The sequence below is a fragment of the Phacochoerus africanus genome, chromosome 8 (genome assembly GCF_016906955.1).
Source record: "Phacochoerus africanus isolate WHEZ1 chromosome 8, ROS_Pafr_v1, whole genome shotgun sequence".
In the NCBI taxonomy this organism is placed as follows: Eukaryota; Metazoa; Chordata; class Mammalia; order Artiodactyla; family Suidae; genus Phacochoerus; species Phacochoerus africanus.
Genome location: NC_062551.1, coordinates 83,455,654 through 83,526,119, shown reverse-complemented (window position 1 = coordinate 83,526,119; position 70,466 = coordinate 83,455,654). Strand labels below are relative to the sequence as shown.

At 51.7% G+C, this 70,466-nt stretch overlaps 1 protein-coding gene across 4 annotated transcripts; it reads right to left on the bottom strand.

The window, feature by feature from the left end:
• Positions 1-14,793: 14,793 nt before the first annotated feature.
• On the bottom strand, positions 14,794-56,998 carry RPS6KA1 (ribosomal protein S6 kinase A1). 4 transcript variants are annotated; one of them, XM_047792760.1, is made up of 22 exons: positions 56,770-56,998; positions 49,668-49,712; positions 40,945-41,061; positions 40,593-40,674; positions 37,601-37,681; positions 37,351-37,430; positions 35,823-35,929; positions 34,535-34,572; positions 34,049-34,191; positions 33,356-33,426; positions 32,974-33,062; positions 31,938-32,002; positions 31,568-31,670; positions 29,256-29,386; positions 27,978-28,103; positions 27,668-27,757; positions 26,960-27,118; positions 17,725-17,886; positions 17,412-17,488; positions 17,112-17,229; positions 16,100-16,237; positions 14,794-15,749 (listed from the first exon to the last, which is right to left on the bottom strand). In XM_047792760.1, the coding sequence occupies exons 1-22, from the start codon at positions 56,830-56,832 to the stop codon at positions 15,627-15,629; spliced, it is 2,208 nt and encodes a 735-aa protein (XP_047648716.1). In that variant the 5' UTR covers positions 56,833-56,998; the 3' UTR covers positions 14,794-15,626. The 4 variants fall into 4 exon arrangements, with proteins under 4 accessions (XP_047648716.1, XP_047648717.1, XP_047648715.1 ...); XM_047792761.1 differs by lacking the exons at positions 49,668-49,712; positions 56,770-56,998 and adding an exon at positions 43,785-43,928; XM_047792759.1 differs by lacking the exons at positions 49,668-49,712; positions 56,770-56,998 and adding an exon at positions 41,911-42,129.
• Positions 56,999-70,466: the final 13,468 nt, after the last annotated feature.

Below are 70,466 nucleotides of genomic sequence, written 5' to 3'. Positions count from 1 at the left end.
AACTATAAATCATTCTAATGACTTGTGATCTTTGGCAAATTTCCTAACCTCTCAACTTTATCATCTTTAAAGTGGGGCAAATAAGAGAATAAAAATACTCACAGGATAGGTTAGTGAAAAATACTTAGAATGGTGCCTAACACAAAGTGCGTATTCAATAAATGCCACTATTACTATTGTTATTAAAATCGCTGCTTATTAAGCAGATGGTTTCCAAAAGGCTATTTGTAAATCCTTTTCATTACATGTACATTACAGGCCAGAGACTCAGGCTGGACAACACATTAACAATGAATTATTCACATAAGCCCTGGATGTGACATATTAAGAAGGAGCTGATTGCTCAGATATCAATATGGTTATTTCCAAGTGGGTAGATAAAAATTATTTTGTACTTACTGTTCATGAGAGTAAATTCCTAGTCCCTCTTGTAGTGACTCCTAGAATTACCATTACCACTTAAATCATAGACTTTTTTTTTTTTTCCCCCACTGTACAGCAAGGGGGTCAGGTTATCCTTACATGTATACATTACAATTCCTTTTTCCCCCAAAAGCATAGTTTTTTTTGTTTTTTGTTTTTGTCTTTTTGTCTTTTTGCTATTTCCTTGGGCCGCTCCCTCGGCATATGGAGGTTCCCAGGCTAGGGGTTGAATCAGAGCTGTAGCCACCGGCCTACGCCAGAGCCACAGCAACGCAGGATCCGAGCCATGTCTGCAACCTACACCACAGCTCACGGCAACGCTGGATCCTTAACCCACTGAGCAAGGGCAGGGACCGAACCCGCAACCTCATGGTTCCTAGTCGGATTCGTTAACCACTGCGCCACGACGGGAACTCCAAATCATAGACTTTATAGAATCAAATATGCAGGAGTTATTGGAGACCACTGAGAGATCACTTTAGTTCAGAGTTTACAAAGCTAGAATCCAAAATCCCTACATATCAGAACAACCAATAAACACATGAAGAGATGTTCAACATCATTAGGCATCAGGGAAATGAAAATTAAAACCATGATGAGATATCTGTTCGCATCCACCAGTAGAGCTATAATTATTTTTCTTTTTCTTTTTTCTTTCTTTTCTTTTTTTTTTTAGGGCCACACCTGTGGCATATGGAAGTTCCCAGGCTAGGGGTCGAATAGGAGCTGCAGCTGCTGGCCTAAACCACAGCCACAACCACGCAGGATCTGAGTCTGCAAACTACACCACAGCTCACAGCAATGCTGGATCCTTAGCCCACCGAGCCAGGCCAGGGATCGAACCCGAGTCTCCATAAATACTCTTCAGGTTCGTTACCCCTGAGCCACAAAGGGAACCCTCCAGAATAGCTATAATTTAAACAGACATAACGCCAAGTATTGGTGATGTTGCTGAGCAACTAGAACCCTCAGATTCTTCCGGTGGTTTTGTAAAATGGTACATACAAACATTTTGGAAAATAGTTTAATAGTTTCTGATAAAATTAAACATATACTTGACTTATTACCCAGCATTTCTACTCCTAGATATTCACTCAAGAGAAATAAAAACATGTCTTAAAAGTCTTGTATATGAATGTTATAGCAGCTCTACTTAGCCTGAAATTGCAAAAAACCCAAATGTCTATCAATAAGTAAATGAATAAATGAATTGTGGTACAGTAATATAGTGGAATACTACTTGGTAATAAAAAGAAACAAATAGGAATTCCCCTTATGGCTCAGCAGAAACAAATCCATCTAAGAACCATGAGGTTTGGGGTTCAATCCCTGGCCTCAATCAGTGGGTTAATGATCTGGCGTTGCCGTTATCTGTGGTGTAGGTTGCAGACACGGCTCAGATCTGGCGTTGCTGTGGCTATGGTGTAGGCCAGCAGCTACAGCTCTGATTCGACCGCTAGCCTGGGAACCTCCATGTGCTGAGGGTGTGGCCCTAAGGAAAGCAAAAAAAGAGCAAAAAAACCCAAAAAAGTTCAAATATGCAGTAGTACCAATGAATCTCAGAAATATTTTGCTGATGAAGGGAGCTAGACAAAAAACAGTACATACTATATTATTGTCTTTACATGAATTTTAGGACAGGCTAAACCACAGCAATAGAAGCATATCAGTGATTTTATGGGGTTGGAGAGATTGACAGCAAAGGAGCATGAGAAAATTTGGGGGGCTAATGTAAATGTTCTGTATCTTGATGGGGGAATTTTTGCTTGGGCGTATATATTTATCAAAACTCATCCAACTGTATACTTTTTTTTTTGTCTTTTCTAGGGCCACACCTGCGGCATACGGAGGTTCCCAGGCTAGGGATCTAATCGGAGCTGTAGCCGCTGGCCTACGCCAGAGCCACAGCAACTCGGGATCTGAGACACATCTGCAACCTACACCACAGCTTATGGCCACGCTGGATCCTTAACCCACTGAGCAAGGCCAGGGATCGAACCCCCAACCTCATGGTTCCTAGTCAGATTCATTAACCACTGAGCCACAACAGGAACGCCTCCAACTGTATACTTTAAGTGGGTGTATTTTATTGTATGAAAATTATAACAGCACATTTGATTTAAAAAATAAAAAGGATGGAGTTCTCATTGTGGCACATTTCCCATTTCCCATTGTGGAAATGAATCTGACTAGTATCCATGAAGATACAGGTTCAATTCCTGACCTCACTCAGTGGGTAAGGGATCCAGATTGCTGTGAGCTGTGGTGTAGGTTGCAGACGCAGCTTGGGTCCTGCAATGCTATGGCTCTGGCATAGGCTGGCAGCTGTAGCTCCCCAAGCCTGGAAGTTTTTTAAAAGCAAAAATTTTCTTTAATTAATTAATTAATTAAAAAATAAAAAAGATAAGAAAGAGGCAAAAAGAGTAGGAGGAGGTAGGGAAAGAGGAAAGGGAAGATGAGGGGAAAGCAGTATCATTCAGGCTCAGAAAGGGAAAGTGATTTACCTAAGGTCACACAGCTGATGAACTGTGGAGTTGAGATTCCAATCTAGATCTAACTGACTTCTAATCTTGATTTATTCCCACTGCTCCCATCAGCAAATGTGATTTGATTATAGACACAGGCTTGATAAAGGGAAAAATAACACAATGGGGGCTTTAGTGGTTTTCAAACAAAAAGTTAGAACCATTGGCTGGGTCTTAATCCCTCATATTTGTGTGTGTGTGTGTGTGTGTGTGTGTGTGTGTGTGTTTCTTTTTTGCCACACAGGCAGTATGTGGAAGTTCCTGGGCCAGGGATCGAGAACCTGCACCACACAGCAGTGACCAAAGCCTTAGCAGTGAGAAATCAGGAGCTTTAACCCACTAGGCCATCAGAGAACTCCCCTCACAGTATAGATCCGATACCTGAGGTCCAGAGAGGGATGTGACTTGCCCAAGGTCACATAGCTGGTAAATAACAGAACTGGGACAATAACTCTGCCTCAATGACGCTAAGATTTCTCTATGAGACAGCTTTTCTCCCACCTCCTCCTATCATTCTTCTCTGGCTCAAAGAGTTAAGAAAAGTAGCTCATATCACTTTGTTGTACGGCAGAAATTATAACTACATTGTAAATCAAGTACACCTCAATGTAACTTTTTTTTAAGTAGCTCATAGAGTTCAGAAAAGAATGAACAAAGTAAGAAAAAAGATGGAAAAGCAATAGTCAAATGAGAGTTGTAAGCAACAAAAATACAAGGAGATAAGAACAAGCAATTGGGCGCAATGACTAAGTCTCTTTGCAGGAGGTGGGATTTGATGGAAACTTGGAAAGGCAGCCACAGTGAGGTTTGTGAGCAAGAACGTTTAGTTACAGGGGAGTAGGTAGTCTTCATGGGAATATGGTTTGGGAGGGACCTCACCACCCCCCATTCAGAGTATTTTCCTCTGGAAGCCTGCCAACCTCAAAATGCCATCAATGAGCCTAACTTTTTTAGGTTGAGATCGTATGTCTCCAGGAGTCCTAGGTCAGGGAAACTCTCCGACACACTGAAGGCAGAGTTCAGTCATCAGCTCTCCCATCATTTGATAACTACTTAGTGGCGGTACAGCGTATGAAGAGGTCCAGGGTGAAGGGTACTACCTGGCTGGGCTCTCTGTGTGGGCCTCTGAGGTCCACACAGACAGATCCTGGGAGGCTTGAAGGCCGTGGATCGCCAAAGATGAGAATGGACCCTTTGTTGATCTCTTAGGGGAGTGCTTGCTGCTGTAAGAAACAAACCCACGAAACGAGTTTATCTCTGGCTAAAGTTAAAACAGTTGTCCCTGGCTGACAGGCAATGAGTTTTTTGATAATTAAATGAACTAAAGCATTTAAAGCCCCTGGTTAAGTGCAGAGCAGGGGGTAAATAAATGGGAGAAAGGAACAGTGATAGCCTTTTGACAAACACCAAACTAAAGTCATTTTTTTCCTGCAAAAAATTGGATGCTGGGTAGGTGCCCAGGAAATGTTTGTTGACTGACAAATGAGCAGATGCTAACATCATTGCAATGAATAGTGTAATAAATAAATTTCATCTTTCTAAAACATGTTGCTTTTCAGGCTATCAAAACACTTACCCATCCCTACTTAAGCTTTCTAGCTTTCTGGTCTAGGGATCGGTAAATCATTTTCTTTTTGTCATAGTGTCCCTGCGAGGCCCTGGGGATATCTGGAAGGCAGAAAGGTAGCTCTATAGGACTATGGTCAGGGTACAGCCAACTACTTCCCAATCTCCCCACTGCTTTGATTCTTAGGCCACGTGCTTGGGAGAAAGAACTGGGCTCTGAAAACACACATGCATGCACATATTTTTTATGTATGAGTTTGTGACCTTTTTTTTTTTCTGAATACATAGCTTCATCTTAGAAAGCTTGTCAAGTATTTTAAAAGCACAAAGAAGAATCACTGTTAATATTTTATTGTCTGGCGTTCCCGTCGTGGTGCAGTGGTTAACGAGTCTGACTAGGAACCATGAGGTTGCGGGTTCAATCCCTGCCCTTGCTCAGTGGGTTAACGATCCAGCATTGCCATGAGCTGTGGTGTAGGTCGCAGACGTGGCTCGGATCCCGCGTTGCTGTGGCTCTGGTGTAGGCTGGCAGCTACAGCTCTGATTAGACTCCTAGCCTGGGAACCTCCATATGCCATGGGAGCAGCCCAAGAAATGGCAAAAAGACAAAAAAAAAAAAAAATATATATATATATATATATATATATATATATATATATATATATATATATTTTTATGGTCTGTCATTTTTTTCCCTATGCATATAACATTAAGAAAATAAGTTGAGGGAGTTCCCATTATGACTCAGCAGAAACGAATCCAACTAGGAACCATAATGTTGCAGGTTCAATCCCTGGCCTCGCTCAGTGGGTTAAGGGTCCAGCATTGCTGTGAGCTGTGGTGTAGGTCAAAGTCAAGGCTCGAATCTGGTGCTGTGGCTGTGGCATAGGTCGGAGGCTACAGCTCTGATTTGACCCCTAGCCTGGGAACTTCCATATGCCGCAGGTGTGGCCCTAAAAAAAGAAAAGAAAAAAGAAAAAAAATTGATCTCATACTGTACTTGCACTTGTTTTGTTTGTTTGTTTGGGTGTTTTTTTTTTGGCTGTGCCTGTAGCATGCAGAGGTTCCTAGGCCAGGGATCAAACCCGAACCACAGCAGCGACCTGAGCCACCACAGTGACAATGCCAGATCCTTAACCAGCTGCCAGGGGACTTCCAATTTTCTCATCTTTGTAGTAGAGATAATTTACCTCATGGAGATAATTCTGATGACTTATTGCATGGTGGCAAAGGCTCGGTGGTTGTTAAGGATAACTATAAATTAAAATTATAGATTTCGTTTAAAGAATATCTTTGTTAACTATTAGGTTTAAAAAAGTAAGAAAAGGAGTTCCCATCATGGCGCAGTGGTTAACGAATCCGACTAGGAACCATGAGGTTGCGGGTTCGATCCCTGCCCTTGCTCAGTGGGTTAAAGATCTGGCATTGCCATGAGCTGTGGTGTGGGTGACAGACACGGCTCGGATCCCGAGTTGCTGTGGCTCTGGCGTAGGCTGGTGGCTACAGCTCCGATTTGACCCCTAGCCTGGGAACCTCCATATGCCGCAAGATCGGCTTAAGAAAAGGCAAAAAAGACAAAAAAAAAGGAAAAAGAAAAAGAAAAAAGAAAAAAGTAGGAAAAAATGGAACAGTTATAATTTGAGAAATAAATTGTATTTCATCAAAAGGAAAAACTGTTCTTCAAAGGAAATGGCAAATCACAGGTTGGAAGAAAATATTCACAGTACGTATATCAGACAAAGATTTTTTTCTTTATTCATTTTTTGCCACTCCATAGCATATGCAGTTCCTGGGCCAGGGATCAGAGCCGAGCCACAGTTGCAGCCTAAGCCACAGCTGCGTCAATGCCAGATTCTTACCTCACACTGCCGGGCCGGGACCGAACCTGCGACCCAGTGCTCCCAAGACACTGCTGATCCCACCGTGCCACAGCAGGAACTCCAGACAAAGATCTTATGTCCAGAATATACAAGGAATTCTTTACAATCTATAAAATACATAACCCAATTTTTAAAAGGGGGAGCAAAAGTTTTGAGCAGACAAAAGAATATGTAGGAATAACCAGTAAATACATGAAAAGATGTTCAGCATCATTAGAGAAATGCAAATTAAAACCACAAAGGAAACCAATTCACACCCACAAGAATGACTAAAGTTAAAAAGACTAATAATACCAAAGACTGGCAAGTGTATGAAGCAACTGGAAATTTCAGACATTGCTGGTCGGAGTGTAAAATGTCCTGTGGAAAACGGCTTAGTAATTTCTTGTCGAGTTAAACATACAGCTCCCTGGTGATGCAGTGATGCCATTTCCGTATATTTACCCAAGAGACATAAAAACGTATGTCCACAGAAAGATCCCATATGAATATTCATAGGAGGGAAAACTGGGGGAAGAGTGTCCAGCAATAGTTGAATGGATTGAACAAACTGTAGAACATTCACTCCATGGAATGCTACCCAGCAACAAAAAGGAAGGAACTCCTGACACAGGCAACAACATCGATGAATCTTCCCAGACATCATGTTGAACCAAGTCAGACACAAAAGAGCCCACTGTGTATGATTCCACTAATGCAAGTTCTAGAACAGGGAACGCCAAGTTATGGGGACAAAAATCAGAACAGCAGCTGCCTCTGACCTTGGGAGAGATGGAGAGGGGACGGGAGGGAATTCTCTTGGTCACGAAAAGGTTCTGTATCTTGAGAGTGGTGTGGGTTTCACAGGTGCACACGTTTGTCAAAACTCATCCCATTGTACGCTCCAAATCTCTGCGTTTTATTGTCTGTGGATTAAGCTTCAACATAGTTGATAGAAATATGTGCATGGCACTCCTTCCTGGTCTGTCGACCTGTGTTGGCGTTTAGGGAGGGAAACCCCCTCCCTGCATCAGTTCAGGACAGGGCTGCTCATAGTTAAGGATGTGCTGCCGGCAGGCAGTTCCCTGGCACCCCCAGGAGGTGTGCCCACAGCGCAAATCCAGCTCACTCCCTGTGACCGCTTCTTACAGCCTTTCTTAGGGAATGCCAGTCCTGCTGGTCTTGGCTCACCAGAGGGAACGTGGGCAAGCCACAGAGTGGGTTCTCCTTCATTGAGATAAAGCGGCCAGCTTTGCAGTCAGAAATTTGGGGTTGCACTCCCAGCAGTAGGCTTCCTTCCAATCTCAGAAGTCTGTGTCTTTGGCTAAATCACTTCTCCTCTCTGAAGTGCAATGCTCCAGAGGGGCAAGGAGCCTTGTCTTTGCACCTCCAGGGCACAGAACATACGTGTTTCCTGCTGCCCAGGGTGGGCGCAGGAAGGCTGTTTTACATACTTGTTGAAGAAATCTAGGAGTTCCTGGTGCAGTACGTTATGGATCCAGTGTTGCTGCAGCTGTGGCATAGGTGGCAGTTGCACCTTGGATTTGATCCCTGGCCTGGGAACATCCATGTACCACGGGTGCGGCCAAAAAAGAAAAAAAAGAGTCTAGTTTCCTGCTCCCCTGGACACAATGGTTCTTAATATTTTAGGGTTGTCAGCAGACCCCTTTGAGAATCTGATGAAAACCCTGGACATTCTCCTCCCAGAAAATTACATTTATACACCATTTTACATGTAATTTCCACATTCCTGGCAAGCCCATGAACCCAGGTTTGGGATTAAAATCCCCGGTTCTGGGTCTCCTTCAGCTCTGAAGTTTCTGTTAAGCATTCCTGCAACACAGCTACCATTTGTTCTGCTACCATTTGTCTCTGCCAGAGCCTTTACTCCTTTTCTTTTCCTTTTTTTTTTTTGTCTTTTTTGCTATTTCTAGGGCCACTCCCTCGGCATATGGAGGTTCCCAGGCTAGGGGTTGAATCGGAGCTGTAGCCACTGGCCTACGCCAGAGCCACAGCAACTCGGGATCCCAGCTGCGTCTGCGACCTACACCACAGTTCACGGCAACACTGGATCCTTAACCCACTGATTGAGGCGAGGGATCGAACCTGCAACCTCATGGTTCCTAGTCGGATTCGTTAACCACTGAGCCACGACGGGAACGCCTCTTTTTTTTTTTTTTTTTTTTTTGACAACACCTACGGCATGCAAAAATTCCCAGGCCAGGGATCAGAACCTGCTCCACAGCAGAGTCACAGCAGGGACAATGGCAGATTCTTAACCACCAAGGAACTCCTAGTGCCTTTACTTTTATAACCATCTGAGGATCGTTTGTAGATGAGGAAACTGTAGTTCAGAGAGGCCAAGTGACTTGACCAAGATCACACAGGTAAGAAGATTCTGTAATGGGTGAGTGACTCTAGGCCCGTCCCAGGTGCAGGCCTTAGGCCAGCTCAAGCATGCGTCATCTGCTCCTCGAGTTCTCAGTTCAGCCCACAGCCCGGGGGGTGGGTGTGGAGCGGAAGAAGGGAAGAGAAACAGAGGAAATTACTTATAAAAAGAAGTTTCAGATTGAGTCATAAACAGGAGTTCTAAGTCAGAGAGAAGCTCTGGGGTAGGAGAGGAAAAGGGAGAGAAGGTCCTTATGAGACAGCTCCTTCTCTCCCCATGGGAAAAAGATGCTCAGATGAATTGACCTGTATCCCTGCTCTGAACGTGGTTCTCTCTGCCTGAAATAGGGAGGGGGAAAGAGAGAGAGGGAGGGGCAGAACGGAGAAGTTGGAGCCTGTGCTCTGGGAGAAGGGAGTGGGTAGCAGCCAACACGTGGTAAGCATGTCCTATGTGTCAGGCCTGTGCCATGAGCTTCTGAAGCAGTACTTAGTTTAGTCTTCACCAAAGAGTAGATGCTATCACTAATTCCCATTTTAAAGATGGGGAAATCAAGGCAGAAAGGTTAAATGACTTGCGCGAGGTCACCCTGACAAGCGGGCAAAGTTGGATTCTAACCCAGAAATGCTTATATTTCAAGAAAAAAAAGAACAAAAAACAAAAAAACCAGGACATCCCTGACCCAAAAGTCTGCGCTTAACCACAGCTGTAGATGGCTTCCTAGTTGCCGTTTGCTAGTAGGTTGCCGTTTGCTTGTAACCAGTGGCTCTGTAGACACACCCTCTCCCTTAACGCTCACAACAGCCCTGTTTGGCAGGTGGGGAAACCTCAGAGCAGTGAAATGATTTCCCCAAGAACAGGTCAATGTTGGGGCAGAGGTGTGATTGCAGGTCTGTTTGACTTCAAGTCCAGCAGGGCTCTGTTCCCACCACCCCTCCTGCCTTCAAGGATGAGTTGGCCGGGAGGAGGTGGGACCCACTGCACAGTCCTGGGGACAGGGATGGCCTGAGACGCCCTCCTGCTCAACTTCACGTCTTTCTTGACAGCACAGCCTTAGTGTGGACACTTTGCCTGGGTTTGCTGCTGCCTTCACGGGGGGTGGGGCTGGGGGTGGGAGTGTCATTTAGTTTCCCTCTTGCTACTGCTGAGTCATCTCTCCCTCGAGTCCTTGGAGTTAGTGGGAACCCCTCCGAGAAATGGAAGCTACTCGGAAGACCTCAGTTCAAAGTGGAGGAACTTTCCGACCACGTGGGGAACTGCCTTGTGATGTGGTGGGGTCACCGCAGTCGCTGGTGGTATTTAAACAGAACCTGGATAATCCTCTGTGGGAGATTCCTGTCGTGGGTGGAGACTGGGTCTGGGCCTTCAGAGCCCTTTTGACTGTGAGATTTTGTGAGTCACTGTGGGATGAAATTTAGCCCATGCAGAAAGGTGGCATGGTATCAGCTTTGGGACAAAACAGACCTGGGCTGGAAACCTTGCTGGGGGCCTGGGGGCAAGTTTCCTTTCTTAGCTTCAGTTTCCTTGTTCTGAGATGGAAATGAGTAAATCGCCTTATGATGTTGCTGTGAGTATTAGGGGTGACGTTTATTGTGCTCAGTATAAAGCAAGAACTCAATAAATCATGCCTGCTGTCATAGCCACTAAATGAAAGGCCAAATCAAGGATTAAATCCATGTGTTAACCAAAGTACCAATGTTTGGATGCTTCACATTTGTGGGAAACCAGCCTTTCCTCTGAGGGTGCCTTTTCAGAAATAATCATGAAAAACACAAAACGTGAAGTGGGTGAAATGCAAGAAACAATTGAGAACTGGAGACTCAGAGAGGGTGTGTAAAATCATCTAAACAGTCTCCTACGGGGATCAGGCATCTCCTCTAAGATCTTGTCAAGTCTCATTAGTTCTCTGCACATGCAGGCCAGGCGATGGGGAACTCACTACCTTCTGAGACTCTCCATAGGAAACTCCCCAAATTCCCCAACTTGTTCTCTGCTGTTTGCCAGCCGGGAAATATAACTTTCTAACAACTACATCCCCTGATTGAAACCAGCCCCCAATATTATAGGACCCTTTCTGATCACATGGCTGGCTGAGGGGAAGAGGGGCAACCACATAGGCCTAAGGAGCATGGAAGGAGATCTTGGGCATCCTGGAAGCAGAGAGCTGTTAAGAGTGATTTTCAGAACCACACAGACTTCGCCTTGAGTTCTGTTCTGCCACAGAGCTGTGTCCTTGGGCAAATCTTTTTTTTAAAAATTATTTAATTAATTAATTAATTTATTTGATCACATCTGTAGTTGTATAATGATTGTAACAATCTGATTTCACAGGATTTCCATCCCACAGCCTTGGGCAAATGTTTTAACTCCTAGCTTCAACTTTCTTACGTGTGAGAGTTCCCTGATGGCATGGGGGTTGAGGCTGTTGTGTTCTTACTGATGTGGCTCTGGTTGCCTCTGTATGGCATAGGTTGGATCCCTGGCCCAAGAACTTCCACATACTGCCTGAGTTGCAAAAGGGATAAAACACACACACACACACACACACACACACACACACACCCAAGAGAGAACCTGAAATAAACATTGCAACTCTCATTAAAAAAAAAAAATTCTCACGTGTGAAATGGAATTAATTATACCTCCTTCACATGAGGATCAAATGAAACAAAACCTGGAAAACACCTGGCATCCAGCGCCTCCACATAGTGAGACTTGGTTTAATAGACTGGAGCTGGCATTTCCTGGGAGGGGGCACCCTCAGGGTCGGGGGCTCAGGATTGTTATTTGAGTGTTAAAGGAAAAGGTGACTCTGGAACTTGGGGACATGTGGACCGACAGTGTGTTTCCCCAAGCCGGGTTATTTCTCTTAGTGGGTTACCCAGGGAGTCAGCACTCAGAGGGGGAAGCTCCTGGCTGAGATGCTGGAGATTGGGAACAGTTTCTGGAGTCCACTGAGTTCTTGGGGGGGCCGTCCTGAACTTGTGAAAGTGAGAAAATGATGAACCACAAGCTGCTCTTTTTTCCTTCCCAAACCCTTTCATAGTCACTTGCTCTTTTGCTCTTCAGGGGATGCTATGAGGTGAGCACAGGTTAGGATCCCCATTTAGCAAGTAGGAAACAGAGGCTCAGGGAGGTGAAGGATTTGAGTTTTGAGGTTTAGCTGCTGAGAAAGCAGCTGTGGATTCCCACTCCAACCATCATCATTTCCTTGAATCTTCCCTCTGGGGCCTGGCACAAGACACTAACAGTTTAGTGCCTCAGCATCAGCTTCCTTTCCTCCTCCCTAGATGCCTTTCCAGGCTCCTGCAACTCCGTGGGTGGTTTCTAGGCTTCCTCCAGCACCACATGTCCACTGTTCCTGCATTCTCTCTCATTTACCCATTCATCAATAACTAGGTTAGGACCAAAATATCTCGTGCCAGGCCTGGTGCTAGGTGCTCGGGATAAGGGAAGGAACAAAACACAGCCCCACGCCTTTGAGTTCACAGACCGTTCGGGAGAAAACACATCATCAGCTATTTCCGAAGCAGCCTGATATACAAGGAGATGGAGAATGAGTGTCTGGGGCTCCCAGACCCTCCTCAGGGTGTCCTCGTTGCTTTCCCGGAGGTGTCAAGCGAATCTTCCGAAACAATGAGTAGAAGTTACCCAGGCAAAATTCAGTGGAGGCAAGAGCCTGGCAAGTTCAGGTCTTGTGAGCAGTTTGGGGACAAGTTATGAGAGCTGATGCTGGGGCTCAGCAGGGACCGGATCACACAGGACACTGTCAGGCTGGGATGTCTGAGATTTCTCTGTAGACAGAGAAGCCACTCCAGGGCAGATGCTGGGTCAGATCTGTGATTCTAAGGGGAGGGTGCTGGGGAGATAAAAGACGGAAGGAGATAGTAAACTGGCAAAGAACGAAAAAAGTGAGGCAGACAGGAAAGATGGAGAGGAGAGGGTGGCCCTCAAAAATATTTGGGGAGCAATACTGATGGGGTCAGGAAGCTTGATGGATGTTAGAAGTGGGGGAAGGAGTCAGGAATGATGCTCAGGATCCCAGCTGGGATGATGGACAATCTCAGACAGTGGGTGGGATGGGAAATGTTGGTTTCACTGCACAGAGAAGTGGGACACACTCAAGTCAGGGGCTCAGTACCCTGTGTCAGGTGTTTACGAGGGCTCCTCAGCCCTGGGGGCTCCAGTGCAGCCCTTCCTGCTCCTGTGGGGAGGCAGCTAGGTCAGAACCTGCCTGCCAAGGCCAGCTCAGAGGCTGAGCTGCTAGGATCAGAATCTCCTTCCATCATGACAAGACTCACCTCTCAGGCCCTTTTTCAGCTGTAAGGTTAAGGAGGTTGAGAAATAACAAAAGCAAAAGACCCTGGTTCATAAGGCTTTGAATCTTGCCAGAATGGCAGGTCCCCACTCACTGACTATCATCTCAGTTTCTTTTGCTGGCTCCCTGTCCTCCAGGCCAGCTTTAAATGCTGGTGTGTGCAAGCCCTCAATCATGGTCCCCTTCTCTGCTCCTCTGTCCTCACAATAGCACTTCTCAAACTTTCCACAGATCATGTTAACATGTAGATTCTGACTGAGCAGATCTGGGAATGGGCCTGAGACTCTGCATGTCTTTCATTTCATTTTATTTATTTATTTATTTTTAGGGCTGCCCCTGAGACATAATGGTAGTTCCCAGGCTAGGAGCTAAATTGGAGCTACAGCTGCCAGCCTATGCCACAGCCACAGCAACACCTGATCTGAGTCGCATCTGAGACCGACACTGCAGCTCATGACAACACTGGATCCTCAAGCCAGGGATCGAACCCATGTCCTCATGGATACTGGTCAGGTTCATTACCGCTGAGCCACAACAGGAACTCCCCTGAGATTCTGCCTTTCTGACAAGCTCCAGGTGATGCTAACGCTGCTGGTCCATGCTGGTCCAGGCTCCTGGCTCTGCATTCTCCAGATTAATGACTCCCAGATTTATACGTCCAACCCAGACCTCTCTCCAGAACTTCAACTTCTATGTACAACTTTTCATTAACATCTCTCGTGGATATTCAGAAGGCATCTCCTGGAGTCCTCGAAATTGCTCCTCCCCAACTTCTCCCTCAGTACTCAACCGCTCATGTCAAAAATCTAGAAGCTGGAGTTCCCATCGTGGCTCAGTGATTAACGAATCCGACTAGGAACCATGAGGTTGCAGGTTCGATCCCTCGCCTCAATCAGTAGGTTAAGGATCCGGCGTTGCCGTGAACTGTGGTGTAGGTTGCAGAAGTGGCTCGGATCCAGCGTTGCTGTGGCTCTGGCGTAGGCTGGCGGCTACAGCTCTGATTCGACCCCTAGCTTGGGAACCTCCATATGCCCCGGGAGCGGCCCTAGAAAAGACAAAAAGACAAAAAAAAATCTAGAAGCTATCCATGAATCTCCTCTGTCTCTTAGCCTCTACATCCAAAGTGACAGCAGGTGCTATCTAACATTACCTCCAGAACCCTTCCCGACCTTGTCTACTTCCTCCCCATCTCCACTCCCACCACCCTGGGCCAGGCAACCTTATCTCTTCTGTAGCCACCAACCTGGTCACCTGCTTCCTGCCTGCCCTCTCCCCCCATCAGTTCGCTACACATTCGTCAGATTGATCTTTTAAAATATATAAATTGGGACTTCCCTGGTGGCACAGTGGGTTAAGGATTCGGCATTGTCACTGCCGTGGCTGAGATTGCAGCTGTGGCGTGGGCTCAAGCCCTGGCCCCAAACTTCCACTTGGTGTGGGTGTGGCCAAAAATAAATAAAATCATAATCATAATCATAAAGCATCTACTTCACTGTGCCTGGCACTTGGTCACCGGTGGGTAATAATCTCATTACTGTTATCAAGACCTGGCAGGAATGTGTGGGCAGAGCCAGCGGGACTCCCACATGCTCCCCAACAGAGCTCCAAGCAGCTGGGCTAATTGGCCCTGGCCCACTACTTGTCACTGCCAAAGTCCTCAACACCCAGCAACAGAGGGAGGACAAACCCAGGGGTGAAAAGCAGAGGTGAACATGCTTCAACTCAACTGTAATTTTATTAGAAAGGCCATGGACAGATAAGCCCTGAGTTACCAGCTGAGGAAGAAATGAAAAAAGCCCCTGCCTCTCTGGGCCCGCCCCACAGGCCTCCTGTGAACTCCGTCCTGTGGCAGACTCCAGCAGAAGTCAGCCAAAAAGTGCTTTCCGGATGCTCCTCCAGGGGCTGCCCAACCTGGTTGCAGGGGACCCACTGGAGGGGCCCGGGTGGATGCTGGTGCCTGGAGCTGGGAGCCACGGGGCCTTGGTCCTCTCCTCTAGCAGAAAGTGGTTCCAGACCCCGGAACAGAACAGAACAGAAAAGGAGCTGTTGGGGACAGAGCAAGTTCTGCGAAACAGCCAGCGGCTCTGGAAGGTGATGCCGGCTGCCTCGGAGGTGGGCACAGCTGGCTACAGACAGCCAATCGTGGGGAACCCCTTGGGGTGACCCCAAAGCTGCTGTAAGGAGTCTCAGCCACAGAGAGCCATAGTGTGACTCAGTTCCCCTCCTGGGGCCGCACTGGCTACTTCTGCTCCCAGAAAAGTCAAGTGGATTCTGTAAAAATCCATGGTGGTTGATGCCATTTTTCCTTAAAAAAAGATGAGTCTGTACAGTGGATTGATTTCAACCAGCAGCAGAGCCTGAGCTGAGAAGAGTCCATCCTGGGGAAGGAGAAGGCACTTCTCACACCCTCACTGGGGTGATCGGGGCTGGCTGCTTCCCGGGCCCCTCGGGCTCCGCTCCCTTTGGCCCTGTGACTCAGGCCTGCTCCCTCTGGGAAGTATGCTGCCTCCATCGAGCTAGCACCGCCCGGCGCCTGATGCTCTGGCCCCTCACAGGGTGGTGGATGGCAGTTTCCTCACCCGCCGCTGGGCCAGGATAGATGACTCAATGGGCTTCAGCTGAGGGGTGGGCTTGGAGCTGTTGAGCGCAGAGTATGTAGCTGCCATGGCGCCCTGGGAGGGAAGGTGGGATGTCAGTTCACCATGGTGGGCGACACAGGTGGGACGGGGACACGTGCGCCGGGGCCAGGCCAGCCTCTCCCAGTGTTCCACAGCCCACTCTGTCCCCTGTTAATCCAGCCTTGGTGGTTCTTCAGAGTCATCAGTCCTGCCTCCTCCATCGGACTGGAGGTTTCAGAGGGCGAGGGGCTGTGCCCCCCAGAGGACTGAGGGGCTGTGCGTGCACTGCTGACAGCCTTGACAGGGGCTCCCTGAGGACAGACGGACATGGCATTGCCCGGCTCTGCCACCCCAAGTCCTTGCCCATGGGCCCTGAGATGCCCGGCAACCTGGGGTGGCTGTACCTTTACAAGCTGCAAGTCCTGGTGGGACAGCTGGCTCTGGGGAAGCTTGTCTTTCTGCGTGATCCATGGGTGCTGCAGGACCTGCTTAGCTGTGAGGCGTTGGTGGGGGTCCACGTGCAGCATCTTGGACACTAGGTCCTGAGGGAGGAGCAGACGAGGGCGTTGGCGGGAGGGGTTGGCAGGGGAGCAGGCAGCTGCGTCTGGCTGATGGGGCGACGGCTCAGGAAACATCTCCTGCCGTCTCCCGCCTGAACCCAAGATCTGACTCTTCTGCTCATCAACTGCATTTCCCAGGCAAGTTAGTTCAACTCTCTGAGCCTCCATTTCCCCTCTGAGAAACAGGATAACAGAAACACCTGACTCATAAGGTTAACCTGAGGTGGCGCTATTCATCAAGGACTCGGCCCCATGTCTGACACACAGCTTCCCACCACTGGAACCTGATGCTAATACTGAAAGTTCGGATGTTCCCTGGGGTTCCTGTGATGGCTCAGTGGGTTACGAACTCGTTTAGTATCCATGAGGACACGGGTTCAATCCCTGGCCTTGCTCAGTGGGTTAAGGATCCGGCATTGCTGAGCTGTGGTGCAGGTCACAGATGCAGCTCGGATCCCACCTTGCTGTGGCTGTGGTGTAGGCCGGCAGCTGCAGCTCCAATTGGACCCCTAGCCTGAGAACTTCCATATGCTGCAGGTGTGGCCCCAAAAAGCAAAAAAACAAAAGGAAAAAAGAAAAAACCTCAACTCCAAAAAACCAAAAATGTTCCCTCCTCTGAGAAGGCCCAGAACACCGGAAGGGCCAGTGAATGATCACCACGTTGTCCAAACAAGGTAGGGGGCAGCCTGCCTGGGAATCTGCCACTTGGAGAAATAGAGCAACAGAAATTTGTGGGACATTCCACCTGGAGAAATGAAGCTGCGAGTCACCTGCTCAGAAAACGCTGGCAAGCCCTGGGACGGGACCCTGCCTCCCCACCCCCTAAGTGAGCAGGCTGCAGGCATCACACACTCACCTTGGCTGCGTCCGAAACTGTGTTCCAATTTCCCCCGCTGAGGGTGAACTTCCCACTGCCGATCCGGGTCAGGATTTCCTCCGGTGTGTCACTGGGTCCATTGGCAAATGGAGTATATCTGGAGAAAAGTCCACCCGACCTGAGTCTAGCCTCTGGCCTCCACCCTGGGGACTGTGTCTCCCGCTTCAGACTGGGTGCTCCCAAAGGCAGGGCTGGGTCCCTTCCCTGAGACAGGCGCCCTGCCAGCCTGCACACTAGGGCTGGAGGAAGGGGCACGGGGTGGAGGGGGTCCAGGCTCACCCCGCCAGCATGGTGTAAAGCAGGATGCCCAGGCTCCAGATGTCGCAGCCCTCGTCATAGCCCTGGCGCTTCAGTACCTAGCAGGAAGGAAGAGAGGGGAGGGCCGTCAGTCCGAGTGGCAGCGGCAAGTGGCCCCATATGCTTGCCTGCTGCTCCCCAAAGGGTAGGACCAGGGTCCCAGGCATGGGCTGATCCCACCTGGGCCAAGGCCACAGAGACTAGAGTCCTGGACGGTGTGGGGCCTCTGGAGGGGACCCTGGCCTCCTGTGCCAGGCCCCCTTGCTCTTGCAGCTGAGGGGGCTGGGCCACTCACCTCAGGTGCCACGAAGTTGGCAGTATAGCAAGGTGTCATGAGAAGCCCATTCTCAGCCCGCAGCTGCTTGGCAAAGCCAAAGTCACAGATACGCAGGCACTCGGGGTTTCCAGACTCATCAACGTACAGGATGTTGCTGGGCTTGAGGTCCCTGTGCACAACCTGGGGGCAGACGGGTCAGTTCTCAATGTTGGCAGGCTGCCAGCAGCCCAGGGCAACTGCCAGGGATGGGAGAGTTAGAAGATGGGCACAGGGGTTGGGATGGAGGATCCAGAATCTAAAAGGAGAGGTAGGGGCTGAAAAGGGGCCTGAGCGCTACTGGTACTGCCAACCTGAAACCTCTAAGTCAATGTCTGTGAGGCAGTGCTAACTCCACCTGTCCACACCCAACTCCTCAAACCTGCCCATCACACAGTCTTACCCAATGACAACTCCACCCTTCCCAATGCCTGAGTCAAAATCTTAAGAGTCACACTCCATTCCTCTTTTTTCCCTCATATTCCTCAATCGACCCATCAGCAAGCTCTGCTGGCTCTACCATTAAAATATATCCAGGGAGTTTCCTTTATGGCTCAGTGGTTAATGAACCTGACTAGGATCCATGAGGATGTGGGTTCGATCCCTGCCCTTGCTCAGTGGGTTAAGGATCTGGTGTTGCCATGAGCTGTGGTGAGCATCACAGATGCGGCTCAGATCCTGTGTTGCTGTGGCTCTGGCATAGATCAGCAACTGTAGCTCTGATTCCACCCCTAGCCTGGGAACCTCCATATGCCGCACATGCCGTGGGCGCGGCCCTAAAAAGAAAAAAAAAAAAAAAAAATCCAGAGCCTAACCATTTCTTAGCACCTCTACTGGCAGCATCATTCTGACCCCAGCCTAACCACCATCCCTCCCCTGGATTACAGCAGCCACCTCCTAACTGGTCTCTTTGCTCCCCACCTTGTCTTCCACAGCCTATTCTAAACAGAGCAGCCAGAGTGATCCTGTTAAATGTAAGTCAGGTCATGTCACCTCCAAGGGTTCCCCTCTTAAGAGGAAAAGTCTCTGCAATGGCTGGTGGCCCCACCTGATGACTCCCTGGCCCCTCGCCCACACCTCCTGCACTCTCTGGTCCCTCCCACTCTTCTCCCTGGGCTGGCTTTGGTCACACCAGCCTCTTTGCTCTTCCTTCAATGTGCCAAGCTCCCTCCTGCTTCAGGGCCTTTGCACTTGCCATGCCCTCTTTCTGGAATATTTTTCTCTCAGGCACCTGCCTGCCTCATTCTCTGCTTTTCTTTCAGGTTGCAGCTCAAATGTCACCTTACCAGTGAGGCCTTCCCTGGACCATTCTGTATAAAACAGCAATCACGGACCAGCACTCCTCAGTCCCCTCACTCTGCTTTCTCTTTATCCACAGCATTGACCACCATTGGATATTTACTTGTTTTCTGAATCCACCCACTGGAATGCAGACTCCATGGGTGTTTTGCCCACTGCTGTATCCAGAAATTCAGGTTAGTTCCTAGCCCAGAGGAGGCATTCAATAAGAATCTGCTGAATGAATGGATGAATGACGCTTACTACCGAGGCCTTAAGCAAATGACTTTCCTCAGGCCCCATTTGATCATCTGAAACCAGAGGGGGCTAAGCCACCCTACTTACTTCTCATCCACCCCCTCTCCTTCTCCATGGTTCTATTCATAGTCACTCCTCTAACTCTGGCTAATTATTGACAACTCTCAGATCTCTGAGTCTGGGCTCCTATGGCTGCTTACCAGATGACAACCACTGAATATTCCATAGGCCCTCAAACCCAACACATCCCAGACTAAACTTGTCCTCACCCTTCTGTTCCTCCTCCCATGAGTTCACGGGGCCTCCCTGAGTGTGGTCAAAAACCTTCAATGGCTCCCTACTACTTGCAGGATAAAGCCTGAGGTCCCCATCTGGATATGGAAGGCTCGGCGATCTGTTCCAGCCTCACTGTCCACCACAGTGCTCAAGTACCCTAAGCTCAGGCCGGGGAGCAGGGGGGTTCCTTCAGCCATAAGTCACCATATCTATCGGGGGAAGCCCTGCTCACCCCAGCACCCAGCACAGGGCCTAACACAGAACAAGCACTTTGTGAACTTTGTGCACTGAACGAACGACTCACACCCTGAAACACGCAGAGACCTTGCAGGTTGGATCAGCTGAGTCTCATGTTAGCTGGCTTTATGAGATGGTTCTTGCATACACCAGTGGAGCCATGCCGACAGGCTCAGAGGGTAGCTGCTGCTCACTCCAGCTGACAGTCACCATGCCCAGGTCCCCAAAGACAAATTACCAAACCAAGCCAAATCCCAAACAAGAGGACACCCATGCTGTGCAGGCCAAACAAAATACGTGTGCAGGCCAAACGCAACCACTGAGTCAACAGGCCCTGCTGGCCTCTGGCAGAGCTGTGATTTCAGTCAGGAGGCAGAGGCCAGAGTGGGAATCCTGGCTTTACCAGCAGTAGATGTGCGATCTTGGCATGTCACTTAACCTCTCTAGCCCTTGGTTTTCTCACCTGTAAAATGGGGCTAAGAGTGCTCAGCGCTCAGGGTTACAGGAAGGAGCACATGAGTTACGTACCAGAAATATGCAGCCCAAGGCTTGGAAAATGGCAGCTGCTGCCGTAGTAACCCCAGCCTCTCTGGGGCTGAACCCCACCAACATGCTGGATGTTAAGATACAGCCACTGCCTGTTAAGAAGCCCTTAAAAATTAGCAGACCACTGCTGTATAGCCACAGGGAACTTTACCCAATCATTTGTGATGGAACATCATGTAAGGTAATATGAGAAAAAGAACATAAATATATATTAAAAACTGGGTCACTTTGCTGTACAGCAGAAATTGACAAAACTCTGTAAATCAACAATAACAAAAATTTTTTAGAAATGAGAGGAAGAACCGGAAGGACAGGAAAATGAGAGGACAGATGCTGTCAAAGCAGCAACCAATCACACACAAGTTAGGGCCACAGACTCTGGGGCCAGTTTAACTATGAGACTTGTACTTAAGCTCCCGGAGCCTCAGTTTCCTCACTTACAAAATGGGCAAAATGATACTCCCTTGTAACAGGTTCACGGAACAATTACATGAGTTGATGTGTAAAGTGCTTAGAATCTGGTCTGTGGAAAGTGCTGGGGGTGCGCAGCTGCCCGTATCGGCAGCATCTCTGTCATCATCATCATCACTGGAGGACATGCATTTAGATGCCTATGACCGGCCACCAAAAAAAAAAAAAAAAAAAAAAGGGTGAAGTTCTTCTTCATAAATCATCTGGTTAAGCAGAAAAGTCAAACTGTGAGGACCTCTCGAGTTCTCAGACAGGCTGTCCCCGGCACGCTGGGGCCATTATGGAAACAATATGACGGAAGCTAGACTAGAAAGAGCTCCATGTATTAAACAAAGGACTCTTGCAAAATGAGATGGAAAAGGCAGACAACCCAATTTCTTTAAATGGATGAAAGACTTGTCAGACATTCCAAGACAGGCATTCTAAAAAAGAGGCTTTCCAAATGGGAATAAACCCACAAAGAGGTGCTCAACTTCATCAGTCATCAGGAAAATGTAAAGTAAAACCACTGTGAGATACTCCTCCTCATTTCCCAGAAGGGTTAAGATTAAAAAGGTGGAAGGGAGTTCTCTTGTGGCACAGTGGGTTAAGGATCCAGCATCGTCACTGCAGCAGCTCGGGTCACCGTTGTGGCGTGGGTTCGATCTCTGGCCCGGGGAACTTCCATACACCACAGGTGAGGCCCAAACAAAAAGACAAACAAAAAGACGGAGAGAATTCCCTGGCAGCCTAGTGGTTATGGATTTGGTTTGGTCACTGCCGTGGTGCAGGGTTGATCCCTGGCCCAGAAACTTAGCGTGCCATGGCCACCCCCCCAAAAAAAAAAGATAGACAATACCAAGTGTTGACAAGTACCAGGGCTCTCACATGCTTCGGGGGGGGGGAGGGTAAACTGGCAAAACAACTTTAACAAACTGGCAACAGGGAGTTCCCGTTGTGGTGCAGCAGAAACGAAATCTGATTAGCATCCATGAGGATGCGGGTTTCATCCCTGGCCTTGATCAGTGGGTTGGGAATCTGGCATTGCTGTGAGCTGGGGTACAGGTCACAAACACAGCTCGGATTCCTAGTTGCTGTGGCTGCAGTGTAGGCCAGTAGCTGTAGCTCCGATTCGACCCCTAGCCTGGGAACTTCCATATGCTGTGGGTGTGGCCCTAAAAAGCAAAGAAAGAAAGAAAGAAAGAAAGAAAGAAAGAAAGGAAGGAAGGAAGGAAGGAAGGAAGGAAGGAAGGAAGGAAGGAAGGAAGGCTGAAGGAAGGAAGGAAGGAAGGAAGGAAGGAAGGAAGGAAGGAAAGAAAGAAAGAAAGAAAGAAAGAAAGAAAGAAAGAAAGGAAGGAAGGAAACTGGCAACATCTACTAAAGAGGAGCATACACTACACTATGACCCAGCAATTTCACTATTAGGTTTACAGCCAGTGTTAAAAATGGACAAGTGTGCACGAAAGACAAGTGCAGCAACATCACGGCAGCATTATTTGTCATAGTCAAAACTGGGAACAACCCCAAGTCCATTAACAGCAGGAAGGACAATTAAATTGCGGTCTGTTCACAGAGTAGAAACCACAGAGCAATGAGAAATGAGTGAAGTACAGTCACACAACCTCATGGATGAATCGCAGACCGAGGGCTGAGAGGCAGCAGTCAGATAGAAAAGAGTACGTGCCCTCGATAAAATCGTAAGTTCCCTCAGGGTTATCCTCTGGGAGGGGGCAGGGACTGGAAGGGGTGGGAGGGGGTTGCGGGGAACTAGAAATCCTCCTTTTTCTTGATCTGGGTGCTGGTTATGCGGGTGTATTCACTTTCTGAAGATTTATTGTACGTGATGATTTTGTTTATAAGCTATTTCAATAGGAAGATAACATTAAAACAAACAAAGCCCCAGTGGACCCTGCTCCCAGTCCCCCCTTCCCATTCCTCTGCTGTTATGAGTTTCCCAGCTTCCAGATCACAGACGCTGCCAAAGTATTATCGGCCCAGAGAATCTCCCTTCAAATATCTCAGCGAGAGCTTCCCACTTCCTCATCATCTGCTCCTGGTATCTGGAAAAGGCCAGAAACTAGAGACCCACAGACAGACCAAAACTGCAAAGATTTTCTTTGGGAAAGAAACAATATTCTCCTATTACACCTCCACCGAGTGGCTGTCTGTACTCAGAGCTCACCTACCCTAGCGGAGGGGCCCGATACTCTGGGGGGCAGCCTCCCCTCTAGAAAGCCCTTCCCTAAGCTTTAGGTGACCCACTGGAAACTCACTGCTTCGGCTCTGTCTTCTAAACCTTCTTAGAGTAACTTCAGTTTGTACTCACTTGAGAACAAAACAGGAAAAGGAAGCACATTTACTGTCTGACCTGACATATTTACATATTAGTCTGTTTGCACTGGCCATTTCAAAAAACAAAACCACTTCAGGGAGTTCCTGTCGTGGCTCAGCGGTAACAGATCTGACTAGTATTCATGAGGACCAAGGTTCGATCCCTGGCCTCATTCGGTGGGTCAAGGATCCTACGTTGCCGTGAGCTGCGGGGTCGGTCACAGATGCGGCTCGGATCTGGCATTGCTGTGGCTGTGGTGTAGGCTGGCAGCTACAGCTCCGATTCAACCCCTAGCCTGGGAACTTACATATGCTGGGGGGTGCTGGCCCTAAAAGACAAAAAAACAAAACCACTTCAAACATGACCATTGACAGTACATGCAGTAACCAAACCAAAGCTCTGATTATGAAAGCTCTTTTTCACAAAAGACTCCCCCAAATAAGTTAGAATCAGACATTGCTTTTTTTTTTTTTTTTCCTGTCTTTTTGACTTTTCTAGGGCTGCTCCCACGGCATATGGAGGTTCCCAGGCTAGGGGTTGAATCAGAGCTGTAGCCACCGGCCTACACCAGAGCCACAGCAACGCGGGATCCGAGCCACGTCTGCAACCTACACCACAGCTCACGGCAATGCCGGATCCTTAACCCACTGATTGAGGCGAGGGATCGAACCTGCAACCTCATGGTTCCTAGTCGGATTCGTTAACCACTGCGCCACAACGGGAACTCCAAGACGTTGCTCTTTTTGCACACTATGCTGAAATGACTGATTCAGGCAAAGGTCCTGAAAGGATGAAACCACCAAGTGATGGGTTGGTGAGAAGCTTTGCAACACATCTCAGGGCCACCTACTGCCTTCCACTCGCACACCCGTCCCCACCTGTTACTGCAGAAATGACTGATGACTATCAGGGGGCCACGAGAAGCCATGCTGGCAGGCAGACGTGGCGCTGTAGCAAGTACACTGCACCTCTCATGGAGTGTTTTTTGACTCCTCGCTCCCAAAAAGATACTGAAGCTGATCTAATTAAGACGTTGTCTTTTTTTTTTTTCTTTTTTTAGGGCCGCACCCAAGGCATATGGAAGTTCCCAGGTTAGGGGTCAAATGGAAGCTGCAATTGCCAGCCTATGCCACAGCCACAGCAATGGTGGTTCTGAGCCATGTCTGCAACCTACACCACAGCTTGTGACAACACCAGTTCCTTAACCCACTGAGCAGGCCAGGGATCAAACACTCGTCCTCGTGGATACTAGTTGGGTTCTTAACTGGCTGAGTCACAAGAGGAACTCTTACCTTGATTTTATGAGACTTCAGGGGTATAACAAGTGAATGAAAGATGTGGACACTGCAGAGACTGCGATTCCAATACACCAAGCCCAGAAAAATTATATTTGAAAGGACAAAGAGGAGAAATGTGCTACTGACTGGGTACTATGTGAAAACAAATAATTGCTAACTTTGTTAGTTATAAAAGAAATGTTTGTCTTTTTTTGGAGTTATACAACTAAGATGATGTGAAGGCTGAAATACGTTTTTAAATACTTTAATTATAGGTTTTTATGGGTCAAGTGTCATAACATCTGCAACTGTCTTTCAAATGTACCCACAGATATACATATATACTTGTATATAGAAACAAAGAGAGACAGAGAAAGAAAGAGATGAAGCAAATGTGGTGACTCTTAAGATTTGGGGAATACAAAAGGGAAATGTCGGGGGTTCCCGTCATGGCTCAGTGGTAACAAACCAACTAGGACCCATGAGGATGTGGGTTCGAACCCTGGCCTCACTCAGTGGGTTAAGGACACGGCATTGCTGTGAACTATGGCGCAGGTTGCAGACTCAGCTTGGATCCCACGTTGGCGTGGCTGATTCGCCCCCTAGCCTGGTTACTCCTATATGCCACAGGGGCAGCCCTAAAAATAAACAAACAAAAGGGAAATGTTTTTCATTGTACTATTCCTTTAACTTTTCTATAGGTTTGAGCTTTTTTCTCAACAAAAAGTTGGAAAAAATATTTCGGCAACAATAAAAAAAAGAAACAGAGGAAAGAGAGAGAAGGAAAGGGAAAGAGGAAGGAAGAAAAGAGGGAGGGACAGAGAGAAGGAGATAAAAATCTGGACAATTCTTCAATCTGGTATCTGGGGGTTGATTATTATTCCCGTAGTTTCTGTATATGTTTGAAAGGTTTTTTTGTTTGTTTGTTTGTTTGTTTTTCATGGCCACACCTGCAGCATGTGGAAGTTCCCAGGCTAGGGGTCAAATTGGAGCTGCAGCTGCCAGCCTACACCACAGCCATGGCAACACTGGATCTGAGCTGCAATGCCAGATCCTTAACCCATTGAGAAAGGCGGGGGATCGAACTGCATCCTCACAGACATTATGTCGGGTTCTTAACCCGCTAAGCCACAATGGGAACTCCCTGTTTGAAAGTTTCCATACTAATAAGATAATGCTAAAAAAAAAACAAGGCAGAGTTCCCATCATGGCTCAGTGGGTTAAGAACCTAACTAATGTCCATGAGGATGCAAGGTTCGATGTGGCTCGGATCCGGTGTGGCTATGGCTGTGGTGTAGGCCAGCAGCTGCAGCTCTGATTTGACCCCTAGCCTGGGAACTTCCATGTGCCGCAGGTGCAGCCCTAAAAAGAGGGGGAAAAGAAAAGGTATAGGAATGATCTGGTTCTATTTCCCCCTGTGTTTGCTTGGCCTTTTCCCAGGGGCCTGGGCTGGATCGTGGCTCATCCCTCAGCCACCCTGGGAGGGGGCAGCTCTCCTTATAGTGAGTTTGCAGATGAGGAAATGGCTCGGGTAAGAGGCTTTTCAACCTCACACACAGGACTTGTCACAGCCAGTCTGATTCCAGAGCCTGCATCCTTAACCCCCACATTAAAATATTATCTCATCCATGGAGAAGCTCATGCAGACTCTGTTTTCAGTTTCAATACCCTACAAAGACCTTTCCTAATTCCACCTTGTACAATGATAACAGCCAAGCCCTGCAGTTTGGACCTACAACTTCCTAGCACCTGCTGTCTTTCCAGCAGCATTGCCTCCTCTGTCCTAACAGCCAAACCCATGGCCAGATTTACCTTCCTGATGCCTGGCAGCTCCTACAGTGACCTTGGTGCTTCCTAACTCAAAAGCCCACTCCTGGAGTTCCCGTCGTGGTACAGCAGAAATGAATCCAACTAGGAACCATGAGGTTGGGAGTTCGATCCCTGCTCACTCAGTGGGTTAAGGATGTGGCGTTGCCGTGAGCTGTGGTGGAGGTCACAGATGCGGCTTGGATCTGGCGTTGCTGTGGCTGTGGTGTAGGCCGGCGGCTACAGCTCCAATTAGACCCCTAGCCTGGGAACCTCCATATGCCATGGGTGAGGCCAGAAAAAGACCAAAAAAAAAAAAAAACAACCAAAAAACCCACTCCCTATCTGTAGCCTCCCACCCAAATTCCTCAGTCAGGCATCCTGGCTCCACTCTTCCCAGGCTGTGTGACCTTGGGCAAATGAACTCACATCTCTGAGCCTCAGCCTTTTTACCTAAAAAGTGAGACCAATATACAGTACCTACCTAACAGGTAAAAATCAATTAGGGAAAGAACTAAGCATGATGCTTGCCTAGGACCTGGATAAATGTTTCTTTCTGCAATCTGGCCTCATCTCTCCTCCCCTCCCTCCCTTCCTTACATCCACCCTCTCACCCACTCACCCATCCCCAGGCTTCCCTCTGTCTGGCTGGTTGAAAACTGCCACTGGCTGGGCCAGCCGCGGTTCCTGCACTCTGCTGGTGGTATGACCCCTGGCAGCCCCCCACGCCCACGCGGTGCCCCTGCCTAAGACTTACTCCCTGGGAGTGCAGATATTCCACGGTCTTGCTGATGGTGTGCAGGACGAAGCTGGCCTCACGCTCCGAGAAGAATTTCTGCCGCAGGATCTTGTCCAACAGCTCTCCTCCCCGCATAAGCTCTGTCACCAGGTACACGTGTTTGCCATCATCGTACACCTGTCAGAGACCTCATCATCAGGCCCCTCCTGCGATGCCAGGACTGGGCCCTTTGGTCACCAGCTCACCAGGCCAGGAAGCCTTGGGCATTGTTCCACTCTGTGTCTCAGTCACCCTGGCAGGGTCTTTCCCCATCTGAGCCCCGTCCTCCCTGGACAGGATGCTGGCACTGGGCCCCTGACATGTAGGAGGGCTCTCAGAGAATGCCTGGGTCCAGGTGGAGGGCTCAGGGACACGAAGGGACCTTGTTACCCGTGGCATGTCAGACATGGACATGCCATTGTTATTCGGCTCATAACTGTCTCCAAATGTTCGTTATTATGGACCCAGTTCATAAACAACAAGGTCCTACTGGACAGCACGGGGAACTATATTCACTATCCTGTAATAAGCCATAGGGAGGAGTTCCCTGGTGGCTTAGCGGGTTAAGGATCTGGCATTGTCTGTGAGCAGAGGAGGAGGATCAGAAATCAAAGGAACAGCGGCCCCGAGGCCTGTCCTAGAGTCGAGTGCCCCATCCTCACCCCACTCTCAAGGACCCCCACTCACATCTTTCAAGGTGATGATGTTGGGGTGCTGTCCGTACCGCAGAAGAATCTCAATCTCTTCCGAGGGATCTCGCTTGCTCTTGTCAATGACCTGAGGAAAGGGGGGTGCATGTGGCAGTGTCGGGGGACAGACCCCAGAGCCCCTGCCTGCCTCAGAGCCCTGGCTGCAGAGAATGGAGTCTCAGCCGCACACCTTTCGCCCATCCAGAGCCTTCCATGCCAACCCTCCCCCACCACAGGGCCAGGGCGACACTGCCCCCCACCTCCACCCCAGCGAGCAGCCCTGGCCGGGACGTGTTCGAGAGGCCCACCTTGACAGCATACTCCATGTTGGTGGCCTTGTGGACGCAGCGCTTGCACTCGGAGTAGGAGCCTACACCAATGGTCTCTTTTACCACGTAGCCATCACTAAAAACCAGGTTCTTCCCGTGTAGTTGCTGCAGGAGACCGGGCGGGGGGGTGGGGGTGGGGAATAACCCTCTGCTCAAGAATGCAGGGCTTGTCCCTGAGAACCCAAGGCCTCAACTCAGTGGAGGTGGCACTAGGCAAGAGCCAGCAGGCCCAGGGTAGAATGTTAGCTGTGTGACTTTGGGCATGAACCAGTCCCTCTCTAGGCCTCAGATTCCTACACTGTATGGCGGGCATACTCGCTGGCTCCAGGCTGCCTGGTGGCAGTCTGGGGTCAGGAGGTGCAGGCAACAAGCTGCAACCCACACATGCGTGGAGCAGCCTGAGGCTCTGAGAAGCCCGGGCAGGCCTGAAAGGGGACACAGGAGCCTGGAGCTGGGTCCCAGCTCTGCCACTTACTGTGACCCTTTAGTGAGTTGCCTCCCCTTTCTGGGTGACACAGCCCACGTCTCAGGGTGTCTCAAGGCTCTAAGACACTCACAGTATCAAAAGCTTCTATGGTGCTGAGTGAGTGGCAGGTACCATTTAGAGGACTTTTCACCAGGTGACCCACACAGCCCGTGGACAGCCCTGGTTTAATCCTGTCATCCTCACATCCAGTCTGGTTTAACATTTGTCCGGGACCAAGACATCCTACATGGATAATGAATCACCTTAACTTTACCCGCATTAATTCGCAGAATCCTCGACACCACCCTTGGAGAAAGGTTCCATCATCACCCCCATTGACAGATGAAGAAACTGAGGCACCAGGAAGATAAGTATCCCCTCCACTGTCCCTGACATAGGAAGCTCTGAACCCAGGCCGTGAGCTCGAGTCTACATTCTTGCCTCTCAACTCCAGGTTTCCCACAGAGCCAGGAAAGTGTGCCAAGGGGGCACAAGTGAGAGGAGACACGAGAACCCCACCCCCACCCCCATTAGGACCTGACAGTCCCCAGTATCACCACCCTGGGTCCTCCATGGCATTTATCCAGGCCCTACAACATCCTGGCTGTGTCAGGAAATTCACATCCATGTCATCAACCCTGCTCTACAAATGGGAAAACCCCCAGAGGGCCCCATGGTGGTGTCAGGGTTTGAACCCAAGTCATCCAAGTCCGAGCCTGTGTTCTCAGTCATCCTGTCTTATGGCTTCTAGGTGGAAAAGGACAACTGGGCAGCCGTCTCCTGCCCCTCACCTGTACCACTGAGTGCAGGGGCGCCTGCGTGGCCCGGGGCTTGCCGTCATCCTCCATTAGGCCAGTGGCCACGAAGCTGAATCCACGGAACAGCTGATGAGCACCAGCGCTGGGGGGGATGCCTGGGGAGTCTGCAGGGGCAGGACAGAGATGTGAGCCGGAGGAGGTACCCTTGACCCGAGGCAGCTCAGCAACGTGGAGCCCAGGGTTTTCAGGCTGGTCTCAGCAGCTGGTGGTGGTGGGAGCCAGAGCAGGAGCCCTCACCCCAGCCTTTGTTAGCGCATCTGTCCATGTGTGCTTAGCCCGGCCCAGCCCTGACACACCAGGAACACAAAGACCCTCATATCAGAGTTTCTGCTGTGACGCAGTGGGATCAGTGGCATCTCTGGAGCTCTGGGACACACATTCGTCCCAGGCACAGTGGGTTAGGGATCAGGTGTTCCCTCACCACGGCATAGGAGCATAGGTGGCAACTGTGCCTCCGATCTGATCCTTGGCCCAGGGAAGCCCTTATGCCATGAGGAAGCCAAAAAAGAAAAAAAAAAAAAAAAAGACCCTCATATCCACCAGCACCCACCCAGGCCAAGACACTTCAGGCCCTCCTGGAGGCCTCCCGCCTCTGGTCTGCCCCTTCAGGTCCATCTCCTGTGCAGCAGGCAGAGGACTGGTCCCAACCCTAAATCGACCCCCTGCCTGTGCCTCTCACGTGCTCCCGTCTGCCCTCATGAGACAGCCCAGAGCCTCAGCCTGGCAGTGAGGTGCCTGTGATCTTAGCCTCTTCCCTCCTCCCCCAACCCCAACCCCACAGCTCAGCCATGCCAAGCTTCTCGGATCCTTCGAGGAGACTCCGTGCCACCGCACATGCTGTTCCTGCTAACTAGACAACTCATTCCTTGTCCTTCCTTTGAGGCTTGGCTTCGACCCTGTCCTCTGAGAAGCCGGGCCTCATGGTGCTCCTCCAGCCCCTTGTGCTCCCCAGCAGCGGTTCCCACGTCTCTTTTGCCACCAGAGCCTGAGCCATATGAAGGCAGGGCCTGGCTCTGGCTTGATCACCCTCAGTGCCTCCCATCGTTGGCACACAGTAGGGACCTGCTATATATTTGCCAGGTAAACAAAGATGGGGCAGACTGCTCAGAGAAGTGCTAAGCTCCCTGACACCACAGGAGTGCAAGCCACAGTGAGAAAAACTCCCCTGTGGAGTTCCCATTGTGGCTCAGTGGAGACAAACCTGACTAGCATCCGTAGGATGAGGGTTTGATCCCTGGCCTCGCTCAGTGGGTTAATGATCCGGCGTTGCCACGAGCTGCAGTGTAGGATGCAGACGTGGCTTGGATCCTGTGTTGCTGTGGCTGTGGCGTAGACCAGCAGCTGTAGCTCTGATTCGACCCTAGCCTGGGAACCTCCATATGCCTCAGGTGCAGCCTTTAAAAAAAGAAAAGAAAAACACACCTCCTACTAAAACCTGCCCTCCGGAAAGAATACTCTTCACCAATACCTGACCAAAAGGTTAGGATTTTTTTTTTTCTTTTTGTCTTTTTGCCTTTTCTAGGGCTGCTCCCACGGCATATGGAGGTTCCCAGGCTAGGGGTCTAATTGGAGCTGTAGCCACAGGTCTATGCTACAGCCACAGCAACATGGGATCCGAGCTGCATCTGCAACCTATACCACAGCTCACAGCAGCGCCGGATCCTTAACCCACTGAGCGAGGCCAGGGATCGAACCCATAACCTAGTCGGATTCGTTAACCACTGAACCATGACGGGAACTCCCCAAAAGATTAGGATTTACCAAGCTTCCTCCTAGAAGCCCCTTCCTTGGCTTCCAGTGGTGACCACCGCACCTGAGTGGGCCTGTGACTGGGCCCACGCTCCAGATGAGAAGACTGAAGCCTAGCAGTGAGAGTAGCCAAAGCTGATTCCCACGCTTGCCCCTGATCTGGGAGCATTGTCACCTTTGCTCTGCCAGACGGTCTCCACCTCACGTGTTTGTTGGGTCAGATTCTTTAGCCCTGAGGTGACTGTGTCTGGTCTTCCCAGTGGCTGAAGAGGCCCGGGGCAGGGGTCCTGACTTTTCTGTTGTGGCCTTAATCGCCCACTCACCCCACCCCCTCAGCCAGGCACAAAGAGGCCCATAGAGCCCTGGAGTGGGACAGCCAGGCAGGATGAGATGGGGACAAAGAGTGAGAGACCCACACGCCTGTCTGCCCACACACCTGGGCATGCCAGAGCCCTGACCACCCCTTCGTCCCCAGGAGCCCCTGTCGCCCTGCTTCCCACTGTACCAGCCCAAGACAAACCAGACAAGGGACGCACCCTTGGGTGTGCGGGATGTGAACTCGGTGTCAAAGTAGAAGGTATCATCGGGTTGTGCCACGGCCGGCTTGAAGGGTGGCTTGATCTCACGCCGGTACAGCTTCTGCAAGGCGGAGCAGGCAGCCTGCTCACTACGGCCCCTCCACAGCCCGCCAGCAGCCCCGTGCAGGAGGAGCGAGGGCCTGGAGCGCAGGCTACACACACAGGGCACAAGTGCTGGCCCTTGGGAGGCCAGCCTGTGCCTCCAAGGCCATGCCGTCACCTCTGGGCCAAGCAGAGGCCCTCGTCAGTAAAAGCCCCCTCCCGCCACAGTCGAAGCCCTGCTGGGGCAGGGCTCAGGGGTGGGGGGGGGGGGCGGACAGACACTCACGTTCCAGTCAATGGTGGAGTAAAAGACATGCCGCTTGATCTCCTCGGCCCCATCAGGGCCCGAGCCTGAAAGAGCCCAGATGAGGGGTCTGTCCCTGGGTGCTCCAAGCCCCAGACACCCGCCCTGTCCGCCGAGCAGCCTCACTGTGGTCTGGGACCAGTGGCTGGAGCATGGGGGTAGCCGGGCTCCATCCAGCCATCACCCCAAAGCCTGCTGCCCCCCAGCATTTTCCACTTCCTGGAGCCCCTTTATTATCAAGTTCCAGGGTGCGGATGGGAGAAGGCAGGCCCAGAGAGGCCCGGCAACTCGTCCAAGGCCACACAGGACAAAGGCTGAGCCTGTTCCAAGATCTGCAGGGGGCCCCCACTTCCCTCCCAACCCAGGCCTCATCTCCTGCTCTTGTCCCCTTACCCCTGGCAGCCACCACACAGCCTCTCACTCCGCTTAAGCCCAGGGACTTGGGTGGGACCTTTCAGAGCCCAGCATGGTCATGGTCCAGGTGAACCCAGGGGTCAAGGAGTCAGCACACACTGAGCAGCTACTAAAGGCATGTTTATGCAACCTCATTGAATCGACAAAGCTTGAGACCATTGTCCCCCACGGAGACAAGGACCGGGGCTCCAGGGGGTGAAGTTAACTCCCCTGAGTCACTTCGCTCATAAATGGCGCTCATTAGCTGAACACATATTTGTAGAGGGACCACTGTGTGTCGGGCAGGGGGACCTATCATGGGGAGCCGAGCCTCTGACGTCCGAGCTCATGCTCCGTCTCTCGTGCCAGCAGCCTTGGCGGAGGAGCTGTGTGGGGGCCTCTGTCCTCATCCCCAGGGCGAGTGGAGATGACTCAGTTCCTGCCTTCCCCCTACACACAGGTCACCCCCCTGCCCCAAACACCACGCATGGAGCCAGAAGGCAGGGTGGCCGGCGGCATTGTCTGCCCACACAAAGGACAACGGCCCCTTTCAGCCCCAGATGTGGCCCCGTGGCCTGGGCCGCAGCTGTACCCTGCTCCCCTCCCCTGAGCAGGGGTTGCTTACCGAGCCGGTTGGCGGGATTCCGCTTGAACAGGGCCCGCAGGAGGCTCTGGGCTTCCGTGCTCAGAAACTGGGGCATGCCTAGCTTCGCCCTGAAACAGCCCGCAGGCCTCGTCAGGGCTGAGCCCCGCCCCGGAGGCCCCGTCTCGCCTCCTGCCTCTGTCCAGGTCTAGTTTCCAGCCCCGTCCAGACAAGCCATCCACTAACTCCCCTCCCAAAGACTCAGGGATTCCCCTCCCATGGGCCCTGGTCGGTGAAAAGAAAGCCCTAGAAAGCGTAATGCTTGACCCAGGAGTGTCTCATTAATGGGGAATCTGAACTCTGGCACCTAAACGGAAGCCGGGCGTAGGGGAGACTGAGGAATCACAGAGCGGCTGCATCTTACTTCAGAATCAGTGTCATGGTCTCTTTCCGATCCTTCCCCTGGAAGGGCAGGGAGCCCGTCAGCATCTCAAACTGCAGAGAACAAGGGTCCGATCAGGCTCTGGTCCCATTTCCCATGCCGCCGCCTCCTCCCACCCGGGCCGCTCAGATCCATTCCCAGGATTCCTGCCTGCCAGCTGGAGGTTCACCTGGATCAAGAATTGTGTCTATCCCTCTCCCTCTGTCAATCAGATCACCAGGAACTACACTATGGGCCCCAGGCTAGGGGCACCCCAGATGGGGCCAAGCCTGGAACCCTCCCCCCTTTTTTTGTCTTTTCAGGGCCACAACCACAGCATATGGAAGTTCCCAGGCTAGAGGTCGAAACAGCTGCAGCTGCTGGCCTACACCACAGCCACAGCCACACGGGATCCAAGCCGCGTCTGTGATCTACCTCACAGCTCATGGCAACACTGGATCCTTAACCCACTGAGTGAGGCCAGGGATTGAACCCACATCCTCATGGATGTTAGTCAGGTTTGTTACCACTGAGCTACGAAGGGAACGCCAAGCCTGGAATCCTTTTAAGGAAGGAAACTGCAGCTGGGTGGGGGTGAGGCCAGCTCAGCTGTGAGAGGACAAAAGAGCCTTAGAGACCATCATGACCCCTGACTATTTAGATGGGGAAACTGAGGCCCAAGGCCTGGGCACTCACCATCAACACCCCATAGGACCACCAGTCTGCACTGTGGGTGTGGCCCTGGCGGTTGACGACCTCGGGGGCCATGTACTCCACCGTCCCGCAGAAGGAGTAGGCCTTCTTCTCGTGGTCAATGGCCTCCTTGCTCAAGCCAAAGTCTGTGGCAAGGAGGGCAAGAGCACACATCCTCAGGACCCCCTGCCTTCCTCCCGCCCCTCCTTGCCACCCACCCCCTTGCCCAGAGGCCTGAGAGCATCACCTCCGTGACACTCAGGTGGAAGCTGAGGCCCAGAGAGGTTAGGCGACCTGCCCAAGGTTACACAGTGGGGAGCTGGGATCAAAACCCAGGACTTTCTAGGTCTGGGTCCCAGGCTTTTGAGCACGTCCAAGTGCCTGGCACAGCCTCTCAGGAAGAAGAGATCCCCTAGCACTCAGCCCAGGCCCATCAAGAGCCCATCCCGCCCTCCCCTGAAGCCTGAGGGGCAAGCGCCCTCCACTCACCAGTGAGCTTGATGTGGCCCTCCTCATCCAGAAGGATGCTGCAATGGAGAGATGGGAGTCAAGGCCCCTCAGCCATGGGCCCTTGGAGGGTGCGGGTGACACCTTGGGGGCTGTGGAGGTTGGGCCCAGCCCAGAGCAGGTGGTCCACCCAGGTCCATCTGATGAATGGGTGGGTGGAGCGGGTGTTGGTGGTGCTGTGCAGGTGTGTTGCCTACCTTTTTGTTAATTCTTTTTTTTTTTTCAGGGCCACACCCGCAGCATATGGAAAGTTCCCAGGCTAGGGTCGAATTAGAGCTGTAGCTGTCAGCCTATGCCACAGCCACAGCAATGCAGGAATCGAGCCGCATCTGTGACCTACACACCAGCTCATGGCAATGCTAGATTCTTAACCCACTGAGTGAGGCCAGGGATCGAACCTGAGTCCTCATGGATACTAGTTGGGTTTGTTACTGCTGAGCCATAATGGGAATTCCCTCTTGCTAATTCTTGAAACAACTGTGTGAGGTAGGTACTTTCATAGCTCCTTTTTTTTTTTTTGTCTTTTTTCGCTATTTCTTTGGGCCACTCCCTTGGCATATGGAGGTTCCTAGGCTAGGTAGGGGTCTATCGGAGCTGTAGCCCGGGGCCTACACCATAGCCACAGCAACGCCAGATCCGAGCCGCGTCTGCAACCTACACCACAGCTCACGGCAACACTGGATCCTTAACCCACTGAGCAAGGGCAGGGACCAAACCTGCAACTTCATGGTTCCCGGTCGGATTCGTTAACCACTGTGCCACGACGGGAACTCCCTCATGGCTCCATTTTAACAATGGGGAAACTAAGGCTCAGGGGGGTGAAAAAGCTCCCCCTGGTCATAGAGCCAGGCTGGTGGAGGCAAGATTTGAATTTGGGTTTGCCTCACTCTAAAAGCCAAGTCTCATTCTACCTCAGCACCTGCCTCTGGCTCCCAAGTTCCACTTAAGGATATTTAGATGTTAAGGAAAATTCTAGAAAGGATTATATCAAGGAATATCCTTTAATGGGGGCATCTCAGATGTCACACCAGAGTAGCAAAAATGGTAGGTAACACCCAGCTACCGAGGAGACTGGTCCTTGGTAATGGCAGCACTAGTGATCAGGCAGCCCACTCTGCTCCACCCACCCATTCATGGGGCAGCCCAAGACAGGGACACTTTCTTGGGGAGAGTCACACCCACCCCTGTTAGGCTGGCTCTGTCCTAGGAGAGACCCCAGGGCCTGCCTCTGTACCCTAGGGAGGCCGGGCGGGGCTGGGCCTTCACTCACTTCTCAGGCTTCAGGTCTCTGTAAATGATGCCTAGGCTGTGCAGGTGGTCCAGGCCCAAAGCCAGCTCGGCCAGGTAAAACTTCACATCCTCCTCCGTGAACATAACCTGCAAAAGGCAGGAGGGAGCTTCAGCTGGATCGCCTCTTCCTCGGGAGCTGGGGCACTGCGAAGTCAGCAGCTTCCTGGTCCTCCTTAGGGATTCCAGGGCCACACACCCTTTTCTTTATGAAGGGGTTTGCAGAACGAAATGACTAATATCCAAGTCACTCATGGGAGCATTGAAATGCAAATAGCAAAATCCTGGAAACAGCCCAAGGGTCAAGCAGCAGACTAAATGACTCCCCCCACATAACGGAGTGCTATGCAGCCGTAAAACCAGAACAAGGGTTCCTCCATGTTCTGATACAGATCCATCTCCAAGACATACTATCGTGAAAAAAGCAAAGTACAAAACAGTATATATGTAAGAAATATATATTGTATGCAAGAAAGTAGGGGGTTAGGATTCAGAACACAGGCTGAATGGGTTTGTATTTCCAAAGAAACGTGGGAAGCTTAGGCAAGAAATGAATAAAAATGTTTACCTATGGTGGGAGTTGGGGGTATGGGGCTGGGGTGGGAAGAAGACATCTCAATGAGTATCCTTTCTTTTTTTTGGGGGGGGGGGGCTTTTTAGGGCTTTTTGTAGCATATGGAGGTTCCCAGGCCAGGGGTTGAATCAGCTGCAGCTGCTGACCTACAACACAGCCACAACATGGGATTCGAGCCTCGTCTGTGACTTACACCACAGCTCACGGCAATGCCGGATCCTTAACCCCCTGAGCGAGGCCAGGGATCAAACCTGTGCCCTCAAGGACACGAGTCGGATTCGCCAGCCACTGAGCCATGATGGGAACTCCAACATTTTTCTTGTTAATCATGTATTACCTATTCAAACATTAAAATAACATTTAAAAAATTTTTAAAGTTTCATTTTCTTCTAAAGTTTAAGTTGTATTAATGGTCCCCACTCCTTTTTGTTGGTTGTCCGCACAGCATACAGGTGCAACCTACACCACAGCTGCAGCAACGCCACCTGTGTTCTGGGGCTGGAGAGACGCCACCGATTCTACTGCACCACAGTAGGAATCCCAATGGCCCCATTTTTATATCTGGTTCAAATTATTTCACATCAGTTCAAGATCCCTTTAGTTAACAGTGGACATAATATTAAAGTATCGAGCTTTCTGGGTGGACCTGGGCCTCTCGCCATCCTCACAGCCCCACCCAGGGAAGCCCTGAAGGAATGGAGATAAAGAGGTGAGAGCCGCCCTCAGCTCCCCGGAATCAGGGTGGCATCATATCCAGCGCCTGATTCCCTTCGGCCCAACTTAGGGGAAACTCTCAGAGGCTTTGCCAGTGAATGGCTTCTGTCTCAGGGTGGGTCAGGGTCTTCTGCGCAGGCCTGGGGAGAGGGTGAGAGGCCTCACTGTGCCACCAGCCCCATCCTGGGTCCCTCTGGCAGTGGGCCCCAGGGAGTCAGCTCACCTCTTTGGAGAGCCGTGTGAAGAGGTCCCCGCCACGCAGGAAGTCCAGAATAAGGTAGAGCTTGCCCTCGGTCTGGAAGGCTGGGGAGAGGGGAAAGGCAGTGGTGGAGCCAGCTGGGCCCTGGGCCCCGCCCTCCGCCCCAGCTCCCTGGGTGTCAGACGGGGGGGTCCTATGGGGAAGGCAACAGCCCAGCAGCAAAGGCAACGGCTGGCAGGTGGAGTGGGAGCTCAGGTACCGTCTGTAGTCTCACCGTAGTGCAGCTTTACCACAAACGGGTGGTTTACGTCAGCAAGGATGTCTCGCTCCATCTTAGTCCGAACACGGTCACGCACTGGCCAGAGGACGAAGGCAGTTACCAAGGGCCTGGCCACCCAACACAGCCACCCCCCCAGCCCTGGCTAAGTAGGGCTCTCTTTTCTACTTGTTCCTCACATCTCTTGGCAGTGCCCAGGGCTGGGCCCTTGGTGCCCTGCCCATCTCTCTAGCCCTGTCTCTCACCAGGCCCCAGGGAAGCTATTCAGTGCAACCAGTGTGAGCAACCTGTTCCTTGTGGGCCCTCAGTCTCTGCCCCTGCACCTGCCACCCCTGCCCCACCCCCGGGATGCCCTCAGCAGCCTCCTCTCCATCTGGCATAAAAATCCCCAAATCCAACCTGGAGCAAGCAGATTCCCTGGGCCTGAAGTTCAGACCCGTGGGTCTGAGCAGGCATCCCACAGACACTTTTGATTTGTTTTGCTTTTTTAAAGAATAAACGTCCTGGACTGAGGGTTTGGGATTGGCAGGTGCACACCGTGTATATGAAATGACTAGCCAACTGGGAAGTGCCATAAAGCACAGGGAATTCTACCCAACATTCTGTGATAATCTATACGGGAAAAGAATCTGAAAAAGAATGGGTGTGTGTTTATGTTTAACTGAATCACTTTGTCGTACAGTAGAAATTATCACAACATTGTAAATCAACTATACTTCAATAAAACTTTAAAGAATCGGAGTTCCTGTTGTGGCTCAGTGGTTAACGAATCCGACTAGGAACCATGAGGTTGTGGGTTTGATCCCTGGCTTTGCTCAGTGGGCTAAGGATCCGGCGTTGCCGTGAGCTGTGGTGTAGGTCACAGACATGGCTAAGATCCCGCGTTGCTGTGGCTCTGGTGTAGGCCAGTGGCTACAGCTCCAATTTGACCCCTAGCCTGAGAACCTCCATATGCCACAGGAGCGGCCCTAGAAAAGGCATAAAAAAAAAAAAAGCTGAAAAAAGAAAAAAGAATAAAAGTCCCAGGAGTTCCCTTGTGGCTCAGTGGGTTAAGTATCTGGTGTTGCCACTGAAGCAGCCCAGGTCTCTGCAATGGTGATGGATCGATTCCTGGCCTAGGAACTTCTGTATACTGCGTACAGCCAAAAAAAAGAAAAAAAAAGAGAAGAAAGAAAGGCCCTAAGAAATTCTCATCAGCAGCAGGTTCTTCTGTGATTTAGTTCAGGCTGTTCCTCCTCCAGGAAGCCTTCCTTAACCTGCCATGCTGAGGTGGGGCCCTCTGGACCCTACAGTGCTACACTTCCCCCTTCAGAGCACCTTTAGCCCTCCGCTTTGTTGTATGTTTGTAAGCCTTCTGTTTTAATTTTTTTTTTTTTCTTTTTAAGGCCGAACCCACAGCATATGGAAGTTCCCAGGCTAGGAGTGGAAACAGAGCTACAGCTGCCGACCTGGGCCACAGCCACAGCAACGTAGGATCCAAGCTGAGTCTGTGACCTACACCACAGCTCACGGCAACACCGCAGCCTTAACCCACTGAGCGAGGCCAGGGATCGAACCCACAACCTCATGGTTACTAGTCAGATTTATTTCCGCTGCGCCACAATAGGGAACTCTTTTAATTTTCTTGTTTCCCTCATCAGACATGGCTGGGACCATGCTGGATTAACTACCCTAGTCAATGTTTCCCACATACACCTAACTTATTTGTTTATTTATTTATTTTTGCTTTTTAGGGCTGCACCCGCAGCATATGGAGGTTCCCAGGCTAGGGGCTGGAATCGGAGCCACAGCTGTCAACCTACACCACAGCCACAGCAACGCCAGATCCGAGCCACATCTGTGACCTATACCACAGCTCACGGCAACGCCAGATCCCCGACCCACCGAGCGAGGCCAGGGATGGAATCCGCAGCCTCATGGATACTAGTGGGATTCGGTACCACACTCACGCTTTCAAACCACCTGTACACTTCTGTTCACACAGTTAGTCCTTCCTGGGGGGGCCTTCCTCTATATTTTCGGACCAGAGAGAACATGTAACTTAACTCACCCTTCAAGGCACAGCTTACATGGCTGCTCCTATGTGAGCCCACCCACTGTAAGGCCACCACCCATGCTCCTGACTCCTGGTCACAGCACTGACTGCATCGCCCTGCAGGGTCTGCTCAGCCTCTCCGGTCCCAGCCTGCGAGCCCTTCATGGCCTCTCTCCTCCCAGAGTCCCTCCTGAGGAAGGGCTCCCATCTCCACAAGGCTGGCCTTGGGGCACCACAGCTACATCACCCCACAGACAGCCCTTGGTGGCCACATGACCCCAAGGCCAGCAACTCCTCTTCTCCCCACCTCACCCTAGCCGCGGCCCGGTCCACCTGGTCAGTGGCCATACTGGTTTCCAGGCTGGTCAAAGCATCACTGCCCAGCCCCAAGCCCACTCCCAACCACCCTGACGCCCTCTGTAGGTTCCGGAATTCGAGACCTGGGCTCAGGTCCCTTCTGAACCTCTCCGCCTTCCATCTCCACAGCCCTGCCTTGACTCAGCCTCTCCTACCCGCCCGGCTGCCCTCCTCCCCAGCCCCCTCTGCTCCTCTCTCACCCTCTCCTCCCTGAGAGGTCTCCCTCAGACTCTCCTAGCATCGAGAAGCAACTCTGCTGACGGACGCCTCTGCCCCACCAACCCGATGCCTGATATCCGAAGGCCCCCCACAAATACACTGCACTCACCCCCTGCCTCCTCCCCAGCTGTGGTCAGTCATTGGCACTTGGCTCAGGGGGAGGGGGAAGGGATGGGGTTAATCCCCAGAAGCCTTTCCTGGGTGGACCCTGTCTTTGCTATCAGGTGAGGTGGGAGATGAGGAGTGGCTGAGAACAGCCTGTTTCTCTACCTTCAGACCAGGTGATAAGCTACCTCCTCCATCAGACCTAAGGTCCTTGAGAACCGGGCCGTCTCCCTGCCTCCCTGGGCTCTGCGTGGGGAGGTACCCCCCACTCACCTTTCAGCGTCGCCTTCTTTAGTACCTTCATGGCGTACAGGTGTCCACTGTCAGGCCGGGTGATCTTCCGCACCAGGAAGACCTGAGGAGGCAGCGGGGGCGAAAAGCAGGGAGAAGCTGGGGAGGGGACTGAACCCGTGGGCTCCCCTGCTCCAGGTCCAAGGCTGACCTTGAACTTCCTTGGGCACCAAGTAGACCCTGCGTCCGCCCTGGGTAGCAAGGTGACCTCTCTCTTCCTGTCCTCAGACCCATCTGCCCTTGCTCTCTGATCCTTTGAGCCCCGAGGGGACCCTCCCACCCCCACCTCTGACGTGACTAGCACGACCCTCCCAGCTGTGCACTCAGGACTCACTTTGCCAAAGGATCCCTGGCCCAGAACCTTGAGGAGCTCAAAATGGGACGGGTCAGCCTTCTCGGAGCCTGCCTTGACGTGGTGCGTGATGGAGATCTCCTTGAGGACGCCCTCATCCTGATGGAGGAACAGAGCTGGTGAGCATGGCGGGCCCCATCCAGGGCAGCGTGGGGTATGTCCCCTCATCCAAGTCTACTCCCACCAGACCTCAGCAGACAGCGTCATGCAGGCCCAACCAGACAGGCCTCCCAGGTCATCAGTACCAAACGGGCCTCAAAGCCAGCGAGGGTCAAACTACCAAGGGGCCAGGTCAGGCGAGGCCCTACTCCTATTGCTCCTGTGGCTCCAGCCTGGTCAGGCCCAGAGGGAGGCCCAGGCACAGCCAGGCTGAGCCAACCCAGGCTCTGGCTGAGGCCCGCACACCTGCCCCAGGTCCTCCCCGTGGGGCTCCCCTCACCCTGCTGCAAAAATTTTGATTTTGCCACAATAGGAAGTACAATTTGTTCTCACACTGTGAAGGCGCAACTGGGCTTTTGTTCCTGGGCAGGATGGAAGATGGGTTCCCTCCGGCTAGAAGGACAGGGCTGAGATACAGAAGAACTCAAGAGGCACCTAAGACCCTCCCACCAACCCAGTAGGTGCCAGTCTGGAATGAGAAGGAGCTAAGGCCAGAGACCCTAGGCCCCATCCTCTGAAACTTCCTTGAGACAAGTCTACCAGAAACCTCTTGCCAGGTCTTGGTGGTTCGAGGACCCCTCTGGCTGCCCACCAATCTGCCCATAGTGCCCTGGAACCCTGAAGTGCTTCCTTCGTTTCCCAGGAAGCAAGTCTGGGCAGGGTCCAATCACCGAGAAGGGTCAGACCCAGGCAAGGCGAGCCCAGAGCCAGCTGACCCCAAACCAGCTACCCGGGCACCTGCTCCAAGGGCCGGAGCCAGGCCAAGCCCAGACAGCTGGGCACACTCACCGAGTCCCGCCTGGGGCCAGAGCCAGGGCCCGGGGCAGGCAGAGAGGTCTGGCTGATCCTGGGCCGCTGCTTCCTGGGCAGCCAGGGGAGCAGGGCCCAGAGCCGCAGACGGGGCGGCTTGGGATCCTGCTCCATCCGCCCGGCAGGGCCGAGGCACCATGGCAGGAGCAGGCAGCGTCCGGGGCTGCTGCGGAGGTGGTCAGGCCCAAGGCGGATGTGCAGGGTGAAGGCGGGGGCTGGGCCCAGCCCAGGGCCGCCAATCACTCAGGGCCTGTGGTTTCCTAGCTCTCTTACCACGTTCCCTTCCTCTCTCTCCCCCCCTCCCCATTGCCTGAGGGCTGCCCTCTGGCCCTCCCCCTGCCATCCTCCCTGTGGGCCTGCAGAGGGAAAGCCCCATGCCAACCCAGCTGCTGAGTTGATAGGTACCCACTGGCAGGGGCGGGCACCCACCGAGTGAAGACAGTTGAAGGCAGACAGGTGGGAGAGTACACGTGCCCATCAGACAGGGATGGGGAGAAGCCAAAGGACAGAGGCAGAAGAACACACATTCAACGGGCAGAGACAGATGGGGACATGTCCCCAATAAGCGGAGGCAGGAAGGGACTCACACCCAACAGGCAGAAGTGGACAGACCCGTACCCAACACGCAAAGGCAGACGGGGACACAGACCTAACACGCAAAGATAGATGCGGACGTGTACCCAACAGGCAGAGACAGATGGGGATCCAACAGGCAGAGGCAGATGGGGGCTTGCATCCAACAGGTGGAGACAGATGGGGACATGGACTCGACAGGCCAAGACAGAAGGGGACACGACCCAACAGGCACCCAGCACGTGACATGTACCCAACAGGTGAAGAGAGGCACTCGTGAAGTGGACACAGAGCCAGGAAGCCAATAGAGGCAGGTGAGCAGCAGACAGAGGCAGCTGGCATCAGCAAGGCCCAAGGGACGGACGGATAACCAGGGCAAACACACAGGCAGGAAAGACACACAGATTCCCAGTCAGACTCTGGACTTAAGGGCAGAGCTCCGGGTTCTTGCTGGTCTGTCTGGGGCAGGAGGGGACATCACCCGCCAGGCCCCAGCCCTTGGGAGAGCAGTCTGGTACTTGTGGCAGACCCATCCCTGCTTAATTCCATTTCTTTGGGGTTTCCTTCCCATGCCAGGGTCTGAGGGGGGCCCAGGCCTAAGTTACTGGACTGAGGGGGAACATCTCCTGCGTGCAATCTGATGGCTTTGACTCCATCCAAATATCCCAGTGTTGTCATCCCCCATTTCAGGAACAAGAAACTGAGGCTCACAAGGCAGTGAGTGACTCACCCACGCCCAAAGTGAACGGGTGGCAGAGACGGCTCGAACCCAAGTTATTCCCCTGGTTACCACTTGGCCTGCGGTCAACAGGCCTCAAGTGCCAGGAAAGGGTGGGCAGGTAAGTCAGCCAGAGCCACAACCTGCCCTTCCTAGCCCGCCCCCTCCCTCAGTACCAGGGACAGTCTGGGGACTTCCCATTCGAGATCTTGACCCTTGGAGACACAGTCCCATCATCAGGGGACCTGACCGGTCACAAAAGCTGCAGGCACAGAAAGCTGCAGGCTCAACAGGCCCCGGAGTGTAACCCAGTGGGTGGGACAGGCGGAAAGCTTGGCTCAGAGAGGGGCTGGGGGTGGGGGGCAAAGCTGCACAGCAACCCCTGCCCACCCCGCCCTGAGGGCTGAGCTTCCACCTGTCTGTCTGCCTCTGACTGAGAACACTCCCTGGGGACAGAGGCAGTCACCCGGAACCCCCAGGGGACAGAGCCACCCCCAAGCCCATTCCCTGCCCAGAGTCACGGTGACAGACACGACTGGAGGCAGGCCAACCCTCCGCTCACCTTTCTGGGATAGGGGAGTGAGTCTCTCTCACCCCAGGGGAAATCTGCCGGGGTCTGCATGGTGGGGCCCAGGCTGGTGGCAGAGGGCCCAGCTACTCCCCTCACTTCTGCTTTTTCAGCTTTCCTGGCCCAGAAGGCAGGGTCCCTGACCCCTTCCCTCTCACTTCCCCCTCTGCGGGGAGGAGGGACAGAAGATGGGTTAAGCTGCCCTGCTGTGGAGGGGACACTGCGGACCCCAAGACCGTGACTCCCAGGGGTCGGGGGCCCAGAGAGACACCCCACCCCTCGTCTCCCCTGATCCTAAGGCAGGGGGACTGGAACATATTCTGATGTCCCAAGGCAACGGGGTGGTGACTGAGTGGCGCCCCACCCCCACAAACATCCTCTGGAGAGAATGGGGGGCAGAAGTCAACAAGGCCACCATCTCTGACTGTCCCTGCTCAGAGCATGGGCACTCCTCCTCCTGTAGTGACCCTCCCACGGCTGGGCCCACCTCAAAGGCAGCCTGCCGGGCAGGCCCCACCACACCCAGCCCTGCCCAAAGCAGCCTGCCAGCCCAGGGCCCCGGGACAGGCGAGGGGGCAGAGGCCCCCGCACAGACGTCACAGAGGCCTGAGGAGGAGGAGCAGGTAGCCATGGGGCAGGGGGTGACCAGGCCCAGGCCTTTGCCACATGGCCTCCCCACATCAGTCACACCAGTACCACAGGAACTGACACACACACAGATACCCACAGTCCGATGATCGGAAACCATTTCCACAGACGTCCCCTATGTGGAAACACACCCCCACGCACAGCGAACTTCCCCTTCCAGTCTCACAGGGCCTCCACTAACTGTCTCACGATGGCCTGCTGGGTGTTGTGAAAGAGGCTTCCTTAGACCAAGGCCTCTCGTACTCCAGCTTTGTCTGGAGGCTGGGGTGGTGCTGGGACCCCTAAAACTCCCAGCAGCCCCCCCACCCCCCTTAGAAGCAAAGGAAGACTCTCCAGGGCAGGCAGGGAACAGCAAGGGGCAACAGGAAGGAAGCCCCCTTGGACCTGCCTTTGCCGAAGGGTATGTGCAGGGCCTGTGAGGCCTCTGGTGGCAGGAGTAGGGAGGACAGCACCAGGCCGCGCCCCCTTGGTCCCTGCCCCACTCCCCCTACAGACACTTCCTCTTATTTACTTCCGCCCACAAGGCAGCTGGACAGAGGCCCAGAGCCCCTCAGCCTGATCCCTGGCCCTAGGGTCCCCACCCCGGGCCTCCCTCCAGCAGCTGCAGCCCAAGCCCACCTGCTAATCTCTGGCCCTAACGGACACCAACAGCCCCTCCCCAAGATGCTCCCTCCCGTGGGACAGGTGTCCCCAGATGCATCACCCATCATGCTTCTGGGTGGGTGAGGGGTCCATAGTTCCCAGGCATCTTTGATGGAGGAGCGATTAGCATGGAGTGATAATGAGAAGTGTGCCTGTTAACTGAGTATTCATTGCATGAAGCCATTCCTTCCTTTTGCTGGTGTGGATTCTGCCAGGCCCTGTGTACTAGCTCCAAGGGAAATACTCTCATCCCATTTCAGAGATGGGGAAACTAAATTCAGAGAGAAAGTGATTTGCTCAAGGCCACATGGCTAGAAAGGCAGAGAGCTCAGAGCAAGATCAATCTGTTTGCTTCCAAAGCCTACACTAAGCATTTCCCTATCCACACTGCCCCTGCGCCCCCCGCAAGGCCTGCCAGCCTGGCGCCCTGCTGGGCATCACTCACAGCTACTGGTCCCTTGCTCTGTCCCCAGGGGAGCCAAACACTAGGAGGCACACATGTTAAGGCAGATTGGACGACCCAAAATAAATACACAATGACAAAACCCAACTGTCCTGTGACAGAGCTACAGTCGAGGTGCTGGAGGTGTGCAGAGACTGTACCTATCCGCCCAACAGGAGGCCCAAGAAGGCAGGGTCGTCCGGCTGGGCCCTGAAGGTGAACAGGAGTGGGCCAAGCAGAGAGGAGGAAATACACTCCACGGAGAGAGAGAGACCAGCATGGAAAAGAGGCTTGAGGGAAGTCCCCGTTGTGGCTCAGAGGGTTACGAACCCGACTGGTTTCCGTAAGGATGAGGGTTCTATCCCTGGCCTCGTTCAGAGGGTTAAGGATCCAGTGCTATGGTGAGCTGTCGTGTAGGTTGCAGATGCAGCTTGGATCCCTTGTTGCTGTGGCTGTGGTGTAGGCCGGCAGCTGCTGCTCCAATTCATCCCCTAGCCTGGGAACTTCCATATGCTGCAGGTGCAGCCCTAAAAAGAAAGAAAGAAAGTAAAAAGAGGCTTGGTCAGAGTTTCCATGGTGGCTTAGTGGTTAACGAACCCGACAAGGGTCCATGAGGACGCGGGTTCGATCCCTGGCTTCACTCAGTGGGTTAAGGATCCGGCATTGCTGTGAGCTGTGGTGTAGGTTGTAGATGCAGCTTGGATCCGGTGTTGCTGTGGCTGTGGTGTAGGCCGGTGGCTACAGCTCCAATTTGACCCCTAGCCTGGGAACCTCCATATGCCGCAAGTGCGGCCCAAAAAAACCAAAAAAAAAAAAAAAAAAAGAGGCTTGAGGCCAGGGGAGCACAGTAGGAAGTTAAGAATCTTCTACTCACTAGCCGAGTGTTCCCAGGCAAATCCCTCTCCCTGTCTGAGCCTCAGTTCCCTCTTCTGTACAAAAGAGGTCAAAAGTAGATGTTCCACCCTCAAAAGGTGTTTCTAGAAACAAAATGGGCCCCAAAGACAAAGGAACTCCCTGGATTACAAGGACATTCTTACTGCTGCAGGGTCTCCTCTAGGCAGAGGAGGGACAGAACCCACTAGGTCTCAGGTGCTGTGGGGCAGGCTGGCCTGCCCTGGCCAGGCCAAGGGAAGTTCCCCCCAACACCTGAGGCTCCCAAGGCTCCCCAAAGTCCACAGTCACATCCTGCCTGAGCTCCAGCCAGGGGAGCAGGAGGGATCCGGGAGGGATCAGGGTTTCATAAACAGGAAGAGAGGAGGGGAGGGGGGGAGACGCTCAGCTCTCAAAATAGACCTGCAGGCGCTTCAAAGGGGTCTAGCTCCGGAGACAGCCGGGGGAGGGGGCCTGGGGTGCCCAGTCCACCCCCAGGAAGGGAGGGAGGGTGAATGGGACCCCAGCCTGCCCCAGGGCACCAGGTGCACACGGGGAGCTCTCTCCCTAGACTGAGGTCCTCACCACAGCTGCTAAAGACCCCAAGCCCCCCTTCAGCCTGAAATGGATAATACACGGGCCTTAAAATGCCAATATTCTGCCTCCGATACACATAAATTGTTGGATTCTTCAATTTATACGTATCACATTCCCTCCTCTGCGTGGCCCTGAGGGGTGGACACTATTCTGCGTTAACAGAAAGAACAGCTGAGCCTCCAAGGGGCAAATCGCTCGCCCCAGGTTAGATGGCAAACAAGGAAGGAGCAGGATTCTGCACTCAGAGCGCCTGCCTCCCAAGTCCCCCCACCCAAGTCAGGCCTCTGCTCCCCCTAGAAGGCCCACTTCTCCCTCCAGCTGCCCAAACCCTGTCTTTCAAGGCCCAGCCAAGCACCAGCTCTGCAGGGAAGGTGGCTGGTACCCTGCAGCCCACCCCAACTCTTCCTCTTCCGCCACGCACAGCAGTGACCGTCCAGTTGGTCCAGGCTCAGCCCTGAATTCAGGTGCCACTGGATTCAGGTTCCCCGCTCATCTCATCGTGCCCACGAGAGACATGTGGGGAGGTGGTCTCCCTGTCCTGTACGAGGCCTGGCCCAGAATACAGGTTCTACGTGCCCACAGCCTGTTCTCCCCCTGTCGCCACCCTTCCCCCCAACAGTGGCAACTCCCTGAAGGTGTTCATTTGGGGGTCCTCAGTGCCACTGCAGGATGCACTGAAAATGCGATAAAGCAAAAGATGAGCCCACCCACTGCCAGCTCATTCCAGGGCCCAAAGTGACGAGGTCCTATGATGAAGTCCATAGCATCCCCACAGGCTGAGCGCCCCTCAGTGTGCTGAGCCCAGAAGTGGGCCCTGGGGATACTATGAAATTCTAAGCAACAGGGAAGGTGAATGAGCAGGTGCTGAGGAATGATGGAACTCAGAATCGTAGGGACCCATTGCTCCTCCTCTTCAGTATTTGTGCCTCCTGGGCTGGGAGGAGTGTGGCCTCTGTGGTCAAGCAAGAACTGATTCCATCACCCACCAGCCACGTGACCCTGGGCCTCAGTTCTCTCATCTGCAAAATAGGGAGAGTAAAGATCTCTGCCTCTGGGGGTGCTAGGAGAACCAAACGCGCAAAGCTCCTGGGATGGCGCCATCTCTTCCCTAACGTGGCAGTCGAGACTCTTCCTGCCCCATCCATGTCCAGCCCCGTCTCCCTTCCCCCTGCAGCATCTTCTGCTCTAGAGCAGGAAGGAGTCACAGGCTTGAGGGTAAATGTGGGTTGCCAGCCCAAGCGAGTTCCTGCCCTCTCCTGACCAGCCCCTCCAGCTGAGGTGAGAAGCTGCACTCAAAGGTGCAAGCGCCTCTGCAACCCCCAGAACCGCAGCCCCAAGATCTGAACATCCTGGGTCTTCACTGGAGACCTGCCCCACCTTCATTCTCTTCCTAGGCAACCAGTGGCAGTTACTTGGTGGGAGGAGACTCTCCGGACATGGAGATAGGGCTGCACCATGTGGCCTGGGGCCCAGTCCATACCAGTGGCCCGGCCTTTGGTGGCCCAAGGTTGCCACAGCACCAAAAAAAAGAGGGGGATGGGAGCCTACTTGTCTCACCTTGCCCTGCCCCGGGAGCTCAGCTCCCTTATCTTAGGAGGCTGAGTCAAGGCAAACATCAGGACCAGCCCTGGGTCTGTCTCAAAGGTCAAGCTTATGGTCTGGTGCACAGGCAGACCCAGGCCAGTAGGGTGTGGCCACTAACAGGCAGTGGAGCTGAGCAACACAGCTGGGCATTCATGCTGCTGGTGCTGAAGTCACTGTGTGCCAGGCAGCTGCCACCTCATTTGTCCTTCACGTCACTCCTATGAGGTAGGTGCCATCATTCCCAATTTATAGCTCAGGAAACTAGACGCAGAAGGAAGAAGAGCTTCTGGTCAAGCGGTGAGGGCAGAGCCAGGACTCGAACTCAGGTCGACTCCATCACCAGAACCCGCGCTCCGTCCTGCTGGGCTGCTTCCCAAGCCCCTCCACAGCCAGCAGCTCTGCAACCTCACAGCTCCTCGAGAACTGGGTGCGGTCTTGCCCAATATGATGAGAAGGCCCAGGCCCGGAGGAAACAAAGGACCCATCTCGGGTCACACAACGGTCACCCAGCCCTGGCACTTTGGTCAGCACACAAAACCAGCAGCAGGAGCTAAGGGGCTGAAGGTAGGAGCCCAGGGGAAGCAGAGAGAGCAGAGCTGAAGAGTTGGGTGGTGGGAACCCTGAGAAATGGCCTGCGTGCTACGTGCCAGGCTCTGGGCTCTGGTTCGACCTGAGGCTGCCAGGTTCCCTCCAGCGCCGGGTGCACAGATGATTCCAGGCCCTCGTGAGGTTCAGGGGACCCAAACCTCTCCCATCACCCCTCCGCCCTCTCAATACAGTCCGCCAAACCACCATGAAGATATAAACTCTGGAAGTGTCCTGGCCTGGAATATGGGTAGCCTGAGTTCCAGCCTGGAGGCGGACCCTGTCTGGGTCACAGACCCCTCACCCGAGAAACAGGAAGGCTGGAGCAAATAATCTCAATGGACAGGGCTGCCTCGAGGATTAGGTGGGACCAGAGAAGGAAGGCTGAGCTGGGCACAGGGCCTCACGCCCAGGGGGGACGAGGACAGGCCTCCCTCCTCCTCCAGAGCCAAGCGAAAGGTCCCGCACCCCAGACCATCCCTTGCTCCAGTGCCAGCCCTGGCCCTTACCTTGGACGGCTGAAGGCCAGCTTCTTCCCCTGGGGCGTGTCCATTCTGGAAAAGAGAAGGGAGATTGGGGAACACTGCCAGAACCTACTAGAGCAACCCAAAGCACAGGCAGACCCTCTGCGGCACCCCTGCCCTTGGCTGTTCCCAATAGTTGGGGGCCGGGGGGCGGGGGCTGGAGTTCAGGGTGAGTTCCGCCGACCTCCACTCTCACAGTGAGGGTGCAGGCATCAAGCCTCCTATACCAGCACTCCGACAACTCAGGCAGAGGACTCCCGGCATCCCCCACGCAGGCTCTCTGCCTAGAAAACACCTCGTCTCTGAAGGCTCAGCTCAAATGTCACCTGCTCCCAGTGAGAAGGAAAGGACTCCCAGCTCTGCCACAGACACATGGTGTGACTGTACCAACTGACCCCCTCGAGAGGCCTCAGGTTCCCAATCTGTAACAAGGTGGTCTTTACAACCCCCTCCCAGTGTTGCAGTGAGGGCCGAAGGAGACAAAGTCTGGGAAAGTGTCCAGCCCAGAGATGGTGGCTGCTCTGGCCTTGCGGCTCTGGGACCCCACCCCATCCTCGCAGAACCTGCTTCACTCGGGCCCTTCGATCCTTCATTTCACCACTTATCATAACACGTGGACACGCAACATGTGGGCCTGCCCCTCCTGACAAACGGGGGGTCCTGGGAGGGCAGAGATTAGGGTTTGGTGCTAACAGCTGCTCTCTTCCAAGCTCCTGCCACGTGCCCAGCGCTGGGCTCAGTGCCTCACACCTGGGGCACCATTCCATCCTCATGAACTGGGAGAAAGGCCCTGGCCTCATCTGGCAGAGGAAGAAACTGAGGCACAGAGGGGCCTAGTGATGGTGGTGAAGTTCACACCACTAGTAAATGAGGATTCAAAATCTTGGGGAGGTCCCGTTGTGGCTCAATGGTAATAAACCTGACTAGTATCCATGAGGACATAGGTTCAAGCCCTGGCCCTGATCAGTGGGTTAAGGATCCGGCATTGCCATGAGCTGCAGTGCACGGTGCAGATGCGGCTCAGATCTGGTGTTGCTGTGGCTGTGGCGTGGGCCAGCAGCTACAGCTCTGATTCAACTGCTAGCCTGGGAACCTCCATACATTGGGGGTGCGGCCCTAAAAAGGAAAAAAAAAAAATCTGGTCTTGTACACCAGGAGGTGTTCAAAAGAGGACTGAGGAAGAGCGCCCACTGCCTGGCCAGGGGAACTACCTGCGGAGAGATCCCTCCAGGCAGTCTGCTTCCCCAGCCCCCAGACGTTACCCTTGAGTGGGTATTATCCAGCCCACACCTTTCCTGTGTGTCAGGAGCTGAGTAACCTACCCCATCTGGGCTTTGGGAAGCTGAAAGGGGCAGCCCCCATCCTTCCTGAACGGCAAGAGGGTCGAGAGGCTGGGAGGACCCAGGACTCTGGAGCCAGGGGCTGGGCCCACAGGGCAGCTGCGGCTTTGCTCGGCAGCAGCAGGCACAGCTGTGCTCTGCCCATTACATAATCTCCCTGTGCCTGGAGCGCCACCCCCCCCACCACTCCCAAGACATCCTGCCCCCTGAGCCCCTTAATGTTCCTAATGCTCCCCAGGGACCACTGTTCTGCAGGCCCCACCACACACTCACATACACATACAAGTCATCTCTCAGAAGCCTGGGGAGAACCGGGTAGATAAGGGGGGGTGGCAGGGGGCAGGGGGAGGTGTGATGAATTTGTAGATGGAGTTCCACTTCACCCAGCATTCTCGACTTCTGCCATAATTCCCGAAGATGGTAACAAGAGCCTACGCACCAACCTCCCCTATTCCAAATCCTCACCCTTCCTAAGACTCAACTGTAATTGTTACAGTTGAGTGACTGACTCCCTTGGTCAATCACGCACTCTTTGTTGAGAACCTTCTATGTACCAGGCCCCAAACCCTCCCATGGTTTCCCACTGCCTACAGGATAAAGTCCCAACTCCATGGTGTTCAAAGCTGTTATCTCCAATTGTCCAATACAGGTGATTAAGAAGGTGAGTACTGGGGAGTTCCCTGATGGTCTAGTGGTTAGGATTCATGGCTTTCACCGCTCTGGCCTGGGTTCAATCCCTAGTCTGGAACTGAGATCCTACACATCAAGCTGCTGCACGTCACGGCCAAAAAAATAAAAAGGTACATCCTCGGAGTTCCCGCCGTGGCTCAGTGGTTAACGAATCTGACTAGGAACCATGAGGTTGCTGGTTCGATCCCTGGCCTTGCTCAGTGGGTTGAGGATCTGGCATTGCTGTGAGCTGTGGTGTAGGCTGCAGATGCAGCTCAGATCCCGCAATGCTGTGGCTCTCGCATAGCCCAAGGCTACAGGTCCAATTAGACCCCTAGCCTGGGAACCTCCATATGCCATGGGTGTGGCCCTAGAAAAGACAAAAAAAAAAAAAAAAGTACAGCCTGGAATCTGAACTTGCGGGTTCAAATTCTGACTCCTGACACCTGCATGACCCTGATGTTACTTCATTTCTCAGCATTTCAGTTTCCTCATCCGTGAAATGGGGATAAAAGTAAAGTACCTCACTGGGTGGCTATAAGAAGCAAACAAAATAGTGTCTAGGAGTTCCCTTTGTGGCTCAGTGGCAATGAACCAGACTAATATCCATGAGGATGCAGGTTCGATCCCTGGCCTCACTCAGTGGGTTAAGGATCTGGCATTGCCACGAGCTGTGCTGTAGGTCACAGATTTATCTTGGATCTGGTGTTGCTGTGGCTCTGGTGTAGGCTGGCAGCTGCAGCTCCAATTCGACCCTTAGCCTGGGAACTTCCATATGCTGCAGGTGCAGCCCTAAAAAAAAACAAAAATAAAATAATGTCTATAAAATATATACACCTGGCACGTAACTGGTCCACAAACAATTGCATTATTATCAGGCCCTATTCTGGAGCTAAACTGAACAACCTGAGACTGGGAACAGACCAGCCTGTTTCATATCCCTGAGAATTTGCATGGTGGCCGTTTCCACCAAGAAAACCATTCCTGCCTGGTCACTCCTGTCTTCTTTGAGGTCTCAGCTCAAAAATCATCTCCTCTGTCCACATGGCCTCAGGTCCTTTCCTCCCTCCTCTGGATCTCACAGCACCAAGCAAACCGCAGATTAACTCAACGCGGAACCCTGGCTTGTCCAGCGGCATCATCTCCCTGGCACCCAGCTCAGGGTCTAGCACAACATCTGTCAAATGAAAGCTCAGCCATGGAGTTCCTGTTGTGGCGCAGCGGAAGTGAATTCAACTAGTATCCATGAGGATATGGGTTGGATCCCTGGCCTCGCTCAGTGGGTCAAAGATACAGCGTTGCCGTGAGCTGTGGTGTATTTCACAGGCGCAGCTCAGATCCCAAGTCGCTATGGCTGTGGTGTAGGCTGCAGCTCCAGATCCGACCCTTAGCCTGGGAACTTCCGATGCTATGGGTGTAGCCCTAAAAAAAAAAAAAAAAAAATGCTCAACCCAGCAAAGAGAACAAGGAGGCCAGATCAGGTTCTCTTACTCCCATTTTTCAGACGAGGTTCAGAGAGTTGAGGCCTCTGAGTTAGTAAGTGATAAGCATGGGGCCTTGGCCCAGAGTCACATGGCTGCAAGCCTAAATCCCAGATAAGGGAGGGAAGGAGGTGGTGGCTGTGCCCAGAGGTGTGCGCTTACAGAGCGGTATCTGGAGGATTTGGGGGACTCCACAGGCCTTGTCTGGCCGCCTCTAGTCCCAGGGTCTCTGGCCTGGGTGCCATCCTCACGGAACCCCACATCCGTAAGAGCCGATGCACAAGGTCTCTAGAGAGGAATGGGCAGCCCTGGAGAAAGGACCAGGAGTGCAAAGAGGACCACAGCTGAGCTTCCCTCTTAGAGCCAGGGGCCTGGGAAGACAGGGTTCATTACCCCCTCTGGCCTGACCGCCGCACAGATGGTGGAAAGAATGCAGGTCCACAGCGACAAAGACATAAATCTAGCTCTGATCTTGCATCTGTCGCATTACTTCTCTGAGCCTTGGTTTCCTCATCTGTACCTTGAAGGCAGGGCTGTCTTGTTCACTGCTGTACTGTTGCTTGGAATAGTACTCGTCACACGACAAGTGCTCAATGGTATTTGTCAAATGAATGAATGAAAGGGAACAATGATACTGACCTTTCAGAATACTGAATGAAGGACCTTGTCTAAAAAGTCTGGTACAGGAAAGGTCCTTTGGCCTCAGAGGATAGAGACCTGCTCTCCTCACTCTTCCTCTACTGCTCATGGGGCCAGAGGCCGAGGGCCCCCAGACCACTGCGCCCCCTCCGCAGAGGTGAGAGATGGGTTCCAACAAGCATCCTTCCTTCCAACCCAGCAGCTCTGTCGCGGGAAGAGGGGCCAGGGCAGCGTCCAGAGAAGCTGGGCAGCAGATGGACAAAGCCAGCACGTGCCCTACAGGCAGGAAGCAGCCCCAGGAGTTGGGTTCAGAGCCCAGCACTGGCAGCCCTGCACGCTGCTGGAAGCTGGGGACCGGATGCCAGGGCCGGCTGGCATCCCCAGCCCTCGGCAAAGCCTGGAAGGAAGAGTCTGCCAACATCCGGAGCCTCTCTTGGAGTACCTTCCACCTGGGCCAGCTTGATCCCAGTTCTCCCCTGTCCTTAAAGTCTCCCACCACTTGGTAGAAGACAGCAAGAGACCTGGGTTCCAATTCTGACTCTGACATTAATTCATAGCCCAGTTCACCTCTCTGAGTTCGGTTGTTCCATGTGAAAATGGGGGTAATAATCCCTTCCTTGAAAAGTTGTTCGGAGAATGATTTTATTTGAATAAGGTAACACAGGTGAAGTGGGGTGGGTAGCACATAGTGCAGCTCTGTACACAGTGAGGCTGGGCCTGGGGCCAAGGTTACAGCTTTCAGCAGGGCCAGTGAAGGACCAGGCAGAATCCTCACCCACACTTCCAGGGGGTTTACTCCACGTGGGCCACACCCTGGACAAGGCCCTGCCTCCCAGCAGCCCATTTTCGGCAGCGTCATGGGGAAGGCAGGGCGGTCCGTGTCCCAGGCCTCTGCCAAATGCCCCTGCCAGCCCCTGGCCTGCCTCCTTCCCAGCCAGGAGCCGGCGGCAACGCCTGTACCTGCAGGTCAGGCTGCTATATCACTTACATGTCACCTGGGCTAAGAACAGCGAGGCCCTGTTCTCCAGTGAGAACAGCCCATTCCGCGCCCTGGCTGCCCCATGGCTCCTGTTACCCAAACAATAACACCCTGTCACCTGGCACCTCCATGGAGTGGGGAGGAGGAGAATGGGCAGCAGAACCCAGGGCTCTGCACCCTCTCAGAGCCAGAAAGTAGAGACCAGAACCCAGCCTTGGCCACTGGAGCAAGAGTGGCCCAGAGAGGCTAAGGACTGACTGAGGGTCGCACAGCGTTCCCAAGGTAGTGCCAAGAAGCTCCTGGAGAAAACACAACCCCTCCAACCCTAGGAAATAAGCCAGTTTTTCCCTCTCAGAGTTTGGGTGCAGTAGTGCTAAAACTGAGTTGAGTTTCCTGTTTAAACCTGGCCCCTGCCTCAGGATTCCCCAAAGGGAAGCAGGAAGTAGTGCCCTGGACTGGGAATTGAGCTCCGGAGTGTCCGCCTCCCCTGCTAGTGTAACACACGGTATGTTCTCAGCTGAAGTCCCCCCCTGGCCTTTCCCAGTCTACCTTCCTCTGGGAGATCTAGGTCGCAGGAGCGTGCCAGGGCAAAGGAATCCACCTCAGAGCAACCCCCCCCCCCAGCCCCTTGTGCCCCAGTCGGGGGGCGGGGGGGTGGTGCAGTGTGGATAGGGGCTGCAGAGGGCAGTGTTCCTCACCTCAGAGGGTGAGTCAGCGAGAGAACCTCTGAGCTGAGCAGGGCCTGTAAAAACCCTATGGCAGGGATCCCAGAGCAATTTACTCCAAATTGCGCCTTCAGGTTGGTTACCTAATCCTGCCGCGCCCACCCTCCAATAGCCAGTGTCAGCAGTGACCATCCCTTTAAAGGGGCAGCACACCAGGGGTCCTCACTCTGATCTCAATCTGTGGCCCTGAGAAGCAAGGCGCTTGGTGGTTGCCTCAGGTAAGTACCAAGGAGGTGTACTCAGCAGGGGCTATGAGCCGAAGCCAGGGGAAAAGCACCTTGGCTCCCAGGCTCACTGAGGTCCCCATATCCCCTCCCCTCCGCATATCCCCATATCCCCTCTGGAAAGGCAGTATCACCTACCTACTTCCCAGAATGAGGCCGAGGAGAAAGTTTTCTCCACCTGCTGGTTCAGGGGCTTGACCTTGACCCTGGAGGTCAAAGAGCACAGGAAGAGCTGGCCTTTTGCAAGTTTGGAGCCTATCACCTCAGAATCCTCAGAGGGCAGGAAGGAGTTGCTTCTGGAAGAGGCTAGGCAGGCAGAGGCCAAACTCCTCAGGGGCCCAACCCTTCTTATTGGGGCGGGGGGAGACAAGAAGCAGCGGCAGCCACCAAGGTCCTCCCCCTCTCCAGGAATAGTCGTCACAAGGACTAAGGGTTTTTCCCCATTCTCGCCTCCACAGCCCGGGGCAGGGGACACAGGTATTCTCTGACCCTAGCCTGGGGCAAAGAAAACCAAGAGTTTCTGCCCCAGACGGGCCGTGTCACCCCAAATTCCACAACTGCCAGGGTCAAAGGGGCAATCCTTCTAGGGTCAGCAGCGGAAAAGCTGGGAGATCTTCTGGTAGCACGATGCGCGATGTCAAGGAGAAGTGGGGGATCCTACGACCCTTGTCTCTTGTAGAATCCGAGACATCTGGCAGCCCGGAGTTGGCCGCCTGGGCTAATGAAGGAAACTCCCACACCTCCCGGTACAGGTCCTAGGTGTAGGGAGACGTAAGGGGAGGCCAGATCTCAGCGCACCGCGGGATCCCCTCTCCACGCTAAGGGATTTCTCGGCGCTTGGCGGAACTGTCCCTCGCTCACACACACCCAGGACATAAGGGGGTGGAGCCGGAGAGGGGCCAAGAGATCGGAGGGCACTCGCGTCCTCGCAGGCGCCCGCCAGGCTCCGGCGGCGCCGCGGGCCGCCCCGCCCCTGTAGGGACCCGGGCTCGCCGGCCGCCAGCGCCCTTCTCCCGCCCAGCTCACTCACCTCCGGGTCCAGCGGCACCAGCTCCATGAGCGGCCAGGGCTCCTTGAGCTGAGCGAGAGGCATCGCGCCGCCGCCAGGCCGCCGGAGCTCCACCGGCGGCGCCGGCTGCGCCGCCTCTCGGGTACCAGGGTCCCCGGCTCTGAGCCTTCGCGCCCCCTCGCCCCAGCAGAGACCCCGGCACTCAGGCTGGGCCGTCCACCGCCGCCGCCGCCGCGGCACTCGCACTTCGGCTCCCTCCGTCACCCGGCGCCGCCGCGCCCATTGGCTACCTGCGCGGGGGGCGGAGCCAGTAAAGCCACGCCCCAGCCCCCGCGGCGCGGCATTCCCAGCGCAGACCCCCCGCCCCCTCTGCGAGGGGAGTGCTGGCCCCGCCTCCACCGCCAGCCCGGGGTCCGTCCTCTGCTCCGCCCGGGAGAGGTCCGCTTGACTTCTCCCTCACAGACCTGGTTTCCTCCGCGCTGACCACTCCAGGGCCACCAATCTCCTCGACTCAGCTCGTTCTGAATTGCTCCTTTTCCCTCCAGCCGCCCTGTTCGCCCTGTTCCCGTCTCCTCCCAACCCCTCCCCCCACACACAGACACTCACACTAAATGACCTGGCCCTGACCCAGGCGGAGGCTGGAAAGGAGCCTGGGCCCTACTGCCCTCATTAGGAGGCCCTAGGACAATCCCCCTTACGGAAGCCGACACTGAGATCCCCTGGGGATCCCAGCGCCCCAACCCCAGGTAGGGTTTCCCCATCATCAGAACCCACGGTGCCGCCAGAGTGATGTCTTAATACACAGAATTTCTCCAGCAGCAGGACCAGCTTCTGGCTGATTTGGGCTTGTGCCTCCTCTAAGGAGAGTGGGAACCACGCTCCCAGGATTGACTGACACTGGACTGCCCTTGGAGTAAAAGGCCGGGAGAGAGATTCACCCTGGAGAGATTCAGCCTCCACCTAAAGAGGTGCTAGGGGTCCAGGCTTGCTGAGATTTATTCACACGTGGGGGCTTGGAGAGATGGGCTTGTTTTTTTCATCGGTGAGGAAGAATGGCCATTTACAAAAGCTGTTCTAAAGCAGGACTGTTTCACAGAAGCCTTCTTTCAACCAGGTTTCACCAATGTGTGATTTCCTTGGATCCTCACCACCACCTAGTTTACACATCATAAAACAGTCTCCGAAAGGTATGAGTTACCCAGGGTCACGCAGCAGGTGGGAACAGATTAGGATTTTTAAAAATCAAAGTGCTTGAGAATTTCTCCTAAATTAAGATGCTCCCATGGAGTTCCCGTGGTGGCGCAGTGGTTAACAAAACCGACAAGGAACCATGAGGTTATGGGTTCAATCCTGGCCTTGCTCAGTGGGTTAAGGATCCCGCGTTGCCATGAGCTGTGGTGTAGCTTGCAGACATGGCTCGGACCCCACGTTGCTGTGGTTCTGGCTTAGGCTGGTGGCTACAGCTCCGATTAGACCCCTAGCCTGGGAACCTCCATATGCCATGGGTGCGGCCCTAGAAAAGACAAAAATAAAAATAAAAAATAGATGCTGTGGATATAGCAATGAACAAAAGAAAGTCCCTGTTCTCATGGAGTTTACATTCAGTCTAGTGTGATTAGATAAATAATTATAGCTAACATTAACATAGTACTTACTGTAGACCAGGATGTTCTAAGCACTTTACCTGCAACTCACTTAATCTTCACAACCACCTACTACTATCTCCAGTGTACAGATGAGGAAATGAGTACAGAGAGTTAAGCATCTCATTTTCTGGGTCCCCCCAAGGTCGCACAACTGGAAAATGGCAGAGCTGAAAGACAGTCCTGGCAGTCCGGGCCCAGAGTTCATTCTCTTGTTCACTCTATTACCTCCCTGATGAGGGCTAAACCAGAGGCAGCCTGGGCCAGAGTTGGCAGCTGTTATTAACATTAGCTTTAGGATAACCTAGTTCAGTTGCCTAGAGCCAGTTTGCGATGCCCCAACCCCTAAGCTCAGGGCTAGCATTGTAATATTTGGGCACATTTAGGCAAAAAATTATTGTTGTTTGTCTGAATTCAAATTTATCTGGGTATCCTATTGATTTGCTAAATCTAGTCATCCTCAGGGCTCAGAACAGATCTCACGCAGGTGCCAAATATCTGGCTGCAAGCTGGGTTTAAGTTAAACTTGGAAGAGACATTGAGACCTAGAGAATGAGGGCAAAGGACTGGGTGAGGGGAATGTGGTGGGTGGGTGGGAGTGGCACAGGTGAGGCGAAAACTGGAGGGATTCTTCCTTCAGTCTGCCCCCTTCTGGGGCTCCTGGCCCTCCTCTTTCCCCTTCTTATAGGAAAGGATTCCCTACCAAGTGCAGCATCTCAATTTAAGGATCCAGTAGTGATGGTGCTTTCTGATGAATGTTTCACATCTGGCATCCTCTCTCCCAAGGGTACTGGAGAGGCAGCGGGGCAAGCTGGAAAACGGGGAGCCCAGAGGACACCTGGGCCTTGCCTGGGGAGCTTGGGCAGGTAGCTTGCCCATCTTTGTTGTAGGGATGCTGCAGTCACTCAGCAGAGAGCTAGAGACCAATCCATAGCCTACCGTGTGCCGATCCTGCTGCAGCCTCTGCACACAGTTTTCTACAATTCTCTCTAGGCTCTGGCCACACTGGATTTCCTTCAGTTCTACTACCACGGGGCCTTGCTCCTTGGTTTTTTTTGTTGTTGGTGGTGGTGGTTTTTGTTTTTTGTTTTTTTCTTTGCCTTTTAGGGCCACACTCAGGGCATATGGAGGTTCCCAAGTCAGGGGTTGAATCGGAGCTGTAGTCACTGGCCTACGCCACAGCCACACCAATCCGGGTCCAAGCCACATCTGCAACCTACACCACAGCTCACAGCAGCATAGGATCCTTAACCCACGAGCAAAGCCAGGGATCAAACCTGCGTCTTCATGGATGCTAGTCAGATTCATTTCTGCTGAGCCACGAGGGGAACTCTGCTCCTTGTTCTTGAAACTGTCTTCTATCTTCCTCTAGCCAGCTTCTCTCCACAGTCACTTCCTCCAGGACATGTTCCCTTACCTCCGAGTCATACACACTCATGGCAATGGGTACTTCTCCTTAGCTCCCCTGAAGGTGTACTTTGACATTTGTTTTGTGGGGGTTTTTTAAATTTTATTATTATTTTTTTTTTTTTTTTTGCCTTTTCTAGAGCCACTCCCGTGGCATATGGAGGTTCCCAGGCTAGGGGTCCAATCGGAGCTGTAGCCGCTGGCCTTCGCCACAGCCACAGCAACACGGGATCTGAGCCACATCTGCGACCTACACTACAGCTCACAGCAACGCCAGATCCTTAACCCACTGAGCAAGGCCAGGGATTGAACCCGCAACCTCATGGTTCCTAGTCAGATTCGTTTCCGCTGCACCACGATGGGAACTCCTTTTTTTTTTTTTTTTGTAATGTTTAAAATTAAAAAGAATTCTTATGGTTGATTTACAATGTTCTCTCAATTTCTGCTGTACAGCAAAGTGACCTATGTGTGTGTGTATATTTATATATATATATATACACATATGTATATATATATACATATATATGTATGTGTGTGTGTGTGTATACATATATATATATATATATATATATATATATATATATATATCCCCTTTTTCCTCACATTATCCTCCATCATGTTCCATCACAAGTGATTGGATATAGTTCCCTGTGCTATACAGCAGGATCTCATTGCTTATCCACTCCAAATGCAATAGTTTGCATCTACTAACCCCAAAATCCCAGTTCACCCCATTCCTTCCCCCTTGGCAACCACAAGTCTGTTCTCCATGTCCATGAATTTGTTTCTTTTCTGTAGATAGGTTCATTTGTGCCATATGTTAGATTCCAGATATAAAAGTGATATTGTATGGTGTTTGCCTTTCTCTTTCTGACTTACTTCACTTAGTATGAGAATCTCTAGTTCCTTCCACGTTGCTGAAAATGACATTATCTCGTTCTTTTTATGGCTGAGTAGTATTCCATTGTGTATATATACCACATCTTCTTAATCCATTCATCTATCGATGGACATTTAGGTTGTTTCCATGTCTTGGCTATTGTGAATAGTGCTGCAATGAACATACGGGTGCATGTATCTTTTTGAATGAAAGTTTTGTCCAGATGTATAGTCAGGAGTGGGATTGCTATATTTGGTTTTCTGAGGTACTTCTATACTGTTTTCCATAGTGGTTGTACCAATTTATATTCCCACCAACAGTGTAGGAGGGTTCCCTCTTCTACACACCCACTCCAACATTTGTTATTTGTAGACATTAATGATGGCCATTCTAACCAGTGTGAGGTGGTACATCATTGTAGTTTTGATTTGCATTTCTCTAATAATTAGTGATGTTAAGCATTTTTTCATGTGCCTGTTGGCCATCTGTATGTCTTCTTTGGAGAAATATTTATTCAGGTCTTCTGCCCATTTTTCATTTGGCTTGTTTGTTTTTTTGCTGTCGAGTTGTATGAGTTGTTTGCATATTTTTGAGATTAAGGCCTTGTTGGTTGCATTGTTTGCAAATATTTTCTCTCATACCATATGTTGTCTTTTTTTTTTTACGGTTTCTTTTGCTATGCAGGAGTTCCCATCATGGCTCAGCAGTTATTGAAGCCGACTTGTATCATAAGGATGAGGGTTCAATCCCTGGCCTCGCTCAGTGGGTTAAGGATCCAGCATTGCCGTGAGCTGTGATGTAGGCTGGCTAGGATCTCATGTGGCTGTCGCATAGGCCGGAGGCTGCAGCTCCGATTGGACCTCTAGCCTGGGAACCTCCATGTGTCACGGGTGTGCCCCTAAAAAGACAAAAAAAAAAAAAAGAGAGAAAGAAAGAAAAAGAAAAGAAAAGACTTTTGCTGTGCAAAAACTTATAAGATTGGAATTCCCATCGTGGCTCAGTGGTTAACGAATCTGACTAGGAACCATGAGGTTGTGGGTTCGATCCCTGGCCTCGCTCAGTGGGTTGAGGATCCGGCATTGCTGTGATCTGTGGTGTAGGTCCCAGACGTGGCTCAGATCTGGTGTTGCTGTGGCTCTGGCATAGGCCAGCGGCTATAGCTCTGATTAGACTCCTAGCCTTGGAATCTCCATATGCTGCAGGTGCGGCCCCAGAATAGACCAAAAAAAAAAAGCTTATAAGATTGCTTAGGTCTCATTGGTTAATTTTTGTTTTCATTTCTATCACCTTAGGAGACTGACCTAAGAAAACATTTGTATGATGTCAGAGAATGTTTTGCCTATGTTCTCTTCTAGGAGTTTTATGTGCCTTTGTCTTATGTTTTAAGTCTTTAAGCCATTTTAAGTTTATTTTTGTGCATAGTATGAGGGTGTGTTCTAGTTTCATTGATTTACATGCAGCTGTCCAGTTTTCCCAGCACCACTTGCTGAAGAGACTGTCTTTTCCCCATTTTATATTCTGGCCTCCTTTGTTGAAGATTAATTGGCCATAGGTGCCTGGATTTATCTCTGGTTCTCTTCTCTGTTCCATTAGACTGTATGTCTGTTTTTGTACCTGTACCACACTGTCTTGATTATTGTAGCTTTGTAATATTGTCTGAAGTCTGGGAGAGCTATGCCTCCTGCTTGGTTTTTATTACTCAGGATTGCTTTGGCAATTCTGGGTCTTTTAAGATTCCATATAAATTTTTGGATTGTTTGTTCCAGTTTCTGAAAAATGTCATGGGTAGTTTGATAGGGATTGCATTACATCTGTAGATTGCTTTGGGTAGTATGGCCTACATTTGCTTTTTGTTTGTTTGTTTTGCCTTCTTGGGGCCACACCTAAGGCATATGGAGGTTCCCAGGCTAGGGGTCAAATCAGAGCTGTAGCTGCTGGCCTATGGATGCCACAGCCACACAGCAACACAGCCATGGCAACACAGGATCCAAGTCACATGAGTAACCAGCACCACAGTTCATGGCAACGCCAGATCCTTAACCCACTGAGCAAGGCCAGGGATCAAACCTTCATCCTCATGGATGCTAGTCGGATTCTTTAACTGCTGAACCACGATGGGAATTTATTTTGTGATTACTTGATTAACATCTGGCTAATCAGACAGTAAGCTGTGAGAGGGCAGCAATCAGTCTTCTTGGCTCTTCACTGTTTTCCCGGCACCTGACACACTGCCTGGCACATAGCAGATGCTCTAAGAGGCTAAGTGATGTGTCCAACATCATGTAGCTACAAAAGAGTAAACCTAGGACTCAGACCCAGGCAGGCTAATGAAATGCTACATTTTGAGTCCTGTATAAATGCTAACTATTATTATTATTAATAATGGGATGAAAACAGGCTGTTCTGGGCAGTCATCTCAGGTGCTTGTTAAATGAATGAGTCATACATATGAAAGAGCTCCACTGGACACAAGTGAACTTCTTATTCCGTAGCCTGTGGAAAAGGTTGTTCTGGCCTGGAGCAGGGGGCTGAACTGACAGGGGCTGAGCACTGGGTTTTAGATTCCTCTACCATAGCCTGGGCATGTGCTTGCTCTATGTTCAAGAACACAGGTTCCGGATGGGCCCTGCCCCAGGAAGAAAGTCTGTCATTATTCTTTCTTGACCTTTCAGTAGAAGAGGGTCTTGGCACAGGTGTCTCCTGGCAGCAGGTGGAACAGCATGAAGGGAACAACCATAAAGATAGTTACCTTTATTTTAACAAGTGATTATGCCCAAACTTGGCTCAGCAATTTTTTTTTTTTTTTTTTGGCTTTTTGCCTTTTCTAGGGCCTCTCCCACGACATATGAAGGTTCCCAGGCTAGGGGTTGAATTGGAGCTGTAGCCACCGGCCTACACCACAGTCACAGCAACAAGGGATCTGAGCCGCATCTGCGACCTGCACCACAGCTCACGGCAACACCGGATCCTTAACCCACTGAGCAAGGCCGGGGATGGAACCCGAAACCTCATGGTTCCTAGTCAGATTCATTAACCACTGAGCCACAACGGGAACTCCTGGCTCAGCATTTAAATCCTGCTCATCATCAACTACGACAGCTTATTGAGAGAGAACGATGTGACCTGCCTGGGACTGAGTGTTTTAGAGTCAAGAGCTCATCAAATCATTCCAACACCACCTTGAGACAGAAATTATTGTCCCCATTTTCCAGATGAGAAAATGGAGGCTCCGAGAGTTCTGGGATTACTTGTGGTCCCACAGCTAGTATTACAGCTGGGCTGGGAACCCAGTTCTCTTGCATTCAAAAGCCAATGGTTTGGGAGTTCCCATCATGGCTCAGTGGTTAATGAACCCGACTAGTATCCATGAGGATGCAGGTTTGATCCCTGGTCTTGCTCAGTGGGTTAAGGATCTGGTATAGCCGTGAGCTGTGGTATAGGTGGCAGACGTGGCTCTGATCTGGCATTGCTGCAGCTGTGGCTGTGGCCAGCAGCTACAGCTCCAGTTCGACCCCTAGCCTAGGAACTTCCATATGCTGCAGATATGGCCCTAAAAAGCAAAAAATAAAAATAAAAATAAATTTAAAAAAAAAGCCAGTGGTCTTTATCATCTCACTACACTGCCAGCCCAGAAGGGGGTTGGGGGTACTGGATATGCAGAGGCGGGTAGTGGTGAACAAGGGAGGGCTGGAGTCTCTTGTCTGCTTCGTCCAGGTCTGAGGTGTGGGGGTGCTTGCAACCCTCCTGCAGCTCCCCCATCACACTGCAAACAAAATCCAAGGATTTGCTGGGCTGGCAAAGCCCCAGAGGATGCTGACCCCTGCTCCCCGGGCCCCTCCTCTCCTACCACTCATGACCACTCATGCACTCCCTGCCCCCTGCCACCAGGCTTGCTGTCTGCTCACTGACATGCCAGGATAAGCTCCCACCTCAGGCTTTGCTCCTGCCATGCCCTCCACCTGGAAGGTTCTCTCTCCAGCTCTCAGGGTTCACTCCCTGACTTCATTCATATCTCTGCTCAAATGTCACCCTTTCAGAGAGGACTGACTAAGATAGCTCCCCATTGATGGAATTACCTTATATTTTCTTTTGTCATGGTATGCCTCCCTATCAGGAATTATACTGTCTATCTGCTTGGTTATTGTTTGTTTCTCGCACTAGAACAAAGCTCCATGAAGGGGGACTTGTCCGATTCATTTATTGCTGTATCGCTAACAAGCCCTCGAAATATGCTTATGAATAGAGCCACACCAACCTGGGCTCTAATCCTGGCTCTGCCACTTCGCAACTGTGTGACTCTGAGCATTTCCATTAACCCGCCTGAGCCACAGTTTCCACATCTGTCAACTAGGAGTGGTTATGAGTATTAAGTGAGATCAGGCTACAAAATACCTGTGTGGTGCCTGGCACTTTGTAAGTGCTCAATAGAAATGGTAGGTAACAGGAGTTCTCTGGTGGCTCAGCAGGTTAAAGATCTGGCATTGTCAGTGCTGTGGCTCTGGTTATTGCTGTGCTGTGGGTTCAATCCCAGGCCTGGGAACTTAAAAAAAAGGAGCTCCCATCGTGCTCGGCAGTAACGAGCCCGACTAGGATCCATGAGGACGCGGGTTTGATCCCTGGCCTCGCTCAGTGGGTTGAGGATCTGGCGCTGCCATGAACTGTGGTGTAGGCGACAGACATGGCTTGGATTCTGCGTTGTATTGGCTGTGGCGTAGGCCAGCAGGTGTAGCTCCTATTCGACCCCTAGCCTGGGAACTTCCATATGCCAAAGGTGCAGCTGCAAAAAGAAAGGAAGGAAGGAAGGAAAGACTTGGATGCTGGGGGGCGGGGGGGAGTGAGTGAAGCCAAAGATAGACAAGAGGAGAAATGGGAGCATCCAGATGAAACAGTGCCTGAGCTACCGGATAATTGCCCAGTGGGTTCCTCCACTGACCTGGAGGCTGGGGGTGAGGCAGAAGCGTGTCGCTGCTGGTTAGAGAGGGTGGGAGCTGACAGTAGAGGGGGCTACAGTAGCAGCAAGAGATGGGAGTGGAATTGGAGGTGGAGGGGCAGAAGCGGAAGCAGTTGGTCATCAACAGATACTTATGGACACCAGCTGTGTGCCAGGCACTGCTTTGGACCCTGGGGACACAGCAGAGGAATACACAGAGAGGGTCTCTGCCTTCTAGAGTAGGAGTGGGTAAACGATCAACGGCCAAATCTGGACTCTTTTTATGTGCCTGTGAGCTAAGAGTGGTTTTTACATCTTTAAAAGTTTTAAAAAATCAAAAGACTATTTCACAACATGCAAAAATTATATGAAATTCAGATTTCAGTATCCATAAATAAAGTTTTATTGGAGCACAGCCACGCTCCGTTTACGTATGGTCTAGGGCTGTTTTCACACTACAACAGCAGAGTTGAGTATTTGCTACAGAGACCATATGGCCGAGAAAGCCTAAAATGTTTACGAGCTGGCTCTTCAGAAAAAAAGTTTGTCAACCTCTGCTCTAGGGACTTACATTCTCTTCGGAGAAATAGTTAAATAAGCAGGTAAGCTAATTTCAGAGTGCTGAGCCAGCTGGCATCAGCATTTCCTCACGCCCTGCTTCTGCCTCAACCATCTTTCCCTGGAAGGGAAGTACTCCATCCAGCAGGCCTGTAATATAGCAGCAGAGGAGCGGGGGTCATTGTGATCAGCCCCTTGCTTCCGAGCCAAGAGGATCAAGCCTTTTCCTAGAAGGAAAAGGTCACTGTCCATAATTTGCAGAGTGCAGCACCCACTGGATCCCTGTCCCCTATCCCAGATCCTCAATCCAGGAACAATGTCTGAATGACTTCAGAGGAAAATCATCAGCTTTGTCATCAAGGCCTGCCATCTGTGTGCCTGCCACCTGCGTGCAGTCTTTATAAAAAGTCTTCTTTCACACTGCCTCATGGAGCCCTTACGGGGAAAGGCATGGGGTTATTGTATCCATTTCGCAGATGAGGAGACTGAGACTTGGAAAAACGACCTGACTTACCCAAGATCATTAACTTGAAATAGCTTGCAGAGCCAGAATTAGAAAGTCGTTCACTGTCAGCTTTGGAAGGGCCTTTGAGACTGTCTTAGCCAGAGAGAAAACTGATGGCCTGAGGCAGAGGTGAATCAGGTAAGGGTGGCAGCGAGTCCTCCATGTGCAAGAAATAAGGAATGCATTGTCCTGAGAGAAGTTTAAAACACTAATGAAACTGGGTGGGTCTGCTTTTATTATAACCATGCCCTGGCAATTCTACACAACTTTGGTAATAAAATCCTCCGTCCTGGAGCTCCCGTTGTGGTGCAGCAGAAAATCCAACTAGGGACCATGAGATTGCAGGTTCAATCCCTGGCCTCGCTCAGTGGATTAAGGATCTAGTGTTGCTGTGAGCTGTGGTATAGGTCGAAGATGCTGCTCAGATCTGGCGTTGCTGTGGCTGTGGCATAGGCCAGTGACTATAGCTCTGATTCAACCCCTAGCCTGGAACCTCCATATGCTGCAGGTGCAGCCCTGAAGAGCAGGGGGAAAAAAAAAAATTCTCCCTCCTGAAGAGATTTTCTTGGTCTAAGTTGGTCTAAGTTCTAAATAATTGCTGTGATTATTGTGAGTTTTAAGAATATTTATATGCTTCAAAATAGTACATTTTAATCACCTAACCTTTAATAAATAGTATATTCTACATGGAAGCTAATTTGAAGAACATCCCGTTACACAACTGGCCCCAATGTATACCCAATGTGAGGGTTCACAGCAGGTCAGCCTCACTGGCGGTCATATCGGAAGCATTCATGTCCCCATCTCCTTGCATTTAAACAAGAGGTTTGAGGAGTTCCCTGGTGCTGCAGTGGGTTAAGGATCCAGAGTTGCCACTGCTGTGGCTCCAGTTGCTGCTGTGGCATGGGTTCAATCCCTGGCCCACAGAACTTCTGCATACTGTGGGCATGGCCAAAAATAAAAATAAAAAATAAAATTAAACAGTAGATTTGAAATCAACAATGATAGCACAGTGATTATAAAAACAAAGAGAAAAAACTGACTTACTGTAGTTCTGTCATTCTCGGCGCAACTTAGTCTCTGAACCCTAGAAGTTTGCCTCTTTTGGAGGGATTTCTTTATGTGTGTGTGTAAGTTCCTTTTTGGGGAAAAAAAAAAAAAACCCAAATCCAAAAAACATTTATGCAGCTAAAATCTATTAATCTATTACTTTTTTCCTCTTTTTTAATTTTTATTTTATTAAAAACATTATTGATCTGAGTGTATGTATGAAGTTCATTAAAAGCAAATTTTCACTGTCTGTGTTGCTTTTCTGCCATTATTATTATTTGTTTTATTTTATGATAACTATTGATGATAGTTCTGTCATGTTGAGGCAAAAAAAATGATCTGGGAGTTCCCACGGTGGTGCAGTGGGTGAATGATCCAGCTTGTGTCTGTGGAGGTGCCAGTCCCCCGTGGGGTATAGTGGGTTAAGGATGTTGCGTTGCTGCCGCTGTGGCATAGGTCACAACTCTGGCTCAGATTTGATCCCTGGCCCAGGAAGCTCCACGTGCCACTAGTGTTGCTGAAAAAGAAAAAATAACTCTTCGGGATGTCAAATACTCAAATACACCATAGACCTAAAGACTGAATAGGGGGAGTACCCGTTGTGGTGCAGCAGAAACGAATCTGACTAGTATCCATGAGGATGTGGGTTCAATCCCTGGTCTCGCTCAATGGGTTAAGGATCCGGCATTGCCGTGAGCTGTGGTGTAGGTTGCAGATGTGGCTCAGATCCTGAGTTGCTGTGGCTGTGGTGTAGGCTTGCAGCCACAGCTTCAATTTGACCCCTAGCCTGGGAACCTCTATATGCTGTGGGTGTGGCCCTAAAAAGGCAAAAAAAGAATAAAGACAGGATCCTACAGACCCAGGATTAGGGTGACGTCAGTGAGGCCAAGTCACGCAAGTGTAAGGCCAGATCCTGTCTTTACTTAAAATGTTGATATTTTGTTCATCATGGATTTTTTTTTTTTTTGCACTACCTTTGACTTTTTGAAATGTTACATTAAAATATTAATTATCAGAGTTCCTGTCGTGGCTCAGTGGTTAACAAATCCGATTAGGAACCATGAGGTTGGGGGTTCGATCCCTGGCTTTGCTCAGTGGGTTAAGGATCCGGCGTTGCCGTGAGCTGTGGTGTAGGTTGCAGACGCAGCTCGGATCCCATGTTGCTATGTCTCTGGCATAGGCCGGTGGCTGCAACTCCAATTTGACCCCTAGCCTGGGAACCTCCATATGCCGCAGAAGCGGCCCTAGAAATGGCAAAAAGATGAAATAAAATAAAATTAAAATAAAAAATAAAATATTAGTTATCTTGGTTGTTGAGGTTTTTTTTTTTTGGTGCCTCCTTAAATTTTGCACTCAAGATGATTCCTTGCTAAATTTACTTTTTTTTTTTTTTGTCCTTTTAGGGCCACAGCCACAGCATATGGAAGTTCCCAGGCTCAAGGTCCAATTAGAGCTGTAGCTGCTGGCCTACACCACAGTTCACAGCAACAATGGATCCTTTAACCGACTGAGTGAGGCCAGGGATCAAATTGCGTCTTCTTGGATACTAGTCGGGTTCGTTACCACTGAGCCACAATGGGAACTCTGAACTTACTCTATTTTTTTTTTTTTGGCTTTTTGGCTTTTTCCATTTCTAGGGCTGCACCCATGGCATGTGAAGGTTCCCAGGCTAGGGGTCGAATCTGAGCTGTAGTCACCGGCCTACACCAGAGACACAGCAACGCAGGATCCAAGCCATGTCTGCAATCCACACCACAGCTCACGGCAACGCTGGATCCTTAACTCACTGAGCAAGGCCAGGGATCGAACCCACAACCTCATGGTTCCTAGTTGGATTTGTTAACCACTGAGCCATGATGGGAACTCCTCAACCGTACTCTATTAATCTCACCCTAGACCTGTCCTTGCTCATGTGACCCTCACAACAATCCCATGAGGTAGGTTCAATAATTACCCCCATTTACAGATAAGAAAAGTGAAGCACAGAGAGGCTAAATGATTTGCTCAAGAACATACAGTTAGTAAGTGGTGAAGCTGGTACATGAATTTTCTTACTTTGGAGCTAGACTCTACGTTTTGTTTTGTTTAGTCCGTACAGGTTGCTAAATATCTCAAAAAATTTGCCATCACTTTCTTTAAAAAATTAAAAATACAGTTTTCCAGGAGTTCCCTTCATGGCTCAGCAGTTAATGAACCTGACTAGCATCCATGAGGATTCGGGTTCGATCCCTGGCCTCTCTCAGTGGGTTAAAGATCCAGTGTTGCCATGAGCTGTGGTGTAGATTGTAGATGCAGCTTGGATCTGGCGTTGCTGTGGCTGTGGTGTAGGCCAGCGGCTATAGCTCTGACTGGACTCCTAGCCTGGGAACCTCCATATGCCGTGGGAAGAGGAAACTGAGGCTCAGAAGGGTGATCCAAGGTCACACAGGTAAAAAGTGAGGAAGTCAGAATTCTGTCCAAGGCCTGTGCTCCTTTTGTTCCTACTCTGCCTGCTTTTATTTATTTATTTATTTTTGCTTTTTAGGGCCGCACCTGCAGCATATGGAGGTTCCCAGGCTAGGGGTCGGTCGAATTGGAGCTGCAGCCGGCCTACACCACAGCCACAGCAACACTGCATCCAAGCTGAGCCTGTGACCTACACCACAGCTCACGGCAACACCGGATCCTTAACCCCCTGAGCAAGGCCAGAGATCAAACCCATGTCCTCATGAATCCTAGTTGGGTTAGGAACCTGTTGAGCCACAA

Excerpts from the sequence above, each read along its gene's own strand:
- RPS6KA1 (XM_047792759.1), bottom strand. The coding sequence starts at position 42,045 with ATGGAGCAGGATCCCAAGCCGCCCCGTCTGCGGCTCTGGGCCCTGCTC. Across the intron at positions 35,930-37,350 it reads TCACACGGCTCTCCAAAGAG|GTTATGTTCACGGAGGAGGA; the intron begins GTGAGCTGACTC and ends TGCCTTTTGCAG. Across the intron at positions 16,238-17,111 it reads CAGTTTCGGACGCAGCCAAG|GACCTAGTGTCCAAGATGCT; the intron begins GTGAGTGTGTGA and ends CTCCTCCCTCAG.